A 72,089-nucleotide genomic window follows, 5' to 3' on the forward strand; every position below is an offset into this window, starting at 1 on the left:
CCAACATTTATTGTTGCTTGCATTCTTGATAATTGCAATTGTGACTGGAGTGAGATGGAATCTTGGTATTTTTAATTTGCATTTCTCTAATAGTTAGAGATGTGGAATATTTTTTCATATATTTGTTGACCGATCATATTTCTTTTTCTGTGAACTGCCTGTTCAGTTTCTTTGCCCATTTGTCGATTGGGTTTGTTTTTGATTGATTGATTTATTGATTTGTTTTCTTGGTGTTAAGTTTTTTGAGTTATTTGTATATCCTGGAGATTAATGCTGTATCTGAGGCGCAGGTGGTAAAGATTTTCTGCCCTTCTATATGCTCTCTTTCATGTTATTGTTTCTTTCCATTGCTGTGTAAAGCTTTTTAGTTTGATATCATCCTATTTATTGATTCTTCATTCTACTTCTTGTGCTTTAGGAGTCTCATTGGGGAAGTTTGTTCCTGAACCTATATGATGGAGAGCTGGGTCTACTTTTTCTGCTAGTATGTGCAAAGTCTCTGTTCTAATGCCAAGGTCCTTGATATACTTTGAGTTGAGTTTGTGCAGACTGAGATATAAGGGTTAAATTTTAATCTACTATATATGGATTTCCAATTTTCCCAACACCATTTGTTGAAGAGGCACCTCAGATAGAGCATTAAAGTGGACCTGGAAGAGAATAAACGAGGTATCAAGAGAGAGTCCAATTAATCAAAAAATATCTAAAATTAGAACTCTGATAAAACAAAACATTTCGAGACACTGGAATTGGTTAATAGCATGCAGTAAGTGGAATACCTATCATATATGGATTCCTATTTCTTCTTGCTAATGTATTTTAAGTAGAACCTTTCTTTTTGAGATTTCAATTGTAGTGTATCTTAACCATTGCTGGGAGCCATTAGCCAAGTAGGTATGACAATTTCCTTGCCAGCGTACCCCATGTTGCTGACATGTTGCAGCGACATTGAATGTAGGTGACCTTGCTCAAGGACCAAGGCAGATTAGGGTGTTCCCGGTTTTAAGATAATCGTGTTTAGGGCGTTCCCAGTTTAGGTTCCAGGTTTAAGGTTTAAGATTATTCCTGCTGGGAATAGGGCGTATCTTGCTGCCTGAGTTCCCCTTGAGTTCTCACGGGATTCAGACAATATATTTTGGAGAAAGAAGCCCAGTGGAGGTAAATTTGGGCAGAGAACGTGGATTTGGGCAGAGAACGTGGATTTCCCCAGAACGTGATTGTAGACGGCTGGTGTGAGTTCGGGAATAAAGAGTTGCTGTTTGAATCTACAAGCTGTGTGGTGGCTCGTGATTGTGTGCCCAGCCAGACTGCGGCATTTGTGCCCAACCAGACTGCGGCATTTGGCGGCTCGTACGGGGAACTTCTAAAGCTTGGAGGTAAGTGAAATTGCTCGCCCCTGAGGAAGAGCGAAAGAATGGGTGACCAATTCAAAAAACAATGTGTTATTGTTTTGATTTATCTTGTTTTTGTTTCAAGCTGCCTATCCCTAGAAATTTCTCAGGCAAACTGGAAAAAATGGTTGACTAAAGGTTTGAAGTTTGTCGGCCCTGAGGAAGAGAAAATTGATACAATGATTTTTTATTCCGTTTTTGTTTCATTCAGTTTCGGCTTTGTTTTGTGCTATCTTATTGGGTTGCGTTATCTTTATAGTAGATTAGAAATAAGTAAAAAACAAACCAAAAAGATGTTAAGTAAATTGTTAGAGGTTCAGACCATGGAGAAAGACATTTTAGATCAAACAAAAGAGATGGTCTCTCGAGCTAGTCAGACAGAGGAAGAAAATTTAAAGGAAAAGGGGTTGTTAGGAAAAAGGCCACAACAGGAGGCTGTTACTAACTCTGTTTTATCACAAGAGGGCGTAATTCAACCAACAGCCCCACCGATGGAGACAGCTGAGTGGCCCTCAAACCCCGTAGTTGATAAATGGGATCCTGAGACAGGACCTCAAAGATTAGCATGCCCTGTACTTGAACAGGCAGGAGGGCAGCGAATTCACTGTGCATTAGATTTTAAAACAGTGAAGCAGTTAAAGGAGGCTGTAACAACCTATGGTCCCCAAGCTCCCTTCACGGTAAGCATGGTTGAGTCCATTACTAACTTGGACATGATGCCAGCAGATTGGGCTAGCATGTGTAAATCTGTACTAAATGGAGGACAATATTTGTTATGGAAGGTTGCCAATGAGGAATTTTGCACGGAGACAGCTAGGCGAAATGCAGCAGCCGGTTACCCTCAAAGAAATCTAGATATGTTGTTAGGAAAAGGACCTTATGAGGGTCAACGGCAACAAATTGAATATGATCCTGCTATATATGCACAAATTGCTGCAGACGCAGTTAGGGCATGGAAGACTTTACAAGGACATGGAGATTTACAAGGTCAGCTATCTAAGGTAATACAGAGAGCTAATGAACCTTACGCTGACTTTGTAGATAGGCTAATTCAAACGGCTGCCAAAATTTTTGGGGATACAGAACAAGCAATGCCATTAATAAAACAACTGGCTTATGACCAAGCAAATCGTTGCTGCAGAGAGGTTATTAGACCATGGAGACATGAAGATTTAAACACATATATTAAATTATGTAGAGATATTAATGAACAAGGGCAAGTCTTGGCAGCTGCAGTACAACAGGCTTTAGATGCCAGGCCAAAAACATGCTATGATTGTGAACAAACAGGACATTTTAAAAGGAATTGCCCCATAGGAGGAGGGTTTAACAAAAGTAGGTATCAAAGGAATAGAATACCGGGTATTTGCCCACGATGCCATAGAGGGAGACATTGGGCTAATGAATGCCGTTCTCAAACCACCATAGAAGGTACTCCCTTATCAAAAAATGGACAAAGACCAGGTATTTATCCAAGATATCGTGGAGAAAGGCATCAGGCTCCATTGCCAAAAAACGGACAGGGGGGCCCAATGCTCCGGGGCCCACAACCACAAATCTACGGGGCAGTGGAGGATCCCAGCAACACCATCAGGGTAGTGCCCAGGACACATTGTCCATTAAATCCCTCATCAGACAAACCCGAGGGAGCGCAGGGTTGGACATCTGCGCCTCTGCCAGAGCAGTATTAACTCCAGAGATGGGAGTTCAAATCATTCCCACAGGATTAAAAGGACCTCTTCCCCAAGGAACAGTAGGCTTATTACTGGGACGTAGTTCATCTACATTAAAAGGACTTATGATAAGTCCTGGGGTAATTGATCCCAATTATGTAGGTGAAATAAAAATTATAGCTAGTTCTCCAAGAGGTATATCAGTAATTTCACCTGGAGATAGAATAGCACAGTTGTTAATAATACCCAGCCTACATAATAAATTTCCTAGTCATAGTGTAGAAAGAGGTTCCAGGGGATTAGGCTCCACAGGTGTAGATTGGGCTATGTTGTCTTTAAATTTAGATTCTCGCCCAATGCTAAAACTAAATATTCAAGGTCATGAGTTTAATGGACTACTGGACACAGGAGCTGACCTTAGCATCATATCTCGTCAAGAATGGCCAAAACATTGGCCATTACAACAAGCCACTCAAACACTTCGAGGCCTAGGAGTGGCGACTAATCCCCATAGAAGTTCTATGATATTAGATTGGAAGGATCCTGAAGGATGTGAAGGAACTATACAGCCATATGTATTGGATCATCTTCCTATAAATTTATGGGGATGAGATGTCCTAGATCAATTAGGTTTGACGTTAACAAATAACATCAATCCTAATGTGCCCACTACTAGGGATAGACAAGGCTTTAGGAAAGAAAAAAGATTAGGAAAACAAGGGCAAGGTATAGCAGCACCAGTACAAATAGATCAAGGAACAGACAGACATGGGTTGGATTTTCAGAAAGGGCCACTGAGACAATCAAAATTACTTGGAAATCAGAAAGACCAGTGTGGGTTCCTCAGTGGCCCCTGACTAAAGAAAAGACACAAGTAGCCCATGATCTGGTCAAACAACAATTAGCGGAAGGACATATACAACCTTCCATATCTCCTCATAATACTCCCATTTTTGTCATCAAAAAGAAATCTGGTAAATGGAGATTATTGCAAGATTTAAGAGCCATTAATAATGAGATGGTTATTATGGGACCTGCTCAATCAGGGATTCCTCAATTGTCTGCTTTGCCAAAAACCTGGCATGTTTTAGCTATAGATATTAAAGATTGTTTTTTTTCAATTCCAATTCATCCCAAGGATAGTCCACGTTTTGCATTTACTATCCCTTCATTAAATCATGAAGGTCCTGATCAGAGATATGAATGGAAAGTACTCCCTCAAGGGATGGCTAACAGTCCAACTATGTGCCAAATATATGTTAACAAAGCAATCCAGCCACTTAGAAATCAAAATCCTGAACTACAAATATTTCACTATATGGATGATGTATTATTGGCACATAAAGATAAAAACATATTGCTGGAATGTTATGCCACACTTACAAACTTATTAAAAAATTATAATCTAGAGATAGCAATAGATAAAGTACAATTAAATTTTCCAATTAATTATTTAGGAGTTCTATTATCCTCAACCATGGTCCGTCCACCAAAAATTCAAATACGAGTAGATCAACTCAAATCACTTAACGACTTTCAAAAGTTATTGGGAGACATAAATTGGATAAGGCCTTATCTAGGTATACCAACAGGAGAGTTGGGACCTTTATTTGATATTCTAAAAGGTCCATCAGATCCAAATTCACCCCGCATGTTAACTCGTAAAGCAAGAAAGGCATTAAAAATTATTGAAACATATATGGAAAATATGCATTTGGATAGAATTGATATAAGTTTGCCTTTATTATTTATTGCACTACCAACAAAAAATATTCCTACAGGAGTATTTTGGCAAGAAGGTCCATTATTATGGATACATTTATCTTATTCTCCTAACACTATTCTTACTAGGTATCCTGAGGCTGTAGGACAATTAATACTCAAAGGAATAAAAGCAGCGAAGGGAGTGTTTGGAATTTCTCCCAATAAAATTATTACTCCATATACTATGGATCAAATTGATGAGTTAGCTAATGAGTTAAATGCTTGGGCAATAATCATGTGTAAATCTAATGTTTCATTTGATAATCATTTACCATCTAATCCTTTGTTGTCTTTTTGGTCTAAGCATCCTGTAGTTTTTCCTAAAATGACAAGAAAAACACCTATCATGAATGCTCCAAATATTTTCACTGATGGGTCAAATAATGGTACAGCAGCAGTAGTTACCCCTGATCAAACTTTTACATTTTTAGTACCCAAACAATCAGCTCAAAAGGTAGAGCTTAATGCAGTTTTACAAGCTTTTTTGATGTTTAAAGATTCTGTATTTAATTTATTTTCTGATAGTCAGTATGTAGTTAATGCTATAGTATCTCTTGAAGATGCTGGTAGGATTTCCCCTTCTTCTACTGTTTTCTCTTTGTTTTCCACTATACAAAGTCTAATCTGGGACAGAAAAGATCCATTCTTCATAGGACATATTAGGGCACATACAGGATTGCCTGGAGCCCTTAGTTTAGGCAATGATTTAGCAGATAAAACTACACATGACATACATATTTTCTCTACATTTGAAGAAGCTACAAATTTTCATAAAAGGTTTCATGTTAATGCTAATACTTTACAAAAGCATTTTAAAATAACTAAGGAACAAGCCAGACATATAATAAAACAATGTCAAAATTGTGTGACATTTTTACCACAAGTTAATCTTGGAGTCAATCCTAGAGGACTGATACCTAACCATATTTGGCAGATGGACGTCACACACTTGCCAGAATTTGGAAAATTAAAATATTTACATGTTACAGTTGATACTTCTTCCGGATTTCTGATGGGCTCCCTTCATGCCGGAGAAAAAAACTAAAGATGTTATAGCTCATTGCTTACAAAATTTTGCCACTGTGGGCGTTCCTAAACAGTTAAAAACCGATAATGGTCCTGGCTATACCTCTACCTCTTTTAAACAATTTTGCTCATCATTTGGTATTACTCATATAACAGGAATCCCATACAATCCACAGGGACAAGGCATAGTTGAAAGAGCTCATCAAACTATTAAAACATACTTATTAAAGCAAAAAGAGGGAATTGGAAAGGGGTATATATCCCCCAAAGATAAACTTAAAATAACGCTTTTTACTCTAAACTTTTTAAATTTGGATTCATCAGGACTTAGTGCTGCAGAAAGACATATGTATCCAAAAAATGTACATAAGCCTAAAGTACTTTGGAAAGATATTCTAACAGGACAATGGAAAGGTCCTGACCCAGTGATTGTCTGGAGTCGGGGGTCTGTTTGTGTTTTTCCACAGGGAGAACAGCAGCCCTTTTGGATTCCAGAGAGATTAACTAAAACAGTCTCTACAGATCGAAAAGAAGATGATTTGACTCAAATCCATAACAGCTGATATCCAGAACTCCAGCTTGGCCATTCTTACATCTGCGACAGTGATTAACCAGGATGCTTTTTTCAATAGCTATTTTATTATTGCATTTTTCCACATCATAAGGTTCTATTTTTATTTTTTGAGCTCATACAAACCTAGGTTAATGTTTTTCTGATCAGTTTTATTTTTTGACGGTGGAGTTTTTAAACATTGCAATGGAGATTTCACCTAGGTAAAGCTACAAGGCCTTTACTATTTTCTTATGTGTTGTACGTTTGTGTACACTCTTGTGTTTTGTGTTGTATGTCTGTATGTGCGTATGTCCATATTTCTTATATGAGGAGCGCTCATGAAAAAATGGATCTGAATTATTATTTTTTTTTTATTCACATGATTTAAATGGTTTAATTTAAATTAGGTAAGCAGCTGTTAAGGACTGTTTTTAAAGGTGGTTAGCAGATCTGTTTGTTTACTAATTTAAATTAGGTAAAAAGCTGTTAAGGATTGTTTTTAAAGTAGGTTAACAGATCTGTTTGTTTACTTTCACCTTTCCTTTTCATTATATTTAATAATTCTTTTCAGGATAATGTCTTTTTAGCATCATTGCCAGAATTCCTATCTTCATCCCAGTGCCGGTGAAGACAAAGATAAAACCAAACTACAGCTTCTATGATAGCTATCACAGTAAACTGTATAAACTGATGCATCAATGAATATAACTCCACAAGTAATGCTCAATCAAGGAGTCAACTTACTTTGGGAGGAAACGGATTTTGGGAGGAAATGGACATATTGATAGATTCCTCTGCTTTGAACTGCTTGCAGAACTTGCCTGGACTACGTAACTATCGTTTGGTGCAGCGAATTGTGGTAATGCTGGCATATCTTTGCTGATGGTGTCACTAGTGATGCAATTTTTATTTCCTTGCCAGCGCACCCCATGTTAATTGTGGTAGTGCTGACATATCTTTGCTGATGGTGTCACCAGTGATGCAATTTTTCCCAAGGAGCCGTCTATTGGCTTGGTGTTGTGGCATTTCTGTATCCTCCTCCCTTCTGCTAGTGATCGTCTAAAATTTGGGGGCCAATGGCTATATGCTGGACCGGTAGTCAGTGACGGGTATGATCCAATTGCAGTGGTATCAACCTAAGACAGGAGGCTGACGCCTAAAGGTCAGTTTTCCGATGACGGGTAAGAACCATATGTTGAATTGGACAACCTACCAGGCACGGTCCTTAAGCCACATTAACCTCACTCCCCCACTGGCACCAAGGCCAAATTTGGGGGCCAACAGAGGTGAGGCAAAGAACCTCACCCCCCCACTGGTGCATAGACCTATCCACAAGTATGGCTGTATGCTGGACCGGTGGTCAGTGATGGGTATGATTCAATTGCAGTGGTATCAACCTAAGACAGGAGGCTGACGCCTAAAGGTCAGTTTTCCGATGACGGGTAAGAACCATATGTTGAATTGGACAACCTACCAGGCATGGTCCTTAAGCCACATTGCTTGTTGTCTAATTAATCAGAAGGGGGGAGATGCTGGGAGCCATTAGCCAAGTAGGTATGACAATTTCCTTGCCAGCGTACCCCATGTTGCATTGACATTGAATGTAGGTGACCTTGCTCAAGGACCAAGGTGAATTAGGGCGTTCCCGGTTTAGGTTCCAGGTTTAAGGTTTAAGATTATTCCTGCTGGGAATAGGGCATATCCTGCTGCCTGAGTTCCCCTTGAGTTCTCACGGGATTCAGACAGTATATTTTGGAGATAGAAGCCCAGTGGAGGTGGATTTGGGCAGAGAACGTGGATTTCCCCAGAACGTGTTTGTAGACGGCTGGTGTGAGTTCGGGAATAAAGAGTTGCTGTTTGAATCTACAAGCTGTGTGGTGGCTCGTGATTGTGTGCCCAGCCAGACTGCGGCACAGAATCGTCTCTAAATATATTTCCAAGTCATGTTTTATGCTTCCTGTTTTGCCATTTTCATGCAGGGTACCAAAGCTGCAAAAGCATTTTAATTTCTGATTTGTAATTTTAATTATTAAAGTAAAACTAATTTTTTTTAAATTTTAAAGAATTCATGGCAACTGATCTAAGCATAGTTTATTTATTTTGTTAATGAAGTTGTATAATTAGTAATAGGCATTACGTATGTTATTATGTATGTTAAGGTATAGCATTTGATTAGAGTTTATATGATTCTTTTATAGTTTGATTAGAATTCTACTCCTCATTTATATCCCAGACGAACTTGAGGGGAAAGTCTTTCATTTCCCTTTGGAATATCTGGTCAAATCGTTCATTCTGCTCCACAGTAAAATGATGTTTCCAATCTCCAATGGTACCTAATGGGATAAGAACATGAATGGCACTTTGGTGAATAAAGAACACATCATGTTAAAGACTGTCTCAACCATTTGAACCCATGTGTCCTATTGTCCCAGATGTGGAACCCCTGTCAAATTTAAATGGAGCAACCAATATACCTATTTTTTTAACTTTCTAATAATATGTGAATATTATTGTGTTCACAGAATTTAAAAATTGGAAATTAATGGGTTAATCTCTTTTCAACCAAGCTAAATATTTATTCAGGTCCACAGGATTGGAGACCTCATCTTTTCTTACACAGGAATGATTGAATAAACAATCTAGGAACAAAATAATGCAGTAAAGAGATTGAAAATTTACTTCCTCATATGTTAGCCTTTCCCACTCTGTGATCCTTAGGAATAAAAAACTATAAAGATACGAATATATTAGAATTTAAAAAGTATTTTAATATATATACTCCTGTATATATACTAAGTGAACCTCATACTAAGTGAACCACATTTATCAACTGTAATATAATTCTTACTAAAACCCTCCAAGATAAGTATTTCTTTCTTTTTCAATTTGAAAAAAAAACAAAACAAACAAGACTCAAGTATTTTCAACCTATAAAATCAAAGTCATATAGAGCACCAGAGCTTCTCTTTCTGCATCTTTTTTTTATACAAGATTAAACCATCATTATGCCATTCTTTTTCGTGGGGGTGAGTACCAGAGATTGAACTCTGGGGTACTCGACCACTGAACCAGTCCCCACCACTATTTTGTACTTTATTTAGAGCCAGGGTCTCATTGAGTTGCTTAGCACCTTGTTTTGGCTGAGGCTGGCTTTGAACTTGCATTCCTCTGCCTCAGCCTCCTGAACCACAGGGATTACATTATGCCATTCTTCTTAAGTGAAAAATAACTTGGCATTTCCAGCTATCAGGTTCACATGTATAGATATTATTATTGGCCTTTGGAAAAAGATAACAAGCTCTTAGGGATATGAGAATTGCTTTTTATCTACTGTAGCTGAGGAATTAAAAGGGAGAATTTATAATAAATGTCATCAAAAAAGGAATTTTAAAATATATCAATATCTAGGGCAATTTCCACAAGTTGTTTATACAATTGTTCATAAATTAATATCCATCATCCTATTGGTAAATTATGAGCCAATTATGACATAAAATGTGAATAAAGTAGAAGTGAAATGTTTAAAATGTTTATACACTAAATGATTAAATCAAAAATTAACAATTTGAAGCCAGGTGTGGTGCTGTATGCTTGTAATCCCAGCAGCTGAGGAGGCTGAGGCAGGAGAACGTTGAGTTCAAAGCCAGCCTCAGCAAGGGTGAGGCTCTAAGCATCTCAGTGTGAGATCCTGTCTCTAAATAAAATACCAAATAGCAGCTGGGGATGTGGCTTAGTGCTTGAGTGCCCCTGAGTTCAATCCCTGGTACTATACTACTACTACTACTACTACTACTACTACTACTACTACTACTACTAATAATAATAATAATAATAATAATTTGAATATAAAGGGTATCAGTTACAAGGAAAATAATATTCATTCTTGACAACTACTTCAAGCATGTAATAAGATCACAGTAAAAATGATTTCAAGGACTTTTTGAAGTAACTGAATTCATAGCAGATAGCACTAATAAGATATCACTCTTTGTGACGACACATGGGAACACAGTAATCCAAACCTCCTCCCAGCACAGCAAAACACACATTAAGTTTACTCCTTAGATTATTCTAGAAGAAAAAAGGGAACATAAGGATTATTATTCTCATTTAATATACCTGACCAGGCTCATGTGACTTAGAAATAAGGCAATATTAATTAAGCAAGTTAATGTGTCAGTTTGTATACTAAAACACTTAGGTTTCTTGAAAACCTCTTCAGACCTACTCTCAATTAGATGCTTAATTTCTCTAGGTTCCAAATGTCACTGTTACTTGGAGAGACATAATGGAAGCACTTACTATTTCTCCTAGGTATCAAGGACTTGAATGACAGCTTACATCTTGCTACTAAGAACTACTGAATAGTACCTTTGCGCAGAAAATTTCCTTCATTGTTTCTCACTCCAAGTTCCTGTTTTACAATATCATCATAATTTGCTTGTGGATTAGTCTTCATGTTCTGAAATGAAGCCTGTTTCACAACAGTATCCACAACTTCTTCACTAAGTTCTTTCTCAAGAAATCCACAGATTTTCAGCACTGCACTTCTGAGGTCCTGAAAGAGTCATGAGTATGCATGAGTTACAGCTAAACACACAACATTTTCATATTCTAGTGAAATTGATTGCTGGAATGCAAAGAAGTGTCATCATATGAACCATGCAGTTTGTTATGAGAAGAGAATGGGGAAACAAACTGACATGATTATCTCAATTGATGCACAAAAAACATTTAACAAAACCCAACATCTTTGTATGATGAAACTCTCAATAAATCTGCAATGGAAGGAAACTACCTCCACATGAAAAAGTCTTATATGGAATAGCTAACAGCAAACTCAACTAAAAGAGAAAGATTTTCATCCGAGATGTGGAGTAAGTTCAACTCCATTTTTCCACTTTTATTTATTATGATACTAGAAATACTAGCTGGAGCAACTAAGCAATAAAAACAAAAAAGGTACTGAAATAGAAAATAAAGCAAATGAAGTGGTCCCTGTTAGCACATAAGATTATCTTTTACATTGAAAACCCCAAGTACACACACACACACACACACACACACACCCCAAAACAAACAAACAAACAAAAAATAAAACAAAAAAGACATTAGAACAAAGAAATTTAAGTTGTAGAATAAGAAGCCAAATATCTAAAAAGTTCTACTGCCCAGAATACATAAAGAATTCTTACAAATCAACAAGAACAACAAAATCAGTCCAATTAAAAATTGGCAAGGGATTTAAACAGAGATTTCTTCAAAGTAGATATACACATGTCCAATAAGTACATGAAAAGCTGCTCAGTATCACTAATCATTAGGGAAATGCAAATCAACCACAGTAAGGTACCACTTCACACCCATTAGGAAGGCTATTATTATTTTTAATTTTAAAATATTTTATTTATTTTTTACTTCAATATTTTTATTATTAAATATAAACCACAACAGAAAAGAATAAGACCAATGACACAGAAAACTTAAGATTTATGCATGTTGGTAGAAATATAAAAATGCTGCAAATGCAATGGAAATAGTATGAACCTAAAAACAGCATTACAATATGACCCAACAAATCCACTTCTGTGTATGTACCCCAAATATTGAAAGTTAAAGTCTCAGAGAGAGATTTGTACACCATGTTCATACATCATTATTCACAATGCAGAATATAAAAGTGATCTATATGTATGTATATGTATGAGATACACAAATACAATGTAGTACATATGTACATTGGAATATTATTCAGCCTTAGAAGGAAGGCATTATGCTACAAATGCATGAACCCTGAAGACATTATGGTAAGTTAAGTTAAATGAGCCAGTCAAAAAGGACAAATACTGTATGATTCCACTGATATGATATACTAAGACTAATCAACTTCATAAACACAGAAAGTAGAATGTTTTTTTACAAGACCTACAGGGAGCTGAGACTGGAGAATGAGGGATTATAGCCTTGTGAATATAGAGTTTCAGTTTTGCAATATGAATTCATTTTAGAGTAGGAGAGTGGTGATGTTGGCACAAGAATATGAACATACTTCATGCCACACAACCGTTCCCTTAAAAAAATAGTTAAAGCAGGCTGGGATCGGTGGCTCATGCCTGTAATCCCAGGGACTCAGGAGGCAGAGGCAGAAGGATGGCGAATTCAAAGCCAGCCTCAGCAATTTAGCAAGGGCTAAGGAACTCTGTGAGACCCTGTCTCTAAAAAAATACAAAATAGGGCTAGGGATGTGGCTCAGTGGTCGAGAGTCCCTGAGTTCAATCCCTGGTACCTGCCTCAAAGTCGTTAAAGTGGCATATTTTATGTCATGGATATTTTATCACAAGTAAAAAATATACTTTATGTCATGGATATTTAATCACAAGTAAAAATTTCAGTGGGAGGATAAAACCTAAACAGAATTATTATAGGCAAGAGTACTTAACTGGAAAAACTGTATCTCAAAGAGGTTATAACAATTTTCATGAGAAAGAAACTTTTCTTTCAATTCAAGAAGCAAGGATTTCTTTTCTGAATAAAATTAAAAAAATGAGCCCTCAACTAAAGAAACCTGAATCCCCTACCCCTATGAAATGTGAACTTCAAAGTGCTCGATACACTATGTGCTCACAAGAAATGGAGATGGGTTGGCAGGTTGGGGACAGAGGATACAGGGCCTTGCTAACTTCCTGAGTATGTTAGTTGTATTCTTGTAGGGGAAAAAATGTAGTGTGAGAGGATGAATAAAAATAACAGGTCCACAGAAAAGGCTCAGGGGTTACTCAAGTTGAACTGGGCTAACTGGGCTGTGCAAAATAACCACACAAGGGACACAAATACCTTTTTCTTTGGGGTCACTGTGATGGCTCCTCTGACCTTAAGGGTCCACAAGAAGAGAGAGAGTGCACATGCCCTTACCCCTTTTATTGAGGAGAAGCTATTCAAATGAGGCAAGGGGTCAGGTTTCAGGGGGCTGAGTCTATGTTCATGATGTCCACTGTCACCAGGTTGACTGACACCTGGGTAGGCCACACCCAAAGGCACAGTAAGAGAAGGGGACACACACAAGGCACTTCCATGGAAGATTCTATCCTAAACAGGGCAAGGGGTTATATTACAAAAGAACAGGTGAGCATAGCTTCACCCATGGGGCTGTAGCAAGACACACCCATGCAGGAGACACCAACCCTTGAACCCAAGAAGGGTGGGGAAAGCTCTGCCACATTTCTGTGATTGAGCACTTCAGCACCCAGAGGAGGAGTGTGACTCAGTCACGAGCAAGGTTGGTCTCCCACACCACAGTTATTAACTTATTTCTACACCAAACTTGGGTGCAGAAAAAAATAATAAAATCAGGATATAAATGAATACAAAGGGATAAGAAAATGTGAACAAGCTCTAGCATAAAAAAGACAATAAAAATAGAACTATAGATGTTACAAATGTAGAAATATCTGAAAGAATTTCAAAACAGCTATACTTGTCACATACAAGGAAATAAGAGATAAAATTAAAATCTTTCCCCAAAAGCTAACTATTATTAACCAAAGTATCAGATAAACCCCAGCTTGTTAATTGAAATGTAGACTTCAGTGAATAATTTTAATGGAAGATGAAACACAGATTGTTTTAGTCAGGTTTTTCATTGCTGTGACCAAAAAATCTGACAAGAATAAACTTAAAGGAGGCAAAGTTTGTTTGGAGACTTGCGGTTTCAGAGGTCTCAGTCCATAGACAGCCGGCTCCATTCCACAGGGCCTGAAGTGAGTCAGAATATCACGGTGGAAGAATGTGGTGGAGAAAAGCAACTCAAGACATCACACCAGGAAGCAGAGAGAGCTCCAATCAGCTCATGACATTATACCTCAAAGGAATATCCCTGATGACCTACCTCCTCCAGCTCTACCCTACCTACCTGCCTACAATTACCACTCAGGGGATTAATGCCTTGATTAGATCAGGCCATTTATCATCCTATCATATATCATCCCTAAACTTTTCTTTCATAGTCTCACATATGATCTTTTGGGGGACAGGTCATATCTAAATCATAACATAGATTCAGAGAATCTTTTCTAGGTCTTGCTACAGTCTTGCACTTTGGCCAATTCTTCAGAACACCAGCTGTTCCCTAATTCTACTACCTATTACTGTCCAATATTCTGAGCCATATTCCACAAAACGGTTTTTCATGGTAACACAACGGGCAGCTCTCTTCTTTACCACTGTATTTGTGGGGTCTCCAAAGACAACTGCCCCACACCCTTCAGGTATATATGCATTTCTTTCCAAGAGGCATCAGCCAGTTCCAATATGTTGAAGGAAAAGATAACAGGATTGGAATGATTAAATCTCTCATATTAGACTCCCCCCAAAGGGGAGTATCATTTCTCTTAAGATAAATTACAGTATTTCCAGAATTTTTACATTTTAAAATACACATGTGAAAATGACACACATTCCAGAACCCCCCAATAAACACCCTTTCCTCATTTTAAACCTTGTCCTTCCCCCAATGGTAACCTCCATCCTCATTATATGATAATGAATTATTGGTCTTTTAACTTGACTTTTTCCACCTAAATATGAATCTTTAAACATTATAGTTATAATTGCTTCTAGTTCAATTATATACCACTCAACTCTACTTGTGACAGGAAAGTAGAAAATAATCCTGCATAGTCATTAAGGTTCTAGGGCTACTACTACTAATTAAGTGAGAAATGTGAAAAATCCTCTGAGAGAAACTGCCCTGAGATTACACATCTTGCTGGGTTTATCACTGGAGAAGCAGGCATGGGCAGTGTTTCGTAAAACTACCAAGACATTTCCAAGGGAAGCAGCAGACAAAGGAAGACTCCAAAACGTATTCCAACTTTGATGAATACCTAATGTTTTTTTTTTAAAAAAATATTGTTTGCATGTTGATGTACCTTTATTTTATTCATTTATTTAAATACGGTGCTGAAAATAGAACCCAGTTCCTGACACATGCTAGGCAAGCACTCTACCAACTGAGCCACCACCCCAGCCCTGAATATCTAATTTTTGACAACATTGTGAGGTTTCTCTAGAAAGAGCTCTAAAGCGGAAAACTTGAGTTGACCAACGTCTATATTCCTTCTCTCCTTTACTTCCTTACTCCATCCTACCCCAATCAATTTTATCCACATTCATTCTTCTCATACATTCTTTTGTTCTTTTTGGTATTGGGAATTGAATCCAGGGCCCCTTAACCCCTTATCCACATCTCTATTCCTTTTTATATTCTATTTTGAGATAGGGTCTCATTGAGTTGCTTAGAGCCTCACTAAATTGCTGAAGCTACTTTTGAACTCTCAACCCTCCTGCTTCAGCCTCCCAGGCTACTGCCATTATATTCTTTATAGTGATGATGTTCAAATTAGTGGCATTAATATCTAAAGGCAGAAATCTTTTTGAGTTTGATTTGTATTTTTCATTTGTTTCTCACTCTATTCATTTGATTTCTTCTAAATCACTTTAATCTTCACAGGTCAAAAACAATGTCATATTCAAGCTCCTCTGATCCCCCTCTAACCCAACCCTGCCTCAGAGTGCCCTAAACACCTTCACGAATGAGACCACTATCTGCACACCTGCACCAACTGGAAATAAAGGAATCATCCTTGATACCTCTCTCTTTATCATTTGTCCTTTGTACAATCCCTTTTTTTTTACATCTTAACTGTGCCTCAAAACTCTGTATTCTCTTCATTCATAATGACATTACTCCAATCCAAGGAAGCACTGATGTTCAGTGGATTAACACACTGGTCTGTGTGTGTACTGGATTCCTTATACTCACTATTTTTCCTTTTCAACTCTGAATGGAAGTAATATTCAAAAATATGAATTATGTTCTATGGCTACCCTTCTTAATAATTCTTTAAGAGGCTCTTGACTACTTTTAACTTTAAAGAAATCACTCTCATTTACATAGCCCACAGATCTTATAAAATCTGGCTCCTACAAAACCCCTCTATATTAATCTTTCATCTCTTCAACATTGTTCAAGTTCTTCCCTTAGGTCTTCAAAGGTGTCATGTATTTTCCTTTTTCCTTATAAGTCTCTCCCATTTCTTTTCTTTCTGTTAGCTCTTATTTATTTATTTCAGAAAAAAAGACCATCAACTATATTAGCTATTCTCAGTACATATGCACATTGACATTGTAGGTAGACTTTTCCTTAATAATTTCACTTATTACTTTTGAACTACATATACTAGCTTGGTGAGTACCTGTTTTCCCTGATAGATTATGAATTCTGTCTATAAAAGATTCAGTCATCTATTACTCAAGATTCAGTACCAGTCACAGAGCAATCATTCAGTGATTTTTTAAATAACTGAATAGATGATGTACTAATGAATCAGCATATCAATCAGAGACCACAGAACAATAAACTTTAACTGTATTATGTTTGAATTACACAAAATTTTCAGTCAGTTTTGAAACTTTCACCAGCATATAAGCATCCTATGACTTCACATGAGAACTAGTTTTAAGATTCTCTTTAAAAAACAGGAAGAATGTGCCTCACAGGGCTCACCCTCATCTATAGCAAGAATTATCCTGTCTTTGAAGTGGCTTCTTTCCCCAGTGTCATGGTGTTCCTTGATGAACTTTCTTAAGTGTAACAACCATGGAAAATGTTTGGTGTATGGTGTATCCTCAAAAAGAAAAAAAAAAACTAAAAACAGAACTACTGTATAATCCAACTGTTACATTCCTGGGTATGTATCAAAAAGAAACAGGGTCACCATACAAGAGACAACTCACATGCCCATGTTTATTGTATCACTATTCACAATAGATAAGGATTCAGCCTAGGTGTCTATCAAAGATGAACACATAAAGAAAATATGGTGCACACACACACACACAACTGGACTATTATTCAGATATAAAAAATGAAATCTTCCAGCAAAATTCATGAACTGGAGGAGATCATGTTGAATAAAATAAGCCAGACATAGAAAGACAAGTAGCACAAGAGGCACACGTGAGAACAACAACAAATAATGACTGAAAGTAGAATCGTGAATACTAGGACCTATGAAGGGTCCAGGGCGAAGGGGAGGTAAGAGAGTGGAAGAAGGGAGATTGAATATGATCAGTGCATGTTATATTGTCATATAGAAATCAGATAACAAAAGCCGTTAATACGTAATTAATATTAATAAAAATGATTTACAAGATTGGTATCCTAGATATTTGAGGTTGCCTTTAATGCTACAGTTGTTACATGATAACCATGGTGACTGTGTGTAGTGAGAAGGCACCCTTGAGGAAAACCAGGAATAATTAATGGATAAGCAGGAAATTAGAACCCCCACTCGCCCTCCAAAAGCCTATGAAATATGTATGAAAATGACTAGGAGAATGAGTTTTCCTGAAACCAGGAGAAAAAAAGGTTTAAAAAATAGAATTTTTAAAAATACTTCTTATTACCTTTTTCATATCTTCATAGCTCATGAACTGAATATTGAAGTCATGTCTGTGTTCATACCAGCCTCTTATGTGATCAAACCAACAACTTCCCACCACTGTGCAAAAAATAATTAGTAAAAAAAAATAAAAATAAAAAAATAATTAGTAACAAGGTGGAGATGTTGCACTTATTGAATAGCAAAGTATTCTGTCTTTTCCTCCTTATAGTCACAAAAACAAAAATAAAGGCCCAACCACTGAACAACTATATTACAGTTTTGAAATGATTACTGCTTAGGGGAACAATCATGGTTTTCATAGAGAAGTGACCATGAAAAGCGACTTTATGGATGTAGGAAGGCAGCAATAAAAAAATGAGAATGCCCCTGGGTCTAAGTTTAAATCAGATTTCTTTAAAGCAAGTTCCTCCACTTTCCTATATCCACCAGAAAACACATGTCCATTTCTTCTTATTCTCTAAGATTTCTGGATAGCAAAGCTACCTGTTTACAATGAGACAGAACCTGAATATAATCTTTAAATGAGTGAGATCCTGACACTTCTCACTACAAGTCCCTTGCAACTTTCAATCCTCATCAGTAGTGGAGTGATAAACTCCACCATGGCCCTAGAAGGCTTCCCACAGGTCCAGGAGAGAGTACACAAACACCCTGATCATTAGCGATTCTGGAATGTATTGTTTTAATTATATTTGTAGCTAGTTTAAATTGATAGAATATTTGTAAGCCTTTTATGGACTGGTCAAAATGTTTCCTAAACAACATGCCTTTGAAAACTTGACAAGACCCACACGGTCCTGGCAAGGAAGGAAAGGCCACTGGGTGGCAGACTAAGTTGATGTGTCATAGTAACTACTCAAGAGCATCCATTGTACAATTGCCCTTTTCCATCTCTCTAAATATCTTCCCTAAGTTCCTTGATAAATAAACTCATAGTTACCTTGTCCATCTAGAAACATTTTCATAAAATTCTCAAAAGTTTCAGAATTCTTTAATATAGCCACCCAATTTGAATAATGAAAATAGGAAACCAAAACATCTTTAGGATTTCTGTAGATATAAAGAATCTGCAGGAAGAATTATAAATAATATTAACAATTCCAGCATATTATTTCAAGATTTTAACAGTTGCATCATATTCATTAGCTGAATGAATCATAATCATCTTAATCCATTCTTCTAGTCATGGAAAATTAGGTGTTCTCCCCATTTTTCTCTATTACAAAAAGTGTTGAAATAAATTCTTTTACTTATAGGACAGAAACTGTATAAAAAAATTAATATGAAAATACCACTAATGAAATGTTGAACCAAAAAAAGGCCTTTCACAGAATACACAATAATTATTGTCAATAACCTTTCAAAACAGGCTTAATCTCATTACTGAGTATGGACATGTAGGTTAAGATCACTTTAACATATCTCTTCATAAATAACACATTGAAACAATTTAAAATTCTGATATGTATCATTACTAGGAGGAAGTCAAAACACGTCCATTAGCAATTTAGCAGGAACTGATACACCTGCTTTCTTCAGAAAATATAGCCCCATCCCATAGAACTGAAAATCCTTGTACTTTTGGCTTTGCAGTTCCCTACTTGGATATATATTCTAGGAGAATTCCTGCATATGTGCCCAAAGGCCATTCTCAAGAACACGAATAAAAGCATGTAGTGATATGCAAATTCTGGAATATTCTAATTTTTCTATGAAGAGAAAGTACAGATCTGATAGAACTACTTTCAGAAGTTATATTATGCAGCAATGGAATTGGCATTTCAAGTCAAGAACAAACATGTGGCAAAGTCCCAGAGAATTAGAGAATAAGGAACAAAATGAAATTAAGTAAAATTGTAGGTCAAATGATTTAACAGGATGTCTCATAATTTGTTTTCAAAGACCAACAGAAAAAGAACTTTTGTCCACTGATGCTCATAATAGAAAAACTTCAATGGAAAAGTTCCAGTAAATCTGTAAATATTTTGATTTAGCCACAATCATAGTAGAACACTTACAGAGAACTGTCTTTAACATAACAATAAAAGCAAAAATAAATTTATAAAATTGATTATTAAAATTTTATTTCATTTAGTTTTTAAAATTTGTATAAGTATCCAACACAGAAAGTTTATCTCCTTTTCTCATGTATGAAACATATTACATGTTTGAAAACTGATCATGCAATTGACAATTAACTTTTAAATAAATTTCAAAAATTAGAATATGTAAACACCATTGCCCATGATAGAAAACTATACAAACACTTTCAAACTAAAAAAAATCTCAAAAGAGCTGAAACCAATTATAAAAGTAAAACTGAAATAACAGAGTTTTAAACATTAACAAAATCATATCCATAGTTATACTAAAAGTGATATCCTTTTTAAAATGTTAATATTGACAAAAATAAATGCTGGAAATAGGTAAACTGAACATTTAATTAAAGAAGATGGAAAGATATATACTAAAATGAGACAAATATTAAAATGAAAGTATACATCCAGGAAAAAAGCTAGTTCTTCAGAGGGTGAAAACCCAGTAAAATAGAAAACTCCTTATATCCCGAAAATCTAAAAATAGGAGAATATAAAATTTTTATCATTGCAGCATGAATGCAAATATATAACCACAAAATTGGAGTAAATTGACAAGATTATTAAAAAGTTATACTTTTTTCTATGTTAAATATCTACAAGTGGGTAAAAAGAATAATAAAAGGTACATATTGATGGTATTAAAGTAGACCTGATAAAATAGAGCCATAGAATGAAGCTCGAAGAATGTTGGTATTTTGCAATGTCTGTTTTCCCAGAACAAATGTCTCTTAAATTAAAATCCACATTTGACAAGCGTTGTGGAACTACACTATATTGTAAAAAGTTGATAGAAAACTTTTCCTTACTAATTGACACAGAAAATTTTAAAAAAACTATTCTGTGTCAATTAGTGACTCTTGGGACAAGTATAATGCAATATTCATATATAATAAGCAGTATAAGATTTAATTTATAATCCTAAGAAGGTTTTAATATAGCCAGGCTTGGTGACACAAGCCTATAGTCCCAGCTACTTGGGAGGCTGAGACAGGAGGATCACAAGTTCAGAGCCAGCCTCAAAAAGAGAGGTGGTGAGGGGCTGGGGATGTGGCTCAAGCGGTAGCGCGCTCGCCTGACATGCATGCTGCCGGGGTTCGATCCTCAGCACCACATACAAACAAAGATGTTGTGTCCGCCAAAAACTAAAAAAATAAATATTAAAAAATTCAAAAAAAAAAAAAAAAAGAGAGAGGTGCTGAAAATATATAACCACAGAAATGAAATGAAAGAGCAAAACCCTGTCTCGAAATAAAATACAAAATAGGGCTGGGGATGTGGCTCAGTGGTTGAGTGACCCTGAGTTCAATCCCATATCCCCCCCCCCCTCCAAAAAAAAGGTTAAAAATAATGTTAGCTAGGAAAAAGCTGGAGGGTATTTACATAATCTTTGTTGTGGGTATTGTGTTTTCTTAGTAAATCACCAGAACCAGAAGTCAGGAAAGAAGTATTAAGAGTTGGGTTACATAAGGTTAAAAGTTTTAAACCATTTTTCAGAAAAGTCTTTTCTTTTTAAAGGGGAAGACTTTGCCCCAAGTAAATATTCCACAAACAGTAAATAAGAAATCTAAAGAAATACGGGCAAAGAATAAAAAGGTTATTTAAAGGCCTATAAAAATATATAAAAGGATAATCTTATTAAAATTGAAAGATTAAATCACTCAAAAATGAGATTACTTTCTTACTTAGCATATTAGACAAATTTGATAATTCCCATTATTAGTAAGCATGTGAGGACAGAGGCATTCCTACATGGTATTTGATGAAGTATAATTCATATATCATAAAAACAGTTAGATAATCCCTGTCAACACTTAAAATATAAGACATTTTAATTTGTAAACTTCACATTAATTGAAACATGGCATGAGAATTAAATTGCAAGCCTTTATAGGAATGTTTATTACAACACAAGACATCCATTGGCTGCAACTTACCTGTCCATCAAATACACATTAATTATTGCAAAGCCACACAATAAATTCTATGAAACCATAAAAAAGAATGGCATTCATGGCCAGTGTGAAAGAATTTTTGTTATATGCTATAGAATAAATTGCAAATTATATCCACAATTGCTTGTTACAGGTATAGTTTTTAGGACTTTTGTATATTTTTATTGTGGAAGGCAATATCCTAAACATACAATGATTGTAACATTTGGAAAACTGTGGTTTAGTGAGGTTGGGGAATCTACTTAAAGCAGGTTATTTTGTTTGTGCAAGAGAGAGAGAGAGAGAGAGAGAGAGAGAGAGAGAGAGAGAGAGAGAGAGATTTAAGCTGTATGACATACTTTAGCTTTTTTGTTCTTCAGACCTTTTGGAGCTAAATAATATGGGATGTGGGAAGTGAAGATTCAAGGGGATGGCATTTTGATAAAGTCCAAATTATGAGTATTGTATTCAAAGAAGGGAGCTCTATCTATTGTTTTGATGTCTTCAGTTCTGTTACGATGCCCCTCAAAATAAATCAAGCTTAGTATCTGCTGTGTCCAGATGGTACCTGAAAAAATAAATCATCTTGTTTTCAAACTCAATTAGTCATTAAAAATTAAGTCAACAATAGTGTCATTCACCATAAAATCATTTCAGCTTTCTTTACTTTTAAACACTCTATGTATGCTAACAACTTTGTCCAACTTTCATTTTTGTCTCTATGAAACATTAAAGTTAATAAAGATAAAATCAAAGACTCTAAATTCCTTTATCTCTTGAAGAGCTGTGTTTGTTCTGATTCCATGATAGTGATGATTTGGGTTATTTCTGCCTCTCCTTCTCTGTTTCCTGCTCCATGTTAGGTCTTTTTTCGTGTTTTTAACTTTTTCCTTAACTTATAATAATTCTACATATTGATGGGGTAGAGTGTGATATTTCCACACATGCATACACCCTGCACTATTCACATCAGGGAAATTAGCATTTCCCTCTTTGTGTCATTTTTTATGTTTGGAATCTTGGAGCTTATTTCTTCTATATTTTCTTAAAATATGTTATTGGCTACTGAGTCCCTCTTGACTATATTTTGTAGGTACCTGTTTTTCTTTCATGAAATTCCTTTTTCAGAACTTTACCCTTTAGAATTATAGACAAATTAACAAAATTATAGCGAGTTCACTTTCCCCTCCTTTTCTCTTTACCATGTAAGGTGGTTTTGTAAACTATTTAAGCATCCAAGGATGTCAGGAAATAGCAGAACTTGACATGAGCAAAGCAATATATATATATATATATATATATATATATATATATATATATATATATATATATATATGACATTTTTATTCACTTATGTGGTCTAACCATGTATGACCAACTTGCTTGTGGTATTCTGGGGAAACTACACTATAAATGAGCAAAACATTGTATGTGGACATTAATAACTTCAGCTTTACCTCTTAATCTACATGGGCCACTCTAAAAACTCAAACCAAGCCAAGTATCCTGCCCTGCTGAAGTAGAAGTCACTATTACTCTTCTTAGTACTTGTTTAGCCCAACAGGATTGTGTTTTACTACTTCTTTGTAATGATGGTCTTCACAAATCTCAAAATCATTCTTATTTTATTTTCTAGTAGAACTTGCTGGTTGAAAACGTTTTTGAGAATCTTCAGTGGAACTCAGCTGTCATGGAATACTTCTTAAGAAAATGAAACATCTTGGAACATGATAAATATCTCAACCCATGAAGCATTTACAAATTAGAGAAAAGATAAGTTTGAACTGTGTCAGGTCTGTCTGGCAGACCATGTCAACAGGTCAGCATTTACCCAGTACCTGCTCTTGGCTCAGCATTATATATATATATATATATATATATATATATATATATATATATATATATATATATATATATATATATATAACAAAATTGACAATATATCCATTGCAAATGGGCTTAGGTAGTAGAGATTTGAGATTCATCTAACTTTTTTCTGATCCTTAATGGATATATAAATGTAGGTCAGGCTGCTTTTGATATCTGAAAAAGAGCACATTTACACACACATACGCACACACACACACCAAAGAAAAGCAAAAGTTATGATTGTGAATCCACTCTTTATACTTACCTGATTTTGGATATGTGATTATGAAGACATCATCATCTCTAATTTCAAAATCTTCCACATTTTCTACTATAGGAATATTAACTAAAGACCTTTCAAAATTGTAGCCTTTAAATTCAAGTAAGTATTCCTCTGTGTTGTCCATATTTTTTCACCTACAAGTGCAAACATAAAATTTCAAGTTATTTTAGAAGTGAATAATAGTTATTGAGTGGTCAATATATGCCTAGCACTATTGCAATGTCTGATGTGTATGAACATACTAATGACACTAACCAGAACACATATATGAATGATTTAAAACTTCACAAAATGCCAACATTGTGTATTGCTAGCATCAGTGTTTTAAAGATGAGGCAGCAGAAATGCTGAAAAGTGAGACAACTCTTCTTAAAGATCCATGAGGAACAGATATTATGATCCTCAACATAGAGAAGAGGAATTAACTCAGAGAAGTCAACCAAATTATTTAAACTTGTCCAGCTAGCTGAACTGGATAGATTGGAGAAGGCATAATTTGGCCAGAGAATTCATACTTTTTACCCAGAAATTCTTAGTGTTTTATATTTTTATTGCTTATATTTTTTGATTGTTGTAGAAATAAGAAATTCTTCAATGGACATTCTTTTATTTCTAATTTTTTCTAGAGTATGCATAACTCATTGTGTCTTTAAGAAGCTTTTGAATTAGGGATCTGAGATGCTGCTGAAAGTGAAGAATGATAATGCCTTCTTTTTAAATTGGTTCTTACCTCAGAAATGCTGCCCTGGTAGTTACAAGTTACTTCACGAAAGTTATCATAGTTTACAGTAGGAGATTTTAAAATCAGAAATCATATGAATCTCAATAATAAACTAAAACAAAAATGGAAAGCAAGCAATGTAAAGACAAACATAATTAAAATTGTGTAATGAGAACAAAAAGGGAGACATACAGGCAAGATGCAGAGGAAGGAAAGATGGCAGAATGGCCAAGCTGCCAGCTTTATTTATATCCATAGTTCACTTCAGGTGATTGGCATCATTGGTATGTATTGTTCATTATATGACTAGGCAGGTTACAGAATTAGCAACATTATGCAGCTTATCCCTCAGTTACATACTAAATTGCAATGTGCTGTGTTATTTTTAGGAGTTATATATATCTCTCAAGAAAGTCTATTGTATAAAGTTACTGTTATGTGGACAAGTTTAGGGTCAGTGAAACATTGTATTTGTCTCAGGAGCTGTGTGCCTGAGATCAAGGTCTAGGCTGATAAGACTCTAGGGGCATTGCCGCAGCAGCTAGACATAGCACATATATTCATTATCTTACTAGTTCCTAGGAGAAATTGCAGGGCATTCTAAGGGTGGGAAACAGAGTGCCAGTTACCCTCTCTGAATGTGCTCACAAGAGGAATGCTTCCCTGTGTATTTCCATGGTCAGAATCCCTACAAAATTCAGACCAGCCAAGCATTTCTATTTGTTCTTCCTGAGAAATCTTTCCTTGAAGGTTACATGATTGAGACAATCCCAAAAGTTCTAATAATCGTAGATTTAGAACCAGTATAGATTTCAGTTATTTTTTTTAATTCTGTGCATACCAAGAAACTGAATTTGCTAAAAAGCTGTAAATTTGGCTTTGTTTAAATTATATGTCAAGAAATAACATTGAGTTCTTTACAAACAATCCAAGTTACCTGATCAATAGGAGGATTTCTGAGTTTAGTCTTTTCCAGAATAAGAACAGAAAATGATTAATGTTAGACTCACCTGAGTGATGCCTTCATGATTGGTTTCTTGGCTACCAAATGAAAGATAAAACTAAGGCCCTACTAAGCTGCTAGAGGTTTCCCCTCATTAAGTTGACATCTAGGACAAGAAATATTGAGTTCTGGGGAGGGAAGAGTTGGGCTGATGCATCAAAAGATTGGTTTCAATGCAGGCAGATGGAGAGCTATTTTGATATTGACATCCTGCATTTCCTAGGAAAAACTTTGGAGAATTCAGCCTTCAGATTGTGGTGAGGGAGAATTTATACTGCATCACATGGATAAATGGAGAAGCCCATAGTAGGAGATATAAGTTGAGGAGAAAGCCAAAAGTGAAGTGTGATCCCTACCACATCCTTCCTAACAGCTAGTAACACCATCCACACACCCTTTGAAATGTCACAAAGGGTTCCAGAAACTCTGAGTGATGAGAAAGAGCATCAGGCAGCATCTACAAACATTCCAAATTCTTCTATTTTCTTGTTTATTGCATTTAGTCACTCAACTGTCAGTCTGAGGGGAGAGAAAATTTTGAGAGCTCTGGTATCACAGAAGCAAAGGAGAAAGCTGCATGTGAGGAGGATTCAGGTGGGTGCTCACTGGCTCCTCAGTATAGTTTGCATGTCTTTGATGAATGTAGGAGAAGGCAATTGTGTAAGTAGGAAGCCTGTCTGTGTCTCCTTATTCCTTCATGGAAGTCCCAAAGAAAAGGGGTGGGGGTGTTCATAGATAATTAAAGGAGGTAGATACAGATAGTAATCTCTCATGCAAAACAGGATGAGAATTGACAGTGGCTCAGAATCTATTCTGTTGGTACTCACTGTTGAGATCAGCTGATGAAGGAAAATCAGCTCTCACAAAAATTTTAGGCTGACAGGAACTGCTGTCTGTGTCACTGAGGAATAAATAGTCCCTATGGAGTTTGTTTTGGCCAGTGAGTAGTGTTCTAGAACCTGTGTAACTCAGCTCTTATAAATTGGGTAAGATTTTGTTGACACTGGTGAAAGCATATCAGGTTATCCCAGGTTCTTTAAAGGGATGAAACCTTTGGAGATACTTTAAAAATTTCAGAAGAAGAGAGGGCACATTTACTGAATTACAGCAATTATGAACCAAACACAAAGATGCATTCAAAAACTTCAAGGACAGCTTCCTTGTACCCGAATGATGGTTAAGTCTGTCTTTGCAGCCATCTCAGGGGCTGGTGATCATTCTTAAGATCTTTTCTTGCATAATCTCACCCAGTTTGTTTCTTCTGTTGTTTGGCAGTGGCTACAGAAGGCGCTAGGGGTTATATGAACTTACAAGTGGGTTATATAAACTCGCAAAGAACACAAATTTGTTTTTCAGTGTACATAGAGTTTGCCTTATTTGTTTTAATGATAGATGTTAGTTTTTTGTTTTCCATAATAACTTACTCATCTCAGGTCTCTTCTAACATCTCTCATGGAATCATTCCTCAGTCTTTTGTTGCTCATACAAGATGCTCTTAGATCATGATTATCTAATGATTGATTCTCAAGTTCCCACTAAATACAGAATTTGAACCTTTTAGGTGCAGGACAGGCTGAGTAAGCTGTCTGCAGGGCATGCTAAACAAAGTTAGCTGCAGGATGACCTGGCCACTCAAACCCTCTGTCTGGTTATCAACTGTTTGCTTCAAGCCCAAACGCCCAAGCCCCAGCTCAAGGCTGAGCACTTCACCCCCTGCTCAGGGCCAAACACTTAACCCCCTTGAGCCAGGAAGGCAGCTTGCAGACCCAGAGACCCCATTAGATTTAGGCTATAAAACTCCCTCCTGCCTGGCCCCTCTCTCTTGCTTTCTCTGTCTCTCTCTTGTGCTTGCTCTCTCTCTCTCTTGCTCTGTCTCCCTTTCATGCGTGCTCTCTCCTCTCTCCCTCCCTCTCTCTCTCTCTCTTCTTCTTTTCTTTCTTTCTTTTCTCCTCTGTTGCATTGCTGCAATAAAGATCTCTTGGTCACTCCAACTGTTGTGGTCACTTTCCTTTCATTGGTGCCAAAACCCGGGAAGAGGGTTAAAACCCATTTTGGGGTCCCTCTTCCTTCTGAAGTGCCACTCACTGGACAGCCTGAACCCATTTTCTCCACCGCCAGAACTCCATCCACCAATGGCCTTTGATTGGTGAGTTTCCCATTCCTGGAGTCCTAAACCCAATGGTGGTGTCAGGAGGATTTGACCCTTGATTGTCCTGAAAACCTCTTTGCCCACCTGCGGGGAGGAAAACACCCCACCACAGCCTTCAAGGCTACGGTGGCCCTCAGGGACTCCTTCCTAGGGCAGATTAGACTCCTGGGTTCAAAATTATTCCCTTCCCTTACCAGGTGGTAGTTTACCAGCATAGGCTTTGTAGGTCTCCCTACAAACCATACTGGCTGAGACAGACATTAAAAGTTTTAGGCCTTTCAGGACAAGGGACAAGAACAAAAGAATATTTAGATGTTCTCAACAAGAAAGAAAAAAATGTCCCTAATTTTTTTAACAGATGCAAAGATAACACTAATTTATAGCAGTTCTTGTCAATACATGTGTAGTAAAATTAGAGTGCACTCATTTTGGAAGGGAAGTGTGATGTTAGGCAACTTTATTTTCTCTGAGCACATGTCTTCAACTGCTTTAATCAAAGTTCATTTACTTGATTCAACAGCAGGAAACAGCCTACCTTGCTTGACTCACAAATGAATACTGAGAAGTTTGTTTCCAGCATGATTTTCATTTTTCCTTTTTTTTTTGAAAAAAAAAAAAAATGCTTTTAAAAAGTGTTACTATATCCTCTTTCCAAAGACTAGACTCTTTAGTAGGCCTCACTCATTAAATGTAATTAAAATTTTTTAAAAAATGAAAACAAATATGTAATCAAAGTCAACATCTCAGTGATTCATTTGATAGTCAAGCAGGGCAGACTATTTCCTGATGTTGAATCTATGAAATCATGTTTAATATTTTGTCCCACCCTATCAGATGTGGAACACCTATAAAAGCTTAAATGGGCAAAAAATATAACACTTTCAATAACTTAAGTTGCCTGTGTTGAAATATTTGCAAAACTAAGAATTTGGAATTTGATGGGTTTTAAACTACTAAAAGTTTCTAAACATTTCTTTCTTGTGAGTTGGGAATATTGAGATGACTGCTTAATCTGATAATGTTGATATACACTATGTTCTTCAGCATTTGATAGCCAAATGTGTACTTTGGTAAATTCCTTAATAAGAGGTAATCCACACTCCGTGTTTCCTTAAAAATATTCATAATACACTTTCTCTTCTAGCTTTTACACACTGAGTATGCATTTGTGATTTTAAAACATTAACTAACTACCAGGGTATGACAGAACACCTGCCACATGAAGCACTGTTGTGTTACAATGACATCACTGTGACTTCTAGTTCGATAGGCAACAGTGCAAAGCAATGTTCATGTAGACAGCCAGGTGTAGTACTACAACTGTTGCTCAAACTGACTATGTAATACAAAAGTGATCAGAGACATATTAAATGAATCATAATATTTTGAAAATGAAACTTCATGAAATTACACTGAAATTTAGATTTCATATAATGTTTATGTGAAAAAAATTCTTTTAATTCTTTTCCATTCATGAAGGAAAATCATTCTTCCTTCACAGACTATACAGAAACAGATGATGGGGTGGATTTGCCTCACATATTTAGATAAAATATCTCTGATGGATACTGGTAAAAAATGAAGGCATGATTAAATATGTGAGAAGGAAAAATATCTCTTTGGACCTAAATATCAAGAAATAAATATAGAAGAAATAATGGGAGGGAATTCTTGAATGAGGAATGAGGAAGAGGTTATTTACATGTTTCAAAGCATGTACTGACAAATAATTAATTTTTAAGTAATAAAGTGCAGAAGAGTCATTTTACTATGTAAAACCCAGGTAGACACCACTTTAACCAAGTTATCAAAGTAGCATCCCTAATACTGATATTAAGCCAACCTACATTTCTCCTATTGACCACTGAGAGCACATTGAATGCAGGGCATTCCTGTCAAAAAGTTCAACCTTATTCTATCATGAGTAAACATTAGATAAACTCAAAGTTAACCCCATTATGCCATACATTATTTTTATAAATGCCGAAAAGGAGTAAGCAAGTAGGACAGACAATGATTTGAGATTAAAGGAAACTAGCTAGACATGACAATTAAATACAAAGCTCAGTTTTGGCACAGTGCTGTACACCTGTATTTTCATTGACTTGGAAGGCAGAGGCAGGAGGATTGCAAGATTGTGGGCAGTCAGGAAGGTTAGTCAGACACTGTCTCAAAATAAAAAATAGAAGAGCCTGGTGTCTAACTTCACTTAGCATTATATTCTCCAGCTCCATTTATCTGCAAATGCCGTAGTTTTATTCTCTTTTAATGCTGAATAAATTCCATTGTATATATAGCACATTTTCTTTATCCATTCATCTACTGAAGGACATTTAAGTTGGGTCCATAGTTTAGCTATTGTGAATCGTGCTGCTATAAACATTGATATGGCTGTGTCCTTGTAGTATGCTGGTTTGAAGTCTTCTGGGTATAAACTGAGGAAGTGGGATAGCTATGTCAAATGGTGGTTCCATTCCCAGTTTTCCAAGGATTCTCCGCACTGCTCTCCATATTGGCAGCACCAATTTGCAGTCCCACCAACAATGTATGAGTGTGCCTTTCCCCCCACATCCTCACCAACACTTATTGTTAATAGCTGCCATTTGACTGCAGTGAGATGAAATCTTAGAGTAGTTTTGATTTGCATTTCTCTAATTGCTAGAGATGTTGAGCATTTTTTCATATATTTGTTGACTGTATATTCTCTTCTGAGAAGTATCTGTTCAGGTACTTGTCCCATTTATTGATTGGGTTATTGGTTTCTTTGGTGTTAAGATTTTGAAATGAAGGAAACAATTAATCAAATAAAAAAAAATCAATAGAAAGCATCACCAACAGACTAACTTTTGTGCATTTATTAATTGGGTCATTATTATTATTATTATTTTAGTGGTAAATTTTTAAAAAATTCTTTCTATATTCTTGAGATTACTGCTCTGTCTGAGGCATACATGGCAAAAATTCTCTCCCATTCTGTGGGCTCTCTCTTCACATTCTTGATTGTTTCCTTGCTGTGAAGAAGCTTTTTAGTTTGATAACATCCAATTTATTGATTTTTAAAAAATATTTTAGTTATAGGTGGATAGTATGTCTTTATTTTATTTATTTGTATGTGGTGCTGAGAATTGAACCCAGTGTCTCTCATAGCCTAGATAAGCACTTTGCCATTGAGCTACAGTCCTAGCCTCCATTTATTGATTCTTGATTTTATTTCTTGTGCTTCTTCTTGAGAAAGTCAGTTTCTGAGCCAGTATGATGGAAAGTTGGGCCTCCTTTTTAATAGGCACAGTGTATCTGGTCTAATGCCTAGGTTTTTGATGTGCGCTTTGAATTGAGTTTTGTGCAGGGTAAAAGATAGGGGTTGAATTTCATTCGGCTACACATGGATGTATAACCAATGTGATCCTCCAATCTGTACATGTGGAAAAATGAGAATTCATACCCTATTTGAATCAAATGGATGATATGTCAAAATCATTGTATTATCTTGAGCAACTAATAAAAAAACAAATAAATAAAATAAAGATGTTGTGTCCAGTTATAACTAAAAAATAAATATTAAAAAAATAAATAAATGGATAAAACCGAAAAAATTCTTCTTAATGGTAAATATCAGTGGTAAATATAGTAACTACATTGTATATTATTTTGTTTTTTATAATAAGATAAAAATGGGCTTTTCCAGAGCAAGTTGCCAAAACCAATGAAAGCAGCCAGGGCAGGCAGAAATCAGATTAAAGGTTTCAAAATTTCAAACATTAATTTTTCTTATAAGTGGTTTCTCTTTTAAGCTGTTATACTTATTTATCTAGAAGATATTGTTAGGCTTTATTTGTGAAATTGTTGTGAGTTACGTAATTTTAATTTTAATTTTATTTTTTTTAGAGAGAGAATTTTTTGAATGTTTATTTTTCAGTTTTTGATGGACTAATTTTTATTTTCTAAGCAATTATTCCATGGCACTCCTGTTAAAATAGAGAATTTCTTAAGTTGGGAGGCCAAGTTTGATGTAGAACTTCTGCAAATTAAAAAAAAAAAAAAAACAGATAAAAGAAGAAGAGCAAGCAGAAAAAATAAATTAAGTGGTATGATACTACCATACCTTTTTTTTTCTGTTACCCTCAAATATTTTGGTATCCTTTCTTGTGCAGCAAGAGGATCATTTGAACAGATTTTTATAAGACAATAATATTCATAGGTATCTAGGACAAAAAGAGAAAATATATCAACATGAAGTTTTTTTTAAAGTATAATTTATAATTAATTTTTCTCCTGTACTAAGGATTTATTCCAGTGAACTTCTATCACTGAGTCATGTCCCCAGCATTTTTCTTTCTTTTTTTTTTAAATTTTTTATTGTTGGCTGTTCAAAACATTACATAGTTCTTGATATATCATATTTCACAATTTGATTCAAGTGGGTTATGAGCTCCCATTTTTACCCCATATACAGATTGCAGAATCACATCAGTTACACATCCATTGATTTACATATTGCCATACTAGTGTCTGTTGTATTCTGCTGCCTTTCCTATCCTCTACTATCCCCCCTCCCCTCCCCTCCCCTCCCCTCTTCTCTCTCTGCCCCCTCTACTGACATTCGTTTGTCCCCCTTGTATTATTTTTCCCCTTCCCCTCACTTCCTCTTGTATGTACTTTTGTATAACTCTGAGGGTCTCCTTCCATTTCCATGCATTTTCCCTTCTCTCTCCCTTTCCCTCCCACCTCTCATCCCTGTTTAATGTTAATCTTCTTCTCATGCTCTTCGACCCTACTCTGTTCTTAGTTACTCTCCTTATATCAAAGAAGACATTTGGCATTTGTTTTTTAGGGATTGGCTAGCTTCACTTAGCATAATCTGCTCTAATGCCATCCATTTCCCTGTAAATTCTATGATTTTCTCATTTTTTAATGCAGAGTAATACTCCATTGTGTATAAATGCCACATTTTTTTTATCCATTCATCCATTGAAGGGCATCTATGTTGGTTCCACAGTCTAGCTATTGTGAATTGTGCTGCTATGAACATCAATGTAGCAGTGTCCCTGTAGCATGCTCTTTTTAGGTCTTTAGGGAATAGACCGAGAAGGGGAATAGCTGGGTCAAATGGTGGCTCCATTCCCAGCTTTCCAAGAAATCTCCATACTGCTTTCCAAATTGGCCGCACCAATTTGCAGTCCCACCAGCAATGTACAAGCGTACCCTTTTCCCCACATCCTCGCCAGCACTTGTTGTTGTTTGACTTCATAATGGCTGCCAATCTAACTGGAGTGAGATGGTATCTTAGGGTGGTTTTGATTTGCATTTCTCTGACTGCTAGAGATGGTGAGCATTTTTTCATGTACTTGTTGATTGATTGTATGTCCTCCTCTGAGAAGTGTCTGTTCAGGTCCTTGGCCCATTTGTTGATTGGGTTGTTTGTTCTCTTATTGTCTAATTTTTTGAGTTCTTTGTATACTCTGGATATTAGGGCTCTATCTGAAGTGTGAGGAGTAAAGATTTGTTCCCAGGATGTAGGCTCTCTATTTACCTCTCTTATTGTATCTTTTGCTGAGAAAAAACTTTTTAGTTTGAGTAAGTCCCATTTGTTGATTCTAGTTATTAAAATTGTGCTATGGGTGTCCTGTTGAGGAATTTGGAGCCCGACCCCACAGTATGTAGATCGTAGCCAACTTTTTCTTCTATCAGACGGCGTTTCTCTGATTTGATATCAAGCTCCTTGATCCATTTTGAATTCACTTTTGTGCATGGCGAGAGAAAGGGATTCAGTTTCATTTTGTTGCATATGGATTTCCAGTTTTCCCAGCACCATTTGTTGAAGATGCTATCCTTCCTCCATTGCATGCTTTTAGACCCTTTATCAAATATAAGATAGTTGTAGTTTTGTGGATTGGTTTCTGTGTCCTCTATTCTGTACCATTGGTCCACCCGCCTGTTTTGGTACCAGTACCATGCTGTTTTTGTTACTATTGCTCTGTAGTATAGTTTGAAGTCTGGTATCGCTATACCGCCTGATTCACACTTCCTGCTTAGCATTGTTTTTGCTATTCTGGGTCTTTTATTTTTCCATATGAATTTCATGATTGCTTTCTCTATTTCTACAAGAAATGCCGTTGGGATTTTGATTGGCATTGCATTAAACCTATAGAGAACTTTTGGTAATATCGCCATTTTGATGATGTTAGTTCTGCCTATCCATGAACAGGGTATATTTTTCCATCTTCTAAGATCTTCTTCTATTTCTCTCTTTAGGGTTCTGTAGTTTTCATTGTATAAGTATTTCACCTTTTTTGTTAGGTTGATTCCCAAGTATTTTATTTTTTTTGAAGATATTGTGAATGGAGTGGTTGTCCTCATTTCCATTTCAGAGGATTTGTCGCTGATATACAGGAATGCCTTTGATTTATGCGTGTTGATTTTATATCCTGCCACTTTGCTGAATTCATTTATTAGCTCTAATAGTTTCTTTGTAGACCCTTTTGGGTCTGCTAGGTATAGAATCATGTGATTTGCAATTAGTGATAATTTAAGTTCTTCTTTTCCTATTTTGATGCCTTTAATTTCTTTCTTCTGTCTAATTGCTCTGGCCAGTGTTTCGAGAACTATGTTGAACAGAAGTGGTGAGAGAGGGCATCCCTGTCTTGTTCCCGATTTTAGAGGGAATGCCTTCAATTTTTCTCCATTCAGAATGATGCTAGCCTGAGGCTTAGCATAGATTGCTTTTACAATATTGAGGTATGTTCCTGTTATCCCTAGTTTTTCTAGAGTTTTGAACATAAAGGGATGCTGTACTTTGTCGAATGCTTTTTCCGCATCTATCGAGATGATCATATGGTTCTTATTTTTAAGTCTATTGATGTGGTGAATAACATTTATTGATTTCCGTATATTGAACCAGCCTTGCATCCCAGGGATGAATCCTACTTGATCATGGTGCACAATTTTTTTGATATGTTTCTGTATCCGAGTGGCCAAAATTTTATTGAGGATTTTTGCATCTAGGTTCATTAGAGATATTGGTCTGTACTTTTCTTTCTTTGAAGTGTCTTTGTCTGGTTTAGGTATCAGGGTGATGTTGGCCTCGTAGAATGAATTTGGAAGTTCTCCCTCTTTTTCTATTTCCCGAAGTAGCTTGAAAAGTATTGGTATTAGTTCCTATTTAAAGGTTTTGTAATACTCTGCTGTATACCCATCCGGTCCTGGGCTTTTCTTAGTTGGTAGTCTTTTGATGGTTTCTCCTATTTCCTCAATTGATATTGGTCTGTTTAGGTTGTCTATATCCTCCTGACTCAATCTGGGCAGATCATATGACTTAAGAAATTTATCTATGCCTTCACTATCTTCTAATTTATTGGAGTATAAGGATTCAAAATAATTTTTGATTATCTTCTGTATTTCTGAAGTGTCTGTTGTGATATTGCCTCTTTCATCCCGTATGTTAGTGATTTGAGTTCTCTCTCTTCTTCTCTTCGCTAGCATGGCTAAGGGACTGTCGATTTTGTTTATTTTTTCAAAGAACCAACTTTTAGTTTTGTCAATTTTTTCAATTGTTTCTTTTGTTTCGATTTCATTAATTTCAGCTCTGATTTTCATTATTTCTTGCCTTCTACTTCTTTTGCTGTTGTTTTGCTCTTCTTTTTCTAGGATTTTGAGATGAAGTATGAGATCATTTATTTGTTGGTTTTTTCTTTTTTTAAGGAATGAACTCCAAGCAATGAATTTTCCTCTTAGAACTGCTTTCAATGTGTCCCATAGATTCTGATATGTTGTGTCTGTGTTTTCATTAATCTCTAAGAATTTTTTAATTTCCTCCTTGATGTCTTCTATAACCCATTGATCATTCAGTAACCTATTGTTCATTCTCCAAGTGATGTATTCTTTTTCCTTCCCTCTTTTATCGTTGATTTTCAGTTCCATTCCATTATGATCAGATAGGATGCATGGTATTATCTCTACTCCTTTATATTGTCTAAGAGTTTCCCTGTGACATAATATATGATCTATTTTTGAGAAGGATCTATGTGCTGCTGAGAAAAAAGTGTAACTGCTTGATGTTGGGTGGTATATTCTATATATGTCAATTAAGTCTAGGTTATTAATTGTGTTATTGAGTTCTATAGTTTCCTTATTCAACTTTTGTTTGGAAGATCTGTCCAGTGGTGATAGAGGTGTGTTGAAGTCTCCCATGATTATTGTATGGTGGTCTATTATACTCTTGAACTTGAGAAGAGTTTGTTTGATGAACATAGCTACACCATTGTTTGGGGCATATATATTTATGATTGTTATGTCTTGTTGGTGTATGGTTCCCTTGAGCAGTATGTAGTGTCCCTCTTTATCCCTTTTGATTAACTTTGGCTTGAAATCTATTTTATTTGATAGGAGCATGGATACTCCTGCTTGTTTCCGAAGTCCATAAGAGTGATATGATTTTTCCCAACCTTTCACCTTCAGCCTATGTATGTCTTTTCCTATCAAATGCGTCTCCTGTAGGCAGCATATTGTTGGGTCTTGTTTTGTGATCCATTCTACTAGCCTGTGTCTCTTAATTGGTGAGTTTAAGCCATTAACATTTAGGGTTATTATTGAGATATGGGTTGTTCTTCCAGCCATATTTGTTTATTTATGTTACTAAACATGGTTTGTTTTCCACTTTGATTATTTTCCCCCCTTTAGTGTCCTACCTCCCACTGTTGGTTTTCATTGTTATTTTCCATTTCCTCTTCCTGTAATGTTTTGCCAAGGATGTTTTGAAAAGATGGTTTTCTAGCTGCAAATTCTTTTAACTTTTGTTTATCGTGGAAGGTTTTAATTTCATCTTCCATCCTGAAGCTTAATTTCGCTGGAAACACAATTCTTGGTTGGAACCCATTTTCTTTCAGTGTTTGAAATATGTTATTCCAGGATCTTCTAGCTTTCAGAGTCTGTGTTGAAAGATCAGCTGTTATCCTGATTGGCTTACCCCTAAATGTGATCTGCTTCCTTTCTCTTGTAGCTTTTAAAATTCTCTCCTTATTCTATATGTTGGGCATCTTCATTATAATGTTTCTAGGTGTGGGTCTCTTATGATTTTGCACATTCGGCGTCCTGTAGGCTTCTAGGATTTGGGGTTCTGTCTCATTCTTCAAGTCTGGGAAGTTTTCTCGTATTATTTCATTGAATAGATTGCTCATTCCTTTGGTTTCAAACTCTGTCCCTTCCTGTATCCCAATGACTCTTAAATTTGGTCTCTTGATGTTATCCCATATTTCTTGGATGTTCTGCTCATGGTTTCTTAACAGTCTTGCTGAGCTGTCTATGTTCTTTTCCAGTTGAAATACTTTATCTTCATTGTCTGTTGTTCTGTCTTCTAAGTGTTCTACTCTGCTGGTAGTATTCTCAATTGAGTTTTTAAGTTGGCTTATTGCTTCCTGCATTTCTAGAATTTCTGTTTGTTTGTTTTTTATAACCTCTATTTCCCTGTATAGTTGATCTTTTTCTTCTTGGATTTGTTTATGTAATTCATTGTTGAAGTGATCTTTCATTGTCTGATTTTGCTGTCTGATGTCTTCCTTGAGACTCCAGATCGTCTGAAGCATGTATATCCTGAATTCTTTATCTGACATTCCATCTGCTGCAGCTATTACCTCTTCTAACGTTGAGTTGACCTGCAATGCTTGTGGTCCTTTCTTTCCTTGTCTCTTCATACTGTTCGCATTCCTTTCTACTTGGTGAAACTGTTGTCCTATTGAATTTTCCCCCTATATAATTATATTGGTCTTGTATAGTTGCAAAGTCTCCCTCGCAGGCGCGGGCGGCGGCTCTGCCCCTCCTCCAATTGGGGCAATGTGCCTACCACGCCGGCAGGCCGCTGGGCCTGCTCTGCCGGTCGGTCGCAGGCCTGCCTACCTTGCAGGAGTGATTGGAAGCTCTGTCCCGCCGCGGGCCACTGGGCCTTTTCTGTCGGTGGTCACAGTTCCCCTACCTGGCAGGCGCGGGGGGTGTGGGGCGGCTCTTCCCCTCAGCAGGCCGCTGGGCCTGCTCTGTGCGTGGTCACAGTTCCCTCTACTTTGCCGGTGCAGGGGGAGGGGGCGGCTCAGCCTCTCAGCAGGCCGGTGCTCCTCTTCTGCCGGTGGGTCGCAGGCCCGCCTACCTTGCAGGAGTGATTGGAAGCTCTGTCCCGCCGCGGGCCACTGAGCCTTTTCTGTCGGTGGTCACAGTTCCCCTACCTGGCAGGCGCAGGGGGTGTGGGGCGGCTCTTCCCCTCAGCAGGCCGCTGGGCCTGCTCTGTGCGTGGTCACAGTTCCCTCTACTTTGCCGGCGCAGGGGGAGGGGGCGGCTCAGCCTCTCAGCAGGCCGCTGCTCCTCTTTTGCCGGTGGGTCGCAGGCCCGCCTACCTTGCAGGAGTGATTGGAAGCTCTGTCCCGCCGTGGGCCACTGAGCCTTTTCTGTAGGTGGTCACCGTTCCACCTACGTGGCAGGCGCTGGGGATGGGGGGCGGCTCTGCCCCTCAGCAGGCCGCTGGGCCTGCTCTGTGCGTGGTCACAGTTCCCTCTACCTTGCCGGCGCAGGGGGAGGGGGCGGCTCAGCCTCTCAGCAGGCCGCTGCTCCTCTTCTGCCGGTGGGTCGCAGGCCCGCCTACCTTGCAGGAGTGATTGGAAGCTCTGTCCCGCCGTGGGCCACTGAGCCTTTTCTGTAGGTGGTCACCGTTCCACCTACGTGGCAGGCGCTGGGGATGGGGGGCGGCTCTGCCCCTCAGCAGGCCGCTGGGCCTGCTCTGTGCGTGGTCACAGTTCCCTCTACCTTGCCGGCGCAGGGGGAGGGGGCGGCTCAGCCTCTCAGCAGGCCGCTGCTCCTCTTCTGCCGGTGGGTTGCAGGCCCGCCTACCTTGCAGGAGTGATTGGAAGCTCTGTCCCGCCGCGGGCCACTGGGCCTTTTCTGTCGGTGGTCACAGTTCCCCTACCTGGCAGGCGCGGGGGGTGGGGGGCGGCTCTGCCCCTCCAGCATTTTTCATTTTTTAATTTGACATGGGGTCTCACTAAGATGACAAGGCCTGGCTTGATTGCAATCCTTCTGCCTCAGTCTCCCAAGTATTTGGGATTGCAGGCATGTTTCACTGTGCCTGGTTATGAGGAATTTTTATGTCTGATTTCTGGTATTAATATTACAACTAATAGATTTTGAAATACAGGAATATTTACATTTTATATAGAAGCAATCTCACTTTTCTAGTACTCTATATAGACTAGGTTTATCACTTGTTCCTTTTTAATGTGAATATATTTCATATGCATCCTAGCTACTAATTGAGTTCACAAATTTATTGAAATTTGTAGGAAGATAGATTTTCAGACTTGTTTTCCTGAATTTTTATATTTTTTTTCAGTGTTCATAGGGAAGGTGAATGAATACTATGCCATTTGAGTTAATCATACTTATATCTTTTAGGGAAACAGCTATTTGAAACAGATCATAATCTTGACACATCTGATATCCAGTTCTTGGAGGATGGTGAGATAATATCAGAATTCCACATGTGTATAATCTTGTGTTAATTTTAAACCACAAAGATCAGAGTGATAATTCAATGTAAATTTTTCCTCCCAAGACTGATAAAAAAATTCATTTTGAAGCAAAAACTCTTAACAGTTGATCAGTTAAAATATTTGAACTGAATGTTTAATTCTACAACAATGTACTATTTGAACATTTTATGATAACTTAAACAATCTCTAGATAGGAACAGATAGACATCTATGGTGACAAGAAAACAGGTGACTCAGATGACTTGTTTCCCCAAAATATCTAGTATCACAAGTCTATGGGAATGATTTTCCATAGTCTCTCATGGAGCTTGGAAAAACCTCAGATATAGAACTCCTAGTATTTCCTCTCTTGCTGCCTCTTCATATCCAGTAAGTTACCAAAACATGCCTATTGATTTTGCCTCTGAAATGTCTTCTCATCACTTTCCTTCTCTTACTTGAAGGTTTTATCATTTTCACTTGGACTTTTGTAGTAGCCTCTGAAACTGTATCCCCAAATCTGTTCCTCCTTCTAATGTCCTTATCTGTTTTATGGTTGCTGCCTTTGAGATGGCATTTCTAAAACCTATATTTAATCATAAACCTCTCTTTTGAAATTCTTTCTTGGTTTCCATTAGTTTGAAAAAAAGGTTGAGTTATACTGTCCTCAGTCTGACCCTTATGTTTTATCTGTTGGTATTTTTCCTAAAAAATCTTGCCTTCCAGTTCGACATATTCAAGGTCTTACTCTTATTCTTGCTTTTGTATACATTTCTACCAACAATTACTTTCACCTGACCTTTTCTTCTTGGTGGATTCAAATATATCACAAAGATATTTTAGATTTCATTTGCTCTGTGAAACCCTACAGAGACAGTTATTCGTTGACTAGGGCTTAGCATTTCATATTTTTCTTTCTGATCTACTCATAGGCATGAAACAACACTTGTTCTCTTTACATTCTCATTACAGTGAAGGTCAGTAAGTAAATCTGAGAAGGAAGGAAGTTTCCACTGGGTGGGGATTCAATAGAGCTATGCTATCCTTTATTTATCTACTTCAGACAAAGTGAAGAGTGAGATGTTTAATGGGGAACCTGGCTATTGCTTACTGTAGGGCTCAGACACATGGAATCTAGAGAAGTCTACTGAATACAAGGAGTCCTGATGGAGAGAAAAGGTCAAGTTCCATCTGTCAATTAATTAGCAAGTATGAGAGATTTCTGGTATAAGTCTTATTGATTGTTAACTTACTATAATCAGAGCAACATATCTTCAGTATATAACATGCCACATTATAAATATGTATTCTATGATAATCCCTTAACAACAACAATAACAACAAGATATTTTTGAACTGTGACCTGGAGGAATGAAATTGCTGTTAAAGTGTTGAGAGTCTCTACTGACAAAGAAAGATGTGATTTGCACTAGTAGTTTGGGATTTCATAAGTGACACCTCCTATATACACTGAGAAGCTTCTGTCTGGTACTCCAGTGAGTTCTATGTTTGATTTTTGAGTATAAAGCTGAGAGGGAATTTTGTTTTGCTTTTTGCAGCTGGAAACAACGTGGAGGTAGATGAGTCTTTGTTCCAGGAAATGGATGACTTGGAGCTGGAGGATGATGAAGATGATCCAGACTACAATCCAGCTGACCCAGGGAGTGACTCGGCTGACTAATGGACTGTCCCCATCTGCAGAGTAGTTGACTGCCACAGCATCTGTGGCTATGCTGAGAGGGTTTTGATTTTGCTTTCTTTTTTTTCAAGAAAAAATAATAATTTTCAGGAGACTATTCTTCTGATCACTTTCATCACTGACTTAATAAACTGACCTTAAAGTTTCAAATATAGAATGTTCATGTCTTCTAATTGATGAGTAGAAGATAACATATTTAAAGGTATTTAGTGTTGAAGAGAGATCCTGCCTATAACACCAAGACTTGAGGGTAGGCTTTGGCATATGAGGGTTCATACATGAGGAATCAGAGTAACTTAGAATTTCTCTGATGGTGATAGATGTTTCTTTGGTTTCTAAGTGTAGCCATTTGTATTAGAAGGATGTGTCAAATAGAGCATTAATCCTAGATCCTTCTGACACAATAAATTTATGTCTTAATAAAACCAGAGCCCATATTATAGGCAGAAAAAATGGATTTCAATATAATAGTAGTATTGGAGTCAGAATTTGTGGTATTTTTAAGAGATGTTTATTCTTAGGTCACTTCTCAGGTAAGACTTTTGTAAGTCCCAGTCTGCATTTTTAAACAGTGTGATTGCATACCAGTTCTACAGATGATTCTGATGCACACTCCTGATTGAACTACTGTCTTGCAATTGTGACATCTGTATGTTTTAGTGTTTCCCATCTGCTTTCTAATTAGCCAGTCTGAAGTTTTCTGAATTATCAGAGTTATACACTGTGTGCAAGAAGAACACACATCAATCTCCATACATGTGTAAAACTGTCTTTGTATTAATTTGAAATGATTGACTTGGGCGTACCATATGGGAGAGCCAGGCTTCATGTGAAATTTCCAGTCTTTGAAGCCATGGAGGATTGTTCCAAATCCAGTGGGAAATCACTTGTGCTGTTGTAAAGAGATGTCTAGTCAAAAAAGACCCATGCCACATACCTGCAAACAAAACTATATCAATCCCACATTGACTTTTGGACTTTTGTTATTAAAAGCCAAATTATCACTGGGTAATTTAATACTTTTTTAAGAAAACTTGTAGTCAGTCTTGATGCCAGAGCAATAGAACAGAATAGCAGGAGAGATCCACAAATTGTTATGTGAGGTTTTTTTTTTTTTTTTTTTTTATCTAAAAGCTCCTGCTGAAAGCTGTTTAAAAGATGCATAAGGGATCCAACATGGCGGCGGGCACTGAGAGATCAATTCTGTGACCTCTTCAGCTGCGCGGGCAAAGGGAGTCTTAAACCGACTGAATGCTGTTTGCTCAGGATCACTTGGCAATGCTCGGCTGAAGTGGACCTGGGGCGAGCAGTTTGCACCCCTCAGAACCCACACCAAGCCCTGAGGGGGTGTATTCAGGCTCCCAAACGCAGTTTCTGGCTGATTGACTGCGTCTCACCGCCAAACCGCTGAGACTCAGTGCCACAGACGCTCCCGCAGAATAAAGAAACAACTCTTCGGTTCCTCCGTGAACCTTTTGGGGTGATACCAACAGAGCCTTCTTAGGCAGCGGGTGCAGAATTGAGATGGGACCTGGGAGAGCCAGACCAGACCCACTCTTCGCATCAGACACCCAGCAAATGAACGAATGGCTGCCCTTCACAGTTATAAAAAAGGAAACGGATGTACAAATTGTAGAAGTATACAGGACACTGAGCACACAAAATCATAGTAGACCAACGCCAAGACACATTGTTATGAAGATATCCAATAAACAGAACAAAGAGAAAATATTAAAAGCTACAAGAGAAAGGAGGCAGATTACATTCAGGGGTAAACCAATAAGGTTAACGGCTGATTTTTCATCACAGACGCTGAAAGCGAGAAGATCCTCAAACAACGTATTTCAAACACTGAAAGACAATGGATGCCAACCAAGAATTTTGTATCTAGCAAAATTAAGCCTCAGGTACGACAACAAAATTAAAATCTTTCACGATAAACAAAAGTTAAAAGAATTCGCAGCCAGAAAACCAACATTACAAAGCATCTTGAGCAAAACACTACCTGAGGAAGAAATGAAAAACAACAACCAAAACCAACAGTGGGAAGTACCTCAGTAAATCAAGAGTGGGAGGGGAAGCTAATCATGGAGAAACAAACCAAATTGAAAAAAAAAGATAAATAATCAAACATGATTGGAAGTACAAACAATATATCAATAGTAACCCTAAACGTTAATGGCTTAAACTCACCAATAAAGCGACATAGGTTGGTAATCTGAATTAAAAAAACAGATCCAACAATATGCTGCCTTCAGGAGACACATCTGATTGGAAAAGACATACACAGGCTGAAGGTGAAAGGTTGCGAAAAATCATACCATGCACACGGTCCTTGGAAGCAATCAGGGGTGGCCAACCTCATATCAAATAAAATCAATTTCAAGACTAAGTTAATCAAAAGGGATAAGGAAGGACATTATATACTGTTAAAAGGAACCATTCACCAACAAGACATAACAATTATCAATGTTTATGAACCAAATAATGGTGCTGCAACATTCATAAAACAAACTCTCCTCAAGTTCAAGAATCAAATAGACCACAACACAATAAATATGGGTGACTTCAACACACCTCTCTCACCATTAGACAGATCCTGCAAACAAAAGTTGAATAAATAAATTACATAACTCAACAACACAATCAATAACCTAGACTTAACCAACATAGATACAATATATCAACCATAAACAAGTGGATATACTTTTTTCTCAGCAGCACATGGATCCTTCTCAAAAATAGAACTTATATTATGCCATAGGGCAACCCTTAGTGTGTGTGATAATAAAATAGTAAAGGTGTGGAGATAATACCATGAATCTTATCTGATCATAATGGAATGAAACTGGAAATCAATGATAAAAGAAAAAAGGAAAAATCCTACATCACTTGGAAAATGAACAATATGTTACTGAATGATCAATGGGTTACAGAAGACATAAAGGAGGACATCAAAAAATTCTTAGAGATAAATGAAAATACAGACACAACATATCAGAATCTATAGGACACAATGAATGCAGTTTTAAGAGCGAAATTCATTGCCTGGAATTCATTCCTCAAAAAAAGAAAAAAACCAACAAATAAACAAGCTCATACTTCATCTCAAAACCCTAGAAAAGGAAGAGCAAAACAACAGCAAATATAGCAGAAGGCAAGAAATAATTAAAATCAGAGTGGAAATCAATGAAATTGAAATAAAAGTAACTATTGAAAAAATTGACAAAACTAAAAGTTGGTTCTTTAAAAAATAAATAAGATCAACAGACCCTTAGTCATGCTAATGAAGAGAAGAAGAGAGAGAACTCAAATTAGTAACATACGGGATGAAAAAGGCAATATCACAACAGATGCTACAGAAATACAGAAGATAATTAGAAATTATTTTGAATACCTATATTCCAATAAAATAGAAGATAGTGAAGACATCAATAAATTTCTTAAGTCATATGATTTGCCCAGATTGAGTCAGGAGGATACTCACAATTTAAACAGACCAATATCAATGGAGGAAATAGAAGAAGCCATCAAAAGACTACCAACCAAGGAAAGCACAGGACTGGATGGGGATAGAGCGGAGTTTTACAAAACCTTTAAAGAAGAATTAATACCAATACTTTTCAAGTTGTTTCAGGAAATAAAAAAAGAGGGAGCTCTTCCAAATTCATTCTATGAGGCCAACATCACCCTGATTCCGAAACCAGACAAAGACACTTCAAAGAAAGAAAACTACAGACCAATATCTCTAATGAACCTAGATGCAAAAATCCTCAATAAAATTCTGGCCACTCGGATACAAAAATATATCAAAAAAAATTGTGCACCATGATCAAGTAGGACTCATCCCTGGGATGCAAGGCTGGATCAATTTACGGAAATCAATAAATGTTATTCACCACATCAATAGACTTAAAGATAAGAACCATATGATCATCTTGATAGACGCAGAAAAAGCATTCAACAAAGTACAGCGTCCCTTTATGTTCAAAACACTAGCAGGACTAGGGATAACAGGTTACCTCAACATTGTAAAAGCTATCTATGCTAAGCCTCAGGCTAGCATCATTCTAAATGGAGAAAAATTGAAGGCATTCCCTCTAAAATCTGGAACAAGACAGGGATGCCCACTCTCATCACTTCTATTCAACATAGTTCTCGAAATACTGACCAGAGCAATTAGACAGACGAAAGAAATTAAAGGCATAAAGATAGGAAAAGAAGAACTTAAATTATCACTATTTGCAGTTGACATGATACTATACCTAGCAGACCCAAAAGGGTCTACAAAGAAACTGCTAGAGCTAATAAATGAATTCAGCAAAGTGGCAGGATATAAAATCAACATGCATAAATCAAAGTCATTCCTGTATATCAGCAACAAATCTTCTGAAAAGAAAATGTGGACAAACACCCCATTCACAATATCCTCAAAAAAAATACTTGGGAATAAACCTAACAAAAGAGGTGAAAGATTTATACAATGAAAACTACAGAACCCTAAAGAGAGAAATAGAAGATCTTAGAAGATAGAAAAATATACGCTGTTCATGGATAGGCAGAACTAACATCATCAAAATGGCGATATTACCAAAAGTTCTCTATAGGTTTAATGCAATGCCAATCAAAATCCCAAAAGCATTTCTTGTAGAAATAGAGAAAGCAATCATGAAATTCAACTGGAAAAATAAAAGACCCAGAATAGCAAAAGCAATTCTAAGCAGGAAGTGTGAATCAGGCGGTATAGCGATAACAGCCTTCAAACTATACTACAGAGCAATAGTAACAAAAACAGCATGGTACTGGTACCAAAACAGGCGGGTAGACCAATGGTACAGAATAGAGGACACAGAGACCAATCCACAAAATTACAACTATCTTATATTTGACAAAGGTGCTAAAAGCAAGCAATGGAGAAAGGATAGCATCTTCAACAAATGTTGCTGGGAAAACTGGAAATCCATATGCAACAAAATGAATCTGAATCCCTTTCTCTCACCATGCACAAAAGTTAACTCAATATGGATCAAGGAGCTTGATATCAAAACAGAGACTCTGCATCTGATGAAGAAAATGTTGGCTCTAATCTACATATTGTGGGGTCTGGCTCCATATTCCTTAATAGGACACCCATAGCACAAGAGTTAATAACAAGAATCAACAAATGGGACTTACTCAAACTAAAAAGTTTTTCTCTCAGCAAGAGAAACAATAAGAGAGGTAAATAGGGATCCTACATCCTGGAAACAAATTTTTACTCTTCACACTTCAGATAGAGCCCTAATATCCAGAGTATACAAAGAACCCAAAAAATTAAACAATAAGAAAACAAATAACCCCATCAACCAATGGGCCAAGGACCTGAAAAGACACTTCTCAGAGGAGGACATACAATCAATCAACAAGTACACGAAAAAATGCTCATTATCTCTAGCAGTCAGAGAAATGCAAATTAAAACCACTCTAAGATACCATCTCACTCCAGTAAGAATGGCAGCCATTATGAAGTCACACAACAACAAGTGCTGGCGAGGATGTGGGGAAAAGGGTACACTTGTACATTGCTGGTGGGAATGCACATTGTTGCGGCCAATTTGGAAAGCTGTATGGAGATTCCTCGGAAAGCTGGGAATGGAACCATCATTTGACCCAGCTATTCCCCTTCTCGGACTATTCCCCAAAGACCTTAAAAGAGCATAGAATAGGGATACAGCTACATCGATGTTCATAGCAGCACAATTCACAATAGCTAGGCTGTGGAACCAAACTAGATGCCCATCAATAGATGAATGGATTTTTAAAAGTGGCATTTATACACAATGGAGTATTACTCAGCACTAAAAAATGACAAAATCATGGCATTTGCAGGGAAATGGATGGCACTAGAGCAGATTATGCTAAGTGAAGCTAGCCAATCCCTAAAAAACAAATGCCAAATGTCTTCATTGATATAAGGAGGGCAACTAAGAACAGAGCAGGGAGGAATAGCATGAGAAGAAGATTACCATTAAACAGGGATGAGAGGTGGGAGGGAAAGGGAGAGATAAGGAAAATTGCATGTAAATGGAAGGAGACCCTCATTGTTACACAAAATTACATATAAGAGGAAGTGAGGGGAAAGGGAAAAAAACAAGAGAGAGCAATGAATTACAGTAGATGGGGTAGAGAGAGAAGATGTAAAGGGAGAGGAGGGGATGGGGGAGAGTAGAGGATAGGAAGGGCAGCAGAATAAAACAGACACTAGTACAGCAGTATGTAAAAACGTGGATGTGTAACCGATGTGATTCTGCAATCTGTATACGGGGTAAAAATAAGAGTTCATAATCCACTTGAATCAAATGTACGAAATATGATATGTCAAGAGCTTTGTAATGTTTTGAACAGCTAATAATAAAAAAAAATGCTAATTAGAAATTAGAAAATGAAGCAAGAAAGATGGTGGTGAGGGGAGTGCATTGCCCCCCGTGTGCTGCTTCACTGTGTGGGAGTATGACAAGTCAGGATGGCTAAAGGCTATCTTGTTAGGAATTTCCAGCAATAGTGGGGTGCTCTGGAACCTGGAGGAAGGATTTCCATCGCACGAGGTTCGGCTACGGGGACTCAAACGCGAGAGGTTTGTCGCACGGAGGGTAACACTGCTTATTCAGCAAATCGCCCCGCGGCTAGAGTCTGCAGCGTGCACTGGGAAACGAAGAGATAGCGACGCAGGGATACAGAGCTGCAGTTTCTGCCAGCCGTGAAAGCACCGTACTCAGGGCTGAATTCTGGGTTTGAGACGGGGGAAGGAAGCGGTCCATCTCTGTTCTCCACACCGGTCAGACCACAGAGGAGGCCAGTGGCCACCATGTTGGAAAGCTGATGTCACTATCCCTGTTTTCGACTGACCTCAGCTCATTCAGCCATAGAACAGGTAATTTCAGGCTGCCATTCACCTGCGGCTTGCAGACAGATTGCTCGGGCTCAGTGCCTGGGTGCTTCTTAGAACCTGCTCTTATCAGAGCGAGCACCGAGCGCGGGGCGGCCGAGTTCCGGCTCCCGGAACCGCCCTGGCCCTGGGCTGGGGAGCCTGCGGAGGCTGCTTCTTGGACCCTGCTCTTATCAGAGCATACATCGAGCGCGGGGCGGCCGAGTTCCGGCTCCCGGAACTGCCCTGGCCCAGGGCTAGGAGCCCACGGAAACTGCTTCTTGGTCCGGGTCCTGCTGAGGGCCGGTCAGGACTCACCCGTTGCTTTGGTTGCCCGGCAAGGGGAACGAAACGCTGCCATTCACATAGGATACCAACATGGCAGAGATCTGATGTCATCAGAAAGCGGTGGAGGAGAGAACTTCATCAATACCAGCGGCGACAGAAACAGTTGGTCTCCTGGTGGGGGGGTGAGGCACAGACACCCGAGTCTCCTCGATTTGTCGTCGAGCCAGAGGGGAGGAGCCGGGCCGCCGCCAGCACCTGGAGCAGGCCCAGCAGCTCGCCAGCGTGGTGACTGCGTGACCCCAATTGGAGAGGGGGTGGAGCGGAGCCGCCACCGGCGCCCGCAAGGTGGGCAGACCCGCGACCCAGTGGTACACGGGTGTGGTAGGAGGGGCAGGGCAGAGCCGCCGCCCGCGCTTGCAAGGTAAGCAGACCTGTGACAGACTGGCGGGTCAGGCCCAGTGGCCTGCCAGTGTGGTACACACGTCACCCCAACTGGAGTAGGGGCAGAGCAGATCCTTCGCCCACGTCCGGATCAGGCCCTGCCGGTGTGGTGGTCACATGACCAGAATTGGAGTGGGGGTGGAGCGGAACCGCCACCCGTGCCCGCAGGGTGAGCAGACCTGTGACCAACCTGCAGATCAGGCCCAGCGGTCTGCAGTCGTGGTAGGAGGGGCAGGGCAGATCCACCGCCCGCGCCTGCAAGGTAGGCAGACCTGCGACAGACCGGCGGATCAGGCCCAGGAGCCCGCCGGCGTGGTACACACACCACCCTAATTGTAGTAGGGGCAGAGCAGAGTCACCGCCCGTACCAGGAACAGGCCCAGCGACCTGCAGGCGGGGTAGTCACGACACCCCAATTGGAGTAGGGGCAGAGCAGAGCCACCACCCGTGCCCTAAAGGTGGGCAGATCTGCGACCGACCAGCGGGACAGGCCCAGTGGCCTGCCGGTACGACAGACACGTCACCCCATTTGGAGTAGGGGCAGAGTAGAGCCGCCGCCCGCGCCTGCAGGGTAGGCAAACCTGCAACCGACCGGCGGATCAGGCCCAGTGGCCTGCCAGCGTGGTACACTCGTCACCCCAATTGGAGTAGGGGCAGAACAGAGCCGCTGCCAGCGCCCAGAACAGGCCCAGTGACCTGCAAGCATGGTAGTCACGACACCCCAATTGGAATAAGGAGAGAGCAGAGCCGCCGCCCGCGACTGCAGGAAAGATACGCAAGCAGTATGAAAAGACAAGGAAAGAAAGGACCACAAGCAATGCAGGTCAACGCAACTTTAGAAGAGGTAACAGCTGCAGCAGATGGAATGTCAGATAAAGAATTCAGGATATACATGCTTCAGATGATCTGGAGTATCAAGGAAGACATTAGACAGCAAAATCAGACAATGAAAGATCACTTCGACAATGAATTACGCAAACAAATCCAGGAAGCAAAGGATCAACTATACAGGGAGATAGAGGTTATAAAAAACAAACAAACACAAATCCTAGAAATGCAGGAAGCAATAAACCAACTTAAAAACTCAATTGAGAATACTACCAGCAGAGTAGAACACTTAGAAGATAGAACATCAGACAATGAAGACAAAGTATTTCAACTGGAAAAGAACATAGACAGCTCAGCAAGACTGTTAAGAAGCCATGAGCAGAACATCCAAGAAATATGGGATAACATTAAGAGACCAAACTTAAGAGTCATTGGGATACAGGAATGTACAGAGCTCCAAACCAAAGGAATTAGCAGTCTTTTCAATGAAATAATATGAGAAAACTTCCCAGACTTGAAGAATGAGACAGAATCCCAAATCCTAGAAGCCTACAGGACGCCGAATGTGCAAAATCATAAGAGATCCACACCTAGACACATTATAATGAAGATGCCCAACATACACAATAAGGAGGGAATTTTAAAAGCTACAAGAGAAAGGAAGCAGATTACATTTAGGGGTAAACCAATCAGGATAACAGCTGATCTTTCAACACAGACTCTGAAAGCTAGAAGATCCTGGAATAACATATTTCAAACACTGAAAGAAAATGGGTTCCAACCAAGAATTGTGTATCCAGCGAAATTAAGCTTCAGGATGGAAGATGAAATTAAAACCTTCCACGATAAACAAAAGTTTAAAGAATTTGCAGCTAGAAAACCATCTCTTCAAAACATCCTCGCCAAAACATTACAGGAAGAGGAAATGGAAAATAACAATTAAAACCAACAGTGGGAGGTAGGACAGTAAAGGGGGGGAAAATAATCAAAGAGGAAAACAAACCATGTTTAGTAACATAAATAAACAAATATGGCTGGAAGAACAACCCATATCTAAATAATAACCCTAAATGTTAATGGCTTAAACTCACCAATTAAGAGACACAGGCTAGTAGAATGGATCACAAAACAAGACCCAACAATATGCTGCCTACAGGAGACGCATTTGATAGGAAAAGACATACATAGGCTGAAGGTGAAAGGTTGGGAAAAATCATATCACTCATATGGACTTTGGAAACAAGCAGGAGTGTCCATACTCATATCAAATAAAATAGATTTCAAGCCAAAGTTAATCAAAAGAGATAAAGAGGGACACTACATACTGCTTAAGGGATTCATCCCTGGGATGCAAGGCTGGTTCAATATACGGAAATCAATAAATGTTATTCACCACATCAATAGACTTAAAAATAAGAACCATATGATCATCTCGATAGATGCGGAAAAAGCATTCGACAAAGTACAGCATCCCTTTATGTTCAAAGCTCTAGAAAAACTAGGGATAACAGGAACATACCTCAATATTGTAAAAGCAATCTATGCTAAGCCTCAGGCTAGCATCATTCTGAATGGAGCAAAATTGAAGGCATTCCCTCTAAAATCTGGAACAAGACAGGGATGCCCTCTCTCACCACTTCTGTTCAACATAGTTCTCGAAACACTGGCCAGAGCAATTAGATGGACGAAAGAAATTAAAGGCATCAAAATAGGAAAAGAAGAACTTAAACTATCACTATTTGCAGATGATATGATTCTATACCTAGCAGACCCAAAAGACTCTACAAAGAAACTATTAGAGCTAATAAATGAATTCAGCAAAGTGGCAGGATATAAAATCAACACGCATAAATCAAAGGCATTCCTGTATATCAGTGACAAATCCTCTGAAATGGAAATGAGGACAACCACTCCATTCACAATATCTTCAAAAAAAAATAAAATAAAATACTTGGGAATCAACCTAACAAAAGAGGTGAAAGACTTATACAATGAAAACTACAGAACCCTAAAGAGAGAAATAGAAGAAGATCTTAGAAGATGGAAAAATATACCCTGTTCATGGATAGGCAGAACTAACATCATCAAAATGGCGATATTACCAAAAGTTCTCTATAGGTTTAATGCAATGCCAATCAAAATCCCAACGGCATTTCTTGTAGAAATAGAGAAAGCAATCATGAAATTCATATGGAAAAATAAAAGACCCAGAATAGCAAAAACAATGCTAAGCAGGAAGTGTGAATCAGGCGGTATAGCAATACCAGACTTCAAACTATACTACAGAGCAATAGTAACAAAAACAGCATGGTACTGGTACCAAAACAGGTGGGTGGACCAATGGTACAGAATAGAGGACACAGAAACCAATCCATAAAACTACAACTATCTTATATTTGATAAAGGGGCTAAAAGCATGCAATGGAGGAAGGATAGCATCTTCAACAAATGGTGCTGGGAAAACTGGAAATCCATATGCAACAAAATGAAACTGAATCCCTTTCTCTCGCCATGCACAAAAGTGAATTCAAAATGGATCAAGGAGCTTGATATCAAATCAGAGACACGCCGTCTGATAGAAGAAAAAGTTGGCTACGATCTACATTCGGTGGGGTCGGGCTCCAAATTCCTCAATAGGACACCCATAGCACAAAAGTTAATAACTAGAATCAACAAATGGGACTTACTCAAACTAAAAAGTTTTTTCTCAGCTAAAGAAACAATAAGAGAGGTAAATAGGGAGCCTACACCCTGGGAACAAATCTTTACTCCTCACACTTCAGATAGAGCCCTAATATCCAGAGTATACAAAGAACTCAAAAAAGTAGACAATAAGAGAACAAACAACCCAATCAACAAATGGGCCAAGGACCTGAACAGACACTTCTCAGAGGAGGACATACAGTCAATTGACAAGTACATGAAAAAATGCTCACCATCTCTAGCAGTCAGAGAAATGCAAATCAAAACCACCCTAAGATACCATCTCACCCCAGTAAGATTGGCAGCCATTATGAAGTCAAACAACAAGTGCTGGCGAGGATGTGGGGAAAAGGGTACACTTGTACATTGCTGGTGGGACTGCAAATTGGTGCAGCCAATTTGGAAAGCAGTATGGAGATTTCTTGGAAAGCTGGGAATGGAGCCACCATTTGACCCAGCTATTCCCCTTCTTGGTCTATTCCCTAAAGACCTAAAAAGAGCATGCTACAGGGACACTGCTACATCGATGTTCATAGCAGCACAATTCACAATAGCAAGACTGTGGAACCAACCTAGATGCCCTTCAATAGACGAATGGATAAAAAAAATGTGGCATTTATACACAATGGAGTATTACTCTGCATTAAAAAATGACAAAATCATAGAATTTGCAGGGAAATGGATGGCATTAGAGCAGATTATGCTAAGTGAAGCTAGCCAATCACTAAAAAACAAATGCCAAATGTCTTCTTTGATATAAGGAGAGTAACTAAGATCAGAGTAGGGACGAAGAGCAGGAGAAGAAGATTAACATTTAACAGGGATGAGAGGTGGGAGGGAAAGGGAGAGAGAAGGGAAATTGCATGGAAATGGAATGAGACCCTCAGGGTTATACAGTGGAGGGGGTAGAGAGAGAGGAGGGGAGGGGAGGGGAGAGGTGGGGAGGGGGGATGGTGGAGGATGGGAAAGGCAGCGGAGCACAACAGATACTAGTATGGCAACATGTAAATCAATGGATGTGTAACTGATGTGATTCTGCAATCTGTGTATGGGGTGAAGGTGGGAGTTCATAACCCACATGAATCAAAGTGTGGAATATGATATGTCAAGAAATTTGTAATGTTTTGAACAACCAACAATAAAAAATTAAAAAAAAAGAAAAGAGAAAAAAAAAAAGAAATTAGAAAATGAATAATAAGGAAAAAAAGACTTTTACAACCCCCCCCCCCAAAAAAATAATGTGCTAACCTGTTAATATGTAAAAATTTCATGTTTTTATATATCAACTAAAAATAAAGTTAAAAATGGGAAAAGAAAATAAAATAAAAGATGCATAAGCACGTAGAAGAAGCAGTCTGCGGCTAAAATAGTAGTGAGGAGCCATGTGGTACTGAGTTCAGTGAAGACTTGACCTCGCATCTTCAAGAATGATTCCCAGGCCTGGGGATGTAGCTCAGTGGTAGAGTGCTTACCTAGTACGTGTGAGGTTCTGAATTCAATCCCTAGTACTGCCAAAAAATAAAAAATTCCTCTCTCCACTTCTTGTTGTTTTTAAGGATCAGTTGTATACATTTTCTCCAGGTATTGATATGGCTTTCCACTTTTGTTATTTCAGACTATAGGCAAAACCTAGTGATAAAATAAATATTACCTGATTAGTTCTAATATCATTTACAAGTCCTTTCATGTAGGTATTCAGTTTGCTCTTGGTGTTATTTTGGGAATTAAATCAAGATTCAGCTTTTCAAAACAGAGCACACAGACTCCCAGGATGAGCAAAGCCATGACTAATGGTATATGAAGCAATAATTAGCATGTCTTGAATTATCTGTTTTTTTTCTAGGATTTCGGCAAATCTTTGTTTAGTTTTTCTACTTGAGCCAAGTTAAATTTTACCAGGTTAAAAATAAAAACTATATTCATTACAATGTACTCTAGTAATTCCTGTCATGGAGTAAGCAGCTAGTAATGTTGAATGAATGAATTATGGAATAGAATGCAAAATGATGTACTTCAAAAGATAAAACATGAGACTTCAAAGAAATTTCATTTTTGCCAACTACATCTTTGGACAGTAGTAGATTCCACATTACTTGATGTACTTTTGCCAGTGGGGCTCTCCTGGGTAAAAGGCTGAACAGGTTGTAATCTAAGGCAGCAGCACATCATTAAATAGTTATGTGGACATTGCCTGCTTGGGATAGAACCAAGGAGAGTGATCAGTCACATCTCAATGGAAAGAATGAGTTTATTGATGGTATTGTCACAAACTCAAGATACATGTGCCAAGAAGGAAAGAGATGCAATGTTGGATTCCAGACAAAGAAAATTATTGTGGGTTTTCAGTATTTGTGTGCTTGCACTTTGTTAGGTGTGTTGAAGTACAAATGAAAAGCAGGGGAACTGCCTCAATATATGGTGTTTGTCTTTTGAAGAATACACATGTCAGATGGTAAAAGTCGGAGACAATATGTGATTTGGTGTCAAAATGAATCACACACTTTAATAACTGTAGCGAGTGGTTTTTGAGAACATTGAATGGTAAGTAAACTTTTTCAGAAGAGAAGACATGAAAAGTAAGAATTTGTGTAACTGTATATATGTGAACAACAACAATTAGCTGTTTTAAGAACTGTGTCAAAGTGACATTTAAAAATACTGTCAAAAATGTATATTGTTAGGTTTTCAGGTTTCATTTTAAGTGGATTCATGTGAACTTTTGATGAAGTTACTTGTGTCAGAAGGTGGCTGATGGGTCATTCTGTTGGTTAAACTCATAATTGTTGGTTCAAGTCATCAAAAGACTTAAAAAATGGTCTATGATGATTTAATCTTACATCTAAACTTATTTTGCATTATCCTTTCTAAGTGACTGAACCTCAACCCAGTTTTCATTTTTTGGTCCAACTTTTAAAAATTTCATTTTCACAAGCACTATGGAAAGTAAGAAAGATACACACAAATTTATTTTGTCGTTGCTGATTGGGAATGTTCACTTTGAAACATCTGTTGACTAAGCTGACTTATTGAGCCAGTAAGGTGAGCAACTGATTCAGTTAACACTTGAGTGCTACTGGGTGCCAGCTGTCCTTTGTGGTAATGTGAATGTTCTTTCCCTCCTCACTGAGAAAAGAAGTAAAATAATGCAGTTTGGCCCCGTGTTTTCTGACCAGCACTTTATCCACTTGTAGCCACACCAAAATATAGGTTAGGTTCTGTAATAACCACTTTCAAAGACACTCCCCAATACACCACAAGTGAGCACACCAACATAAATGGTATTGTTTAGAGTCCTGAACCACCAAGTTAAGTGGCATTTCATTGTTTCTCAATTCTCTGATTGCAGCTAAATATTTTAGGTATATTAAGCCAACTGAGAAGAGAGCACTGGGTGGAAAAGGAGATAGGAAGGGTAAGAGAAACAGACTGATTCATACTCTAGGAAAAGTGTAGTCTCTGAAAGAGGCTAATGAGAAAAAGGGTTGTTTTCAAAGAAGTAAGAGAATTGTTTCCCATAGTTAACCAAATCTTTTCATTTCCTTAAACATTTAATTGATGTTTTAAAATAATTGTTTTGTTTTCCTGCCTATTGGCTTTTTCTATGAGGCATTTGCTCATCCTAAGCATACTTAAGAATTTGCTCTTCTACTTCCACCTCATCTCTACATTTGCAACAATTTTTCTTTGAAAGAACACTCTGGCTAGTTTTTCTGACTTTCTTTACTTGCACAGAGGTGAAGAGTATTTACTTTTGGAGATGTTTTATTGTTGAACCATTTTTATATGAAAGATGCACCCTGGGATTCATTGAAAATAAGTTGGAAACAAAGTATCTTTAGTTCTCCCCCTTTTTAAAGATAAATTATTTAACCCCCCCCCCCCAAAAGCAGGAGGCAGGGGTGGGCCATAAACTATCTCATGATGCACTTATATGCCAATACTAAAATGAATTTTTATAGCAATAACAAAATCAGTGATTAGAAAATGGGAAACAATAGCTTTGATGAAGTTCATATTTTAAGTAAAATCATATTTGCCACTACTCTCTTTCCTTCCTATTATTAACTAATTTTATGGGATTTTGTTTGGGATAGGAAGTCTGCACATTTGTTTATATTGTGGGAAGGTTGGTGTTTTTCTGTCTATCTTCATTGGAAATCAATTGGTAATGAACTTGCATACTTTGAGCCAGTGCTGAGGGGCTTTAGCACAAGAGAAAACAAGAAATAAGAGTGAAGATTTAGTATTTAAAAAATTAATATGTTACTTCACCAGTTATGTTGGCACATTTCTTAGTGTGCAAATGTATGGTACAGTTGTTTAGAATGAGGGATTGAAATAGTCATGCACAAGTAGTGTGAATTTGAAGAAAATTCACTGAACCTGTCTGATCCTTGTCTCATCTGTAAGGGTGGGGATAATAATATTTAATGATTCATTTTTAGAAATGGAAAATAGTTGAGTTATTGGTTAGTTACAGTAAAGCTTTTCACTGGGCTTTGCCTATAAATGTTTCCTGCTGCATCTTATTCCACAAGCCCTACACAATTGAATTCCATTGCTGTATATGTCTCCATCTTCCTTTGTTATTATATCATCAAAATATCTAAACCCAGAAAAAGTCAAAAGTTTATTTAGCAGTGTGTATCTCCTTTAGTTTGCACAATGTTGCTCTGGGTTCCCACCTGTGGCAGCCAACCTGCCTCAAGTTAGCATAATTCTGAAGAGTAGAATAGGGAGCTCCTTATCTCCCTATTTGATCAACTGTGGCCTCTACTGCAACTGCATTTCAGTTCAGCTTCTCCCTTGCTCAGTCATGCTTGCTCTACTCCCACAAAAATATTGTTCCTTGGAGTTCTTCCCAGCCTATATACAAATCCGTCTCTTCCCTGGGAGAACTCAAACTAAGGCATCTTATACAATGATTTAAATTAAAGAATCATGGTGACTCAATGGCAGATGGTAGTAGATCAGACCCGGCTGAGAGCAGAATTTGGTCAGGAGGGTCTTGAGCTAGTGCCTAAGCTAATTCCCACTGACCCCAGGTTGTGCTAACAAGAGTGGTTCTGGGTGGGCAGTGGAATATGTGGGAGCATTTTTGAGTGTTTGGATACACCAAAGTGGGTAGGAGCCAGTGATACTAGACATTTTCTGATATGTATAGTCCCACAAGACAAAAAGCTCTTCCAAATGCTGCACAAATTTCTGATGTTTCTCTAGACATTTATGACAGTGGAAAAACATGTATAAAATTGAGTGTAGAACTTCATTCCATTTTACATATAAACTCAAAGTTTGTTTTGTAAACTTTTAATATCCATTGAGGGTTTTAAGAGTGTAATTGCCATAAAAATGGAGGAAAGATTACACTTTTTTGTGTTCAGAAATGTATCAAGAGCTTATCAACATTTAACAAAATAGCATTATTGATTCCAAGGCTTTATATTATACATGAATTGTCAAGACAATGTATATATTTTATACATTTGTAGTTCTTGAATTATAGTGATTCTTCTTATAAGTGTAATAATTTGCACCTTATTATGTTAGTAGTACTTGCATATTTCACATATAAATATATGTGAATCAATTTTATTACACTCGTGTTTCTGCTTTTTAGTTATGGTATTGAGTTTTTTCCAAATTGCATATATATATATTTAGGTCATGCTATCTGTAGATTTTATCTCAGGAGAGTAAAGGAATTAGAACTTTTTGAAAAGTGTAAATGAAATCACAATAAAATACTTCAGACTCACTAGAATGATTACAAATTAAAGACAAATAATCTCAATAGGGTGGGAATGTGGAGCAATTGAAACTCTCACAAATGATTCTGGAAGTGTAAAATGGTATAATCATTTTGGAAAACAGGAGTTTCCTATAAGTAAACAATTCATTTTCTCTAGGACTTGGTGATTTTATTCTTAGGTATTTATGCAAGAGACTTAATGTCTGTCCAAAAACAAGTTCTTGTTCAAGACTATTCATAGCAATTTTATTCACGAAAATCCTGAACTAGAAACAACCTAAGCTATCAATGGGTAACTGAACAATTTGTGTTATTTTCATACAAAATTCTACTCAGCAATTACAAAAGAACACCTCCTGGTATACATTAGAAAACAGAAGAGTCTCAATTTTTTTAGCAAAAGATGATTTTTATCCTTTATATGAAGTTTCAGGAAGCAAAACCTATGTTAAGAAAACTGAAATAATGCTTGTCTCCGATATGGAAACTGACTGGAAACGATTTGAGTTGGTGGAAATGTATATATTTTATAAAATCCATAATCCATGTGTTAATATATGTATTTAGTAGTATGTCTATTATACTTCCATTAAAACAGAGTATTGTGGGGAAAATAAAATTGGGAAATACTAGAGATAAGGACTTAACAGGGTGTGAATCATTGTTCTAGGACATAAAGAATTTCCACCAAGCTCCTGTCAAAGGATGAAGAAGGGCTTGGGGTAGGGTAAGGAAGTGACTCAGTGAAGACTTTTGAGATCTTAGACAAGGGAAGGTCCACTGTTCCCAATTGTAGTTGCCAATTTTACTTGAGAGATACCTTTGTTGGATGCCTAGGTGGAAGAAGACACATCTTAGTGAAGGTCAGCAAAGATCAAGGAGACAGAACACAAAATGTGGACACTAAGCTTCCATGTCCTGTGTCATTTATGGAAGGAGAAATAGAAAGGGAAGATTCATTGACAGGACAACAACCCTGACAGGGTGTTTAAATTGCCTGGATATTTACTTGAAGTCACTCTTTAACACTGATGGTGATTTGTGAGATTCAGTCTGTAGGTTGAATTTATTTTTTTAAATGATGATAATGGAGATTTAAGGATAAATTGGGTAGAAAATAACAACTACCCCACTGCTGAGTCATAGAGCTATATAATCCTTACCAAGTTGTAGGAGATTGAGAGAATAATTAAAGCGCTGGGCTTAAATTTGTATCAGTGCTGGAAGGTGCCTCCTAGGGAGCAAATCACTCAGCTAGTGAGTGAGCAGAGCCCAGCACTATTGAAGAGTCCCGTGAACACGGAAATCTTGTAGGTCCTGCAGTTACACTTCAACAATATTCATTATTTATCAAAGACAGGAACTGTGTTGAAGTAAATGCCATAAATTTATTTTTTAATATTGTTTATGATGAAAAAATAAGCACATCTTCAGTTTCTCTGACATGGTTGTGAATGAGAGAAATGAGACTAATGTGACTTTCACTCTCAATTATCATATGAGGCCAATACATTATCATCAAATAAGAAATCTTTTTGTTCATTTTTCTAAGTATAAAATGTACTCATAATAACTGTACACTGGATATATAATTAATGGTAAATTTAAATGCCTCTTTTGATCATATGAAAGACACTAAATAGAGTAAATTTTCTGGAATGGGCAGTGTTCATGAGCACCACTTACAGGTTGAAGTTTTTATTGTGTTCCAGCTGCCAGTACTATTATCTGTGACTGGCTCCTGAGAGCAAAGGGACACAAAAATAAAAAACAAAAAAACAAAAAAGGGAAAACTTTACCCTCCCCATTCTAGATTCTTCTTTGAGTTTTGTTTCCCCTCCACAATCTTCCTGCCTTTTCTTACCTTTCTGTATCTTCAGCTACTTGTATTTTTGTTATTTGCCTAGAGTTTACAGATGTTTGACAGAGGGTCTCAAAGGGTGGTAAATTGCCATAATGGTATGGAAAATTGAATGGTATGGTTTTCGTTGTAGGGTTTTATGAATTTTTGAATAACCACATGGAGTTTTAACCTCCTGTAAGCCTGATTTATTTGAGAAAAAATCCTGGTCTCTTAAGTGGGTTTCTCTCTTGTATGGTACTTTTTTTTCCCCCACAACTGGCATCTGTAGTTTTTCCTTGGATCCTGTGCTTTCTTGAATTCCCTACTTTCCCAGAATTCCTGATTTTTCCAGTTTACAGTTGTATTGAATTTAAACTTCATCTTCTTCCCCATTTATCCAAGATTCTAGAGGTAAGGGATTCCTTATTTTCTCCTTCAACTCCATTGAAAGGTGAGAAATAGATAGACTCTTGACCTTACCTTCTTTTAAATATTTTTTTTTTACTTGTCAATGGACTATTAATCTTTTAAAAGAAATTGAACCCAGTGCCTCACACATGCTAGGTATGTGCTGTTCCACCGAGCTACATACAACCCCAGACCAGACCTTGACCTTATTAAGGGGTGACCTGAGAGTTTCAGACTTTCCCAGATAAGTGTAAACCAGTGTGTTTACTTTTATGATAAAATAAAATCCATATAAATGAAAATTTATATTCCTTTTCTAGATCTTTTTAAGGGTCCTGTGTATTTCAGGTTCTATACAGATGTTTGGCTTAAGAAACATTATCTACCTCATTCCCTAACAGTTACAGGGAAGATATTCTTTTTTAAATATATATATATTTTATATATATATATTAGTTATAGGCGGACACAACATCTTTGTTTGTATGTGGTGCTGAAGATCGAACCCAGGCTGCACGCATGGCAGGTGAGCGCGCTACTGCTTGAGCCAATACCCATCCCAACATTCTTTAATCCTTGCAATGACATCCATCAAATTCAGTCTATAGGGGGCATACTTGATCCTTCCCTTCTCAAGATTCTCAAGGTTAGGAGACTTCTGCCCATTTTTGAGAGGAAACATTAAAATTAACATTTAAAATATAATCAGTCCTTATTTTCAGTGGTTCTCTAAGAGCCCAATGCTTTGTTCTCTTTCTTTTTTCCTCTGGAACTTTTTGCATCTGAGCACATCATTGAGTATTCCCTAATTTTTAAACTTTTGCTAACTATGAATTAATGTTTTGTCCATTTAATTACTGCAAGATTTTTTCTGCTCTTTGGAAATGTTTTCTTATTTATTTTATAAATCAAATAAATGTATGGTAAAAATCAGAAAAATATACAAATCCTATGTACACTGTCACACAAATATTCCCAAAAGGAACAGTACTAAGATCAAGGGAAAAGAAAAAATGCTAACATCCCAGAAGTGCTCTCATTTACCTGTTAAGTTACTGCATTATTCCTTGAAGGTGAACACCCACCTTCTAAAACCATCATTAGTTGCACCTTTTTTCGAATCATATAAGAAAACATGCAATAAGTGTCTGGCATGTTTCCACTGAATATTATATTTCTAAACTTGTGTATGTTTTTCAGAGAATTGTAATTCATGCTTCTTTATAGATAATTTGTTTCATAATGTGAAATATCACAATTTACTTATTTATTTGGATGTACATGGATATTGGTTTGTGCTATGGTTTGGGTAAGTGTCCTCCAAAAGACCCCTGTGTTGAAAGCTCCATCCCTACTCCTTAGTGCTCTTGGGAAGCAGACCACCTGTCGGGTCTAGATGGAGAAAGTTAAGTCATCAGGGCCATTCCATTGGGGAATATTAGGACCCTGGACTTTTCTTCTTTCTCTCTTTTTCCTTCCCAGATGCCTTGAAGGGAGGAGCTTTACTCCACTACACACTGCCCATCATGAAATAATGTTTCACTACAGCCCATAATCCACTGAGTCAAGTGACTGTGTCTGAAAACTCTGAAACAATGATCCAAAATGGACTTTTCCTTTCTTATGAATTTATTATCTCAGGTATTTTGTTATAATAATGGAAAGCCAAGTAACACAGGTTGTTTCCATTTGATGACTTTGTATGGTGCTACCCTTAAAGGCTTATAAATCTACTAAAGTTTTATTAAATATTCAACTGTTCAATTTCTGTGATGTAATTTTATTGAGTGATACATTATGGATAGAACTTTGTTGTAGTGGTGGTAGTGTTACTGTACTGGGGAATAACCACAGGGGAGTTCTACTACTGAACTATATCCCCAAGCCTCCTTTCCTTTTCTAAAACTTTTGACACAGGGTCTCTGTATGTAGCTGAGGCTGGCTAGAACTTGCTATCCTCTTACCTCAGCTTCCTAGGTCGTGAGATTACAAGTGCATGCCATCCTGACCAGCCTGAAAAAACTATTTTTTCATCTAGTGCAAACTGTGATCTGTTAAATTATTAAAAAGAAGTACCTATTTATATAGGACTTCTCCATTTATTCTATATCACATTTGAATATCCACATTGATTTCGAAACCAAAGAATTAAAATTTAAGTACAAGAATAAAATGATTTTTAATGTTTAATTGATCCTGAATTTAATTGTGGGTATTGGAAAATACACAATACAGAATTGCTGGGAGCCATTAGCCAAGTAGGTATGACAATTTCCTTGCCAGCGTACCCCATGTTGCAGTGACATTGAATGTAGGTGACCTTGCTCAAGGACCAAGGCGAATTAGGGCGTTCCCGGTTTAGGTTCCAGGTTTAAGGTTTAAGATTATTCCTGCTGGGAATAGGGCGTATCCTGCTGCCTGAGTTCCCCTTGAGTTCTCACGGGATTCAGACAGTATATTTTGGAGATAGAAGCCCAGTGGAGGTGGATTTGGGCAGAGAACGTGGATTTCCCCAGAACGTGTTTGTAGACGGCTGGTGTGAGTTTGGGAATAAAGAGCTGCTGTTTGAATCTACAAGCTGAAGGAGCCGTCAATTGGCTTGGTGTCGTGGCATTTCTGTATCCTCCTCCCTTCTGCTAGTGATGGTCTAAAATTTGGGGGCCAATGGCTTATGCTGGACAGGTAGTCAGTGACGGGTATGATCCAATTGCAGTGGTATCAACCTAAGACAGGAGGCTGACGCCTAAAGGTCAGTTTTCCGATGACGGGTAAGAACCATATGTTGAATTGGACAACCTACCAGGCACGGTCCTTAAGCCACATTAACCTCACTCCCCCACTGGCACCAAGGCCAAATTTGGGGGCCAACAGAGGTGAGGCAAAGAACCTCACCCCCCCCCCCACTGGTGCATAGACCTATCCACAAGTATGGCTGTATGCTGGACTGGTGGTCAGTTACGGGTATGATTCAATTGCAGTGGTATCAACCTAAGACAGGAGGCTGATGCCTAAAGGTCAGTTTTCCGATGACGGGTAAGAACCATATGTTGAATTGGACAACCTACCAGGCACGGTCCTTAAGCCACATTGCTTGTTGTTTAATTAATCAGAAGGGGGGAGATGCTGGGAGCCATTAGCCAAGTAGGTATGACAATTTCCTTGCCAGCATACCCCATGTTGCAGTGACATTGCATGTAGGTGACCTTGCTCAAGGACCAGGGCGGATTAGGGTGTTCCCGGTTTAGGATAATTGGGTTTAGGGCGTTCCAGGTTTAAGATTATTCCTGCTGGGAATAGGGCATATCCTGCTGCCTGAGTTCCCCTTGAGTTCTCATGGGATTCAGAGTATTTTTTGGGAGACAGAAGCCCAGTGAGAGTGGATTTGGGCAGAGAACGTGGATTTCCCCAGAACGTGTTTGTAGACGGCTGGTGTGAGTTCGGGAATAAAGAGTTGCTGTTTGAATCTACAAGCTGTGTGGTGGCTCGTGATTGTGTGCCCAGCCAGACTGCGGCAAAGAAAGAGTATTTTAAGAATCATTTCATGAAGACTCAGTTGGATGTTTAGGGAATTTCAATAATTTGAAATCCTAGATTTTTCAGTGAAAAATTTATACCATGAATGAACCAAACGTATCCTAGAACTTTCTTAGGAAACACCTGTAATATGATTTGTATGTTTAAGTTATTAAAGAAAAACATCATAGCAAGATACATATTCCACATGAGGTACATTGTCATATTTCATTTATGAAATTTAAATCGCTTGGTTATATATTTCTTCACTTTTGCCTTACCTTCTTTTCCACTCCCTCTTCTACTTTCTCTCACCAAATCCAATTTGATTTCTAAATCATGTCGATTCTGTCTTTAAGATGTGTTCGTTTCCTTTCTATCTCATTATTTAAGCCAATTATCTGCTCCAGTGAGTTAAGAACTAGAAAGAATGAATTTCATATTGCAATCTTCAGCCACACATGACCAAAGACAAGGCATCAAATATTACTCCTCTTTATTAAATGTGACATCCCTAATATCTTGTTTTTAAAATACTGCTTTTGGGCTGGGATTGTGGTTCATTGATAGTGTGCTTGCCTACCATGTGTAAAGCACTAGGTTCATTCTCAGCACCACATGTAAATTAAATAAGATAAAGGTCCGCTGACAATTAAAATATATATTTTAAAAAACACTGTTTTTTCTTTCACAACTGAATTAATGAAACTTCCTCTACCCTCTCAATAACTAGTTGCATTTTATACATAAATACTAGTGTATGTTTTTTCAAATCCCAGAATTGCAATGTGAATTTACTTTTAAGAAAAGTCTCTGTCAAAATACTTTCACATTGAAAAGAAACTCTTCTGTTCAGTGTGGATACAGGCATGAATTGCTTTTCTGGTGAATATGCTTTATTATTTCTCAAATTTTGTTTCTAATTATTTGTTCAATTAGACCTTCTGTCCCAGTGAAGTAAATTTAATAAAAATCATTTTCATTCATATGGTAAGAACCAGCTAATAGCCTTTATAAGTTCCCAGTATGTCATTTCTCTCAAAAAATATTTTAAAATCATCTTTATGCTCAAGGACTTACCACTTTATGCCATTCCCAAACAATTCTTCCTTGGTTTAGAGTGGCTCTTTCTGAGAACACTGAATTGCTGCTATAAAATTTTGTAAATTATATATTTCCTATTCAGAAACTGCATTAGGTTCTTCCATGGCCAAGATTAGAATTGTATTTTTTATTTATTTCCTCCTTTGCTAGAAAGAAACAAAATAAATATAGGCTCAATAATTGTCTATTTACTATTAACTGACCTGAGATATTATTTCTGAGTTTCTTCTTTAATGTGTATGTTTATCTTTGACCTTAAGACTGTCATAAGACATTCTGAATTTAGTTGTACAATGTTCCTGATTTCATACACCAAAGGCATGTCCTAATCTTTGTAGATATATATTAAAAATTTTATGATGTTCTGAAAAGAATCAATATAAATTCTTATAGCTTTTATTTAATTATTTTATTCTCCAGTTATTATTCTCCAATTTCTCTTCATAGGGATTATTTGATAATAGCTAATTCTTGCATCAAATATAGTATAGGTAGTGTATTGTTCACATTGGTTATATTCTCATCATTTATTGATATTTAAGGGTCTTCTAAAAATAATTCTTCCACAGTTCCATTTCATTTGAAAGTTTCATATCAAGAGTATGAAACATATAAAATTACATGATTTCTATCACAGAGAATAAAAGAATTGCCTCTGATAATGTTCACAAACAAACATTTATAGGAAGAGATGTTGGCAAGGAGTAAGGATAGCCATAAATTTTTAATATGTTGAATATTTTTAATATGCTGAGCAAACCAAAGCAAGTAAAGTTCATGTCACAGAAAGAGAGAGAGAGAGAGAGAGAGAGAGAGAGAGAGAGAGAGAGAGAGAGAGAGAATATGTCACAAGAAAATATGCAGATGCTATTGGCAACCAATGTGAAAGGCAGTTCACAAATCTTATGTTTGAAGTATATGTTGTTCTGTTGCCCAAACATCACTGTTCTTGTTCTTCAACAGGATTGTTTTGACTAGGAGATTCTTTAAAACTTTATCAACCTTGCCTAATTTTTATTTAGTGTTGAAACTCATGGAGAAGCCTCTAGACTAAAATGATGGTTGTTTGGGGGCAATAGCAGGGTTTTTAAGTAGAGTGTTTGATTTGCTCCAGTTAGGAGCTAAGAAAATCAGACTCCAAGCCCAAAGTCTTATTTTATTTTTCAATATATTTTTAAGTTTCAATATAATGTCCATATGTGCTTTATTCATAGTTCTTCATTTATAAAACTCCCTGGATTTTGTCCTTTCCTTTGTGGGACACTTTTGGAAGTCTGAGCTTAAAGATGATGCACTAGTTTATCTGGTGAAGGAAATTTCAATACAACACAGCATTTAGATCATAGCATTGGTGTTATTGACTGATTTTGATGCATGGGATTGAAAAGCAAAAAGGAAGAGAGCACAGGGATTTGGGAAATTTTTAGCTTGACCAGAAAAGAAAGAGTACAGAAAGTTTCAACTAAAATGGGCATGGCAATGCTTCACACTTGGACAATAAGAAGGATTTCTCAAGAGCAGCCATCACAGGCTCTGAGATATAAAAATGCAAATTTGTTTCAAAAGTATTGCAGAGAAGAATCATTTGAGAAAAGAGCCCTAGGCCACCCTGAATGCCCAGGACGACTTAGAGAATCATTTCTCTATGTATAGCCAATTTGGTAGTCAGAGGCTGCCACATCTGTGGATCAAGCAAGCCAAGGCACAGCTCATAGCAGATGCAGACTTTGGCATTACACACATGATCTCATTGGGCAAGTAGACAGAATGCAAGATGTATCATCATTGTAGCTTCCATTGAAATGTCAGAGGAAATCTTCGGGTGATGTCGGGCAATATCCAGGGTCAAAGTTTTGCAAGGAACTCAGTCTTGTGACAGCTACTCTCTTGAGACATGCCTGTGATTTCCGTGAAGTGTCTTGACACACTAGGACTATGGCTTCCGTGTATGTGCCTGCCTTAAGGCAGATATGGCTTCCGCATGTGCAAACCTAATTCTGCTAAAGCCCTAGCAACAAGGGTGTGCCTTATCTCTGTTGGCTCCTGCTATCTCCTCCATTCTAACCCCTCCTTCTTTCTCTATAAAAAGCCTATGTACACAATAAGAGTTGCTGGGCCAGTTCGGCTGACTCAACTCCGGACTCTGTGTGATTTTTGTCCAGGCGGGGTGGCAGAGGCCGGGTTGTGACACTCATCTCATTAAGCCCTGGGGACACTAGCTGGTCTAGTGCTCTCTGCTAATCTCCATCGGAGGGCAGTTCTGACAGCTGGTGCCCCATGTGAGGAGGGAACTTCGCTGATGAGCAATCAGTCTACGGGTGAGTGTACCCACATAAGTTCTGGGGCAGTCTTCTTCAAAAAATGATCTCTCCCTTCAATCCCTCGGAATCCTCCTTAAGAGTAGAGGTCTCGAGATTTCTGACACTCAGGCGTTTAAGACCTGGGAGACTATGGTTAAGGCTGCTTCCTGGCTACCAGAGAGTAATTTATTTGATTGGGAGACCTGGGATAGGATTGAACAGCTGGTCCGAAAAGCCCAGGTTAATCGGGGTGAAATTCCTCCTCTTGGAGTTTATCCCATCCTGTCAGCCCTTAAGAGTTGTTGCCCTCCTAGTAGGTCGTGTTCCACACCAGAGGTCAAGGGCCCGCAGCTAAGGGAGGCACTCGGGACAAGATCTATTCCCCTAGGAGACCCTGACCACACACCTTCAACTGAAGCCAGTCCTAAAAGGGAAAGGGGCGATGAGGAGTCCGGGGAGAGCCAAAATGCAGGACCCTTGGACCCCTTTGATGCTGCTCCATGGCCTCCTAGACAGGGAAATTCTCTCCACCCTCCATTACCTAGTTCTGAATCCTCTCAGAACCCTTTTAAAGCATCCACCAGCAGCCCTGGCAGGTCACCCTCTGCCCTTCCTCCACCATATCTGAACTCCGGACCGAGGCTGTACTCCCTTCTAAGGGCTCAAAGTCTCCTACCGGTTGCTGGCTCCACACGGAGTCAGAACCCCGCTCACAGCTTAGTTCAGGGCCATATCAATTATTTCCTGTTAATATTAATCCAGGTGGTAATCGCCCTGCAGCCTGGTATCCCTGGGATCCAGGTGATCTCAAGGAGTTACTTCAGGGCTTTGCCCATCAACCATGCACCTTGGCAGATTGGAGGGCTTTGGTCCTGGCGATTCTTCCTGCCCGGACAATGGGCAGCCAACTCCTTGTTGTTTGCCTCACCATGGTAACCATGGGGTGCCTGGGGAAAGAGCAAGTTTCCTGGTCCCACCTCCCACACTTTGGTGGGCTTCTAATTGATTCTTCCACAGTCACTCAGACAGAACTTCTAGTCCCGCCTTCCAATCACTAACCTGTATTTTCTGTTTCAGATTGCTTCCAGAGCTGCCCAGAGCCCATATTTTTAAGAATGCCTATCTGTAAATGCTAACGAAAGATATTTTTTTCAGACAAAATTTAATTCCACAGGTTTCTATGTTGCAGCCCTAAATTTAAGTTAGTTCTGAGTTACATAACCTGACTTTTGGGGCTGGGGATGTGGCTCAAGCGGTAGCGCGCTCCCTGGCATGCGTGCGGCCTGGGTTCGATCCTCAGTACCACATACAAACAAAGATGTTGTGTCCGCCAAAAACTAAATTCTCTCTCTCTAAAAAAAAAAAAAAAAAAAATTAAAAAAAGATAACCTGGCTTTTCTTATAGTTGTGTTACTAAATAATCTATTAATAAGAGATATCTAACATGCTTGTTTGTATTTAACTTTAATTTTGGAGGTTATGGAGAAGCATTTGCTCGCCACAGGAACAAAGCCAGCAATGTTCCTGTAATGACCAAAAAAAACCCTTATTCTAATTCCTGACTATAAAAAATAAAAATGTATACACAAGGATCTTATTTCAGTTACATCAAGTGACATCACATAAAAGAGTGCACTCCTAGGTAAAAATAAATTGAAATGGATCCAAGTATTTTAAAAACCACGTGATTACATAAAGTTAATACAATTATAAGTTATGTCCTTATTCTTAATATAATCTGTAAAATAATTAGTACATGTCTAATTGTTTAGTTAATATATATTTGCCTAATTTTTTTTTAACAGAAAACTCGTAATTTATGTTTTATACGTACATTCATCAGATACTCTGCCTTTTCAGTTACAGATATTTGAGATAAATGTATTTACTATAAATTTGCTTTTAAGTGAAAATACAATCTTCAAGTAGTTTCTAATTCTCAAAGTTATTGTTCAAACTCAAAACATGATAAACAAATATAATTCTTTTTTATTTATTCATTTTTTAATAATTAGTTGTTCAAAACATTACATAGTGCTTGACATATCATATTTCATACATTTGATTCAAGTGGATTATGAACTCCTATTTTTACCCCGTATACAGATTGCAGAATCACATCGGTTGTACATCCACGTTTTTACATACTGCCATACTAGTGTCTGTTGTATTCTGCTGCCTTTCCTATCCTCTGCTATCCCCCTCCCCTCCCCTCCCCCCATCTTTTCTCTCTACCCTAACAAATATAATTCTGTCTACAAAACATCTAAGGATTTAAACTACATTTTTATTGATATTTTTCTTATCAAAGTACAATAATTTGTTTATAGATTCTAAGGTTTCCAGAAATTATTCCAAAGTATAACCAGAAAAAAAAATTCTAAAAGAAAAAGATGCTTCAACAAAGAGAAAGCACACATTGGATCCGAACAGGCAGAAAGAAATCAACATGCTACTCCTGTAGTTCCCCTTACCATGGGGATGCTCGCAGGGACTGCAGAACAATATGCCTCAGGGATACAACAAGCTGCCATTCCCCCCACTCACTCCTCTCTTCTGTCAGTGCCCACACTCAGACCCACCAGGTCCTCTTGCCAGCTAACTCAAAACTCAAACAAGCTGAGTAGAGCCCTCAGACCCCCGTATCAGAGACCTGATGAAAATGGCCTTTAACATTGCTTTGTCATCACTGAAAACAGGTTACTAAGAATTAAAGTCCCTTACAGGCTTTTTGGGATATTCACTCTGGTCTTCCCCTCTGCTCTACCTGTTCAACTGCTCAAGTTTTCCTTGCTAGGAAAATCCCAAACCACTTTCCCATTATTCTTTTACATCTCCTTCCTCATTCTCAGATCCACCAGAGCTGCTCTCAGCCCTGCCTTCCCCGTCTTCCCCCTCCCTACCCAGGCCCACAAAAAGTCTTAACTGACCTTCTCCAGAAATCTTCACCATGGCTGATTTTAGGACTTTCAGCAAAAGAATCCCTATAAAAGAGTTCAGTGTAGATAAACTTCCTTTTTTTCGTGTTGCCCTGTTTTACTTGGCCACTGGCTGGAAAAATCAGTGCTCCAAAAGCTAGACACTCCCTTACTAGTTTTTCACAAAATATGTAAATAAGGCCTCTGGCCTTGAGCTGGGCTTCACAGTGATGGCTACATTTCTAAGATAAGGGAGTTATCAACTAGGCTCCATGGTAACAGCTGGCAGGATGAGGAAAGAAAGGAAAGAAAAAGCTCTCCCCCTCCCAGGTGTCCTTGAAAAGTTAACTTGCCCAGAACAGAAATAAAACAAAAAACAATAAACAAAAACTGCTTTTTGTCAACAGAGTGATATTGTTTTGTCTTGATCCATCATGGCCACAGAGTGGTCTTGTCTAATCCTAATGTTATGTAAGATTGATTATGTTTAATAGGAGAACAACCAGACTTTGTCATGAGTAGCAGAACAGTTTGTCTGATAAAACTGGCCTCATACTCACAGCAGGGCCTGGCTGACAGGCCCCAAAGAGGAGACAAGATACTGGAAGATAATATACTTTCTTTAATATGAAGAGAAAAACTGGGCACAACCCCAGGACATCACATAGGGCAGGTATTTCCCCAGAAGTAAGTACTACAGTCTTAGCTGATGTTGCTGATGATTCTCAAATTACATCAAGGACACCCAGCACCCTGAGTGATACAGAGAAGTGAAGAATCTCCTTACATAAGAAGATCCAATTGAAAAACTTGAAATGTGAAGGATGAACAGCTTAAAAAGAAACCATGAAACCTTGATATGGCATTCCTGCTCCGTTAGATGGCTTTTTGCCACTGTGATAAAATGTTTGACAAGAACAGCTTAGAGGAGAAAAAATTTATTTTAGGCTCATATCTTCAGAAGTTCAGTCTATAGTCTCTTATTTAGTATGAGAAAACTGGTGTAAACTCAAAAAACTGTTGCAAAGGGCAGAGGTTATTTCATAAAATGGAATAGTCTAGTGAATAGGTTACAACTCTCATAATCTAATCATTTCACCTCTGAGCATTCCTGTATTGAGTACTGCAATGAGCTTATTGGGAGACACCTTATATCCAAACCGTAATACCAGCCTAGGAATTTTGCTTCAGTTTAAGTAGGATGGAGTGAGGGAGAAAGGAAGCTCCAAGTGTCCTCTATAACATAAAAAGATTGCAAGCTAATCATCATATTTGTCATAGTTGATGAACCAATATTGATACAGCATTTTTAACTAATGTCCACTGTTTACATTAGGGTTCATTGTTCATGTTGAATTTGTTTTATAGTCTGGACAAATGCATCATGAGTCCAGCATTCAAAGTTCATACGGAATAGTTTCAGTAAAAATCCTATGTGCTCCACGTGTTAACCTCTCTTCCTTAACCCAAACCTTGGAAACCACTAATCTATTCACTATTTCTATTGTTGCCCTTTCCAGAATATGCTATAATTGGTATTACACAGTATTTAATCTTTTTGGACTGATCTTTTTGCACCTTTTGCATTTAAATCTCCTCCTTGTCTTTTCATGATTTCATAGCACATTACCTTTTTCACTAAATAATATTCACATTATTTATGAACAGAACCAGTTTTATTTCTTTCTTGTCAACAAGTATACATTTCATTTCCTTTACTTGTGTAATTGTATTATCTAGACCACGTAGTACAATAGGAGTGATAAAGGCACATTCTTACTTTTCTGTTAGGATAAAATAATTTATTTTTCTACCATTAAGTACAATGCTAGATGTAGGCATTATTTTTTAAAGATATTTATCATAAAATAAAGTCCCACTCCAATATTAAGTTGCTGGAGTTTCTTTTCAAAATGAGCGAGCATGAGATTTTGCGAAATACTTTTTCTATATTTAC

At 37.8% G+C, this 72,089-nt stretch overlaps 1 pseudogene; it reads right to left on the minus strand.

Moving 5' to 3' along the window:
* Positions 1 to 8,542: 8,542 nt before the first annotated feature.
* LOC139706210 (amine sulfotransferase-like) lies at positions 8,543 to 24,178 on the minus strand (annotated as a pseudogene).
* Positions 24,179 to 72,089: the final 47,911 nt, after the last annotated feature.

The sequence above is a fragment of the Marmota flaviventris genome, chromosome 6 (assembly GCF_047511675.1).
Source record: "Marmota flaviventris isolate mMarFla1 chromosome 6, mMarFla1.hap1, whole genome shotgun sequence".
Lineage (NCBI taxonomy): Eukaryota > Metazoa > Chordata > Mammalia > Rodentia > Sciuridae > Marmota > Marmota flaviventris.